We start from the raw sequence: 52,480 nt of genomic DNA, 5'->3' as shown, positions 1-52,480 counted from the left end.
ATTACACATTATCTACCGTATTTTCACGACCATAAGGCGCACATAAAAGTCTTAGATTTTCTTCAAAATGTGCGGCGCGCCCTATAGTGCAGTGCGCCCTTTGTGTGCGAGTTGTTGTTGTAATCGGAGGTAGTAAAGAACACCATGAGAACGTTAAAGGGTGAAGCGTGGGCGTTGATCACACATAAAAGAACAGGTATGTGCGTTATGCAGAACACCTTTTTCTAACAACCCTGAAAATGGCAAAAAGACACGCTTAAGAAGCACAGTTTAAACTGAAGGCCATCAACTACGCCAAGCAACACGGAAATCGAGCAGCCGAGAGAGAATTTAAGATTAATGAATCGATGGTTCGCAAGTGGAGGAAGATGGAAAACAAGCTCTGACAGGTAAAGAAGACGCAGCTGAGTTTCTGTGGCCATAAGGCAAGGTGGCCCGAGTTGGAGGAAAGACGCTGGAGATTTAGCGCAGCTGTTCAATTCAGAAACAGAGGATGAGGACTTTGATGGGTTTGACTGATGACGATTTCCTGAATCGTCATCAGGCAAAGGGCCTGCCTCCCCTCTAAAAAAAAAAAAAATGTGAGTACCAAACTCAGTTTTGGTCCCGGTCTATTTTTAAATACGCACACTTGTGTGCTTGTTTTATCCGCGTGTTTTACCATGCCCGCGCCTATTGATGATTGATTGATGATTAAAAAATGTTAGTACTTTGTAATCAATACTTAAATAAAGCACAACCAAACTGGTTTTGCTCCCACTCTGTTTTTAAAAAAGGCATACTTGTATGCTTTTGTGCATTGAGAATGTTAAAGGGGGAAGCGGGCGTGGATTGTACCGGTATATAAAACCCGTGCCCTATGGTCAGGTGTGCCTTATGTATGTGTTAAATACAGAAAGGGCGCACATAACTGAGACTGCGCCTTTTAGTACGGTGCGCCTTATGGTTGTGAAAATACGGTACTCCAGCTTTGATATAAAAATAGCTCTGAAATAGTTCTCATGGAAGAGTATATATCTGGCAAGTCATCCATCGCCATGATCTGATCTAAGCATTGAGGCTAATACCGTTGAATAGTCTGCTTTTCTGCATAATTTTACCTTTCTCAAGCAAAGGGCCTGCCTCCCCTCTTCCCGCTGCTCCAGTGGCACTAATCACCCCTCATACAAGAATGCGCGGAGCGGTGAAGGCTGTGAGGGCTATGACTCCATGTCTGGGGAAGGGGAGGGAGGATGCTCAGAGCGAATGCAACCTCTCTAGGCATCAGTATGAAGTAACAGTCCGCGCGTTGTTCGCTGCTCTGGATGGTACAGAGATGTATTTTGGAAGAGGGCTCGGGTTGCAGGCACCGACCAGCATCGCTGCCACTGAGCCTGACGTGAATTATAAGTAAAAGACCTCTGTCAAAAGAGTGAACAGCGTCGGAATGCGCACAAGTCTGCAGGGCTCCACTTAGGCTTCTCTCAGCGGAATTTGAACATTTTGGACCTACCTCGATTTGTTTGTAAACATTCACATTCAATACCAACGAACTAGGAGACGGCTTAAATTTGTGAAGTAATTTATTTATTTTTAAGAATATTTAAGTCCCCCTTTTGAGTGGGGAGTTGTTTTTTTGGGGTGTGTTTTCTTTTGTGAAGCGTGAAGACAAACTTCTACCATGGCACTGGTTATGGAGCCTGTGAGCAAGTGGAGCTCCAGTCAGGTGGTCGAATGGATGAAAGGTGGGTTTCGTGTACCATATCTGCACATCATAAACCGATATTATCAAACTATGTTACAGTGAATATTGTTCCACCGAGAGTCGAAATGCACACGAACTGACTCCAGATACAAAACACCTGCTGAGCCTCGAATTTCTCTTTCATTGGCCTCTGTGTAGCTTTTTGTCATGATCTAATTCATCCTATCGATTTTCCTATCAGTACTGTTGAATCCACTTGTTCTTTCAGGCGGGTATGTTCTCCTGAGCCTCACGCATCCAAACGGTTTAAAACCTATTGTGTCCTGCGGTGGTCATTGTTAACGCAGAGCTGCCTTGCGGGAGGCTGGGAAACCGCGGAGATTACGCATGTATAATCCCACTTCTCTCTGGTTTTAAGGGTTGGAATCTGTCTTTAGAGACATGCAGGCTTAAGTTGTTGACCAAGCTTTCAAACTGCGCGTTGACAGAATTGCAAAGAGCAATCTTGCGAGCTTTTGCAACCATCTGTTCCAAATGTTGATCGATATTTGCTGTGAGTCTCCCAAGAAGTCACATCCGACAAGGAACAGCATTTTATACTAAATGCACCTAGAGTAATCCCCCCATTAAAGTACTTGTGTTCACTTCTTATATGAAGCAAAATTCAAACACGAGCTTTCAGAGGCATCTTTTTTTAGTCATCTAAATGTTATTTAAATGTTTAAATAAAAAGACACAGGTTGGATTCAGATTGATAATGCTGCTTTCTTTTGGCCAGTTGCATCCAGGAGAGAGTGAACTGACCTGAACTGTAATTACTGGAAGACTAGAAATGGGTTACTTGACACAATTAATCTGTGTCAGATTAGTGTTTCCTTTGATTCAAAGATCTGTAAATGCCCCAAACAGATGAGCAGGATTTATATCAGCCCACTCAGTGCACATACTCCTCATCAGCTTTGCTTCTATTCTGTTTGCATTTCAAAGTTATGACTGCAAGCATTTCTGATAGAAATGTAAGAGGAGATGTTCTCAGTAGGAGGCAGTTATCTGCCTCTCTGTGTTTGTCTGTTAACACAGTAATTGTTTCGTGTATGTGTGTTTTTTTGCGGAGCCACATGCTCACGTGTCAAGCCACAGGCCTCCACCTGAAACCATCACATCCATACATCTTTACTGCCTCAACACATGGACACACAAACACACACACATCATCGTAATTCTCAGCCTGTAGGGCTTCTCTGCTGGCTCAAATCACAAGGGATCACAGGGATCAGACCGCTATTGGTATTTGTTCCTGAATATTTGTTCCACCTTTTAAAGATGAATGTTTTACCTCTTTCAAGAAACGAATTCCAAGTCTGTCACAAAGGAGGATTAACGAATACAAAGATTACACAGACAAATGTACGAAAACAGGCCAAAACACCATGACTAAATCCATTAAGATGAGATCTGTAAATAATTATTATGATATGTAAATAAGATGTAAGCACAAGTAGAAAAGTAAAAGGCAAGAAGTGAAGCTGGGATATGAGCGAGCTCTCTTGAGTGTCCCACATCTGACAAGTGGAGCAGAGACTGTTCTTGTGCCCAGTGCCCAGTAATGGTAATTTGAAGTGAGGGACAAAAGTGGCACTGAGAGACACTGAGGCAGAGAAAACGGTAGAGTGGGGGGGCTTTACTCTCGTCCTACATCCATCCTAAAACCCTGAGTACTGGCAACATTTTGTCTATACCATTCACAGGTTCCATTATTAGCATACCGCCCTGTGATGTCACTGGAGGCCAAATAGGGGCACCCTGTGACCTTCCCACAGTCCCACTCTCCACCCCCAGTTAGTTTTGTGTGAGCTAGACGCTCTATTCACAGCTGTGACAAAGCTGTTTAAACACAAGTCTCATCACAGAGAAAAGAATTCCAGCTTTCACTGAAAATTTGTTCTTGACATACTTAGTGAGCAGCATGAACAAATGCATATATATGCATTTCACTGCAGTGTTTATTTTAATTTTAAAATTAGCTTCATGTTTTAAGCTGAAAACCAAATTCAGGCTTTGTATAATCTCCCTTTTTGTCCTTTTTGACAGCGTGCCTAAATATAATTCATGTTTTGTAAAATAAATCAATTTTATCTTTGTTCTCCTCAAGCGCATACTTGCACACTCACACTCCCCTTGTCTGACACACACCCTGACAATGATCAATGACTGTTGAGATTAACACAAAGCCTGTAAAACAATGCTACCAGAGTTGAACAGCTCTTCTTCCTTACATCACAAGTGGATTATCTGGAATAGAGATCTGCACATGTCGGTGCTCAGCTTTTAATTTCTTATTTGTTTGCTTCATAATTTGACCTGTGAATGAAATGGACATAAAAACTGATACACCAGAATTGCAGTCTGTCATTTAGGGCATATGTTGACATAACAAGTAAAGAACAAATGAATGCATTTTTAAAGGGAATAGCATTAACAAACACTTCTCGTTTAATTTAGCCACTTTCATTTCATTGCACCTTTCCTTAACGTGACAAACATCGACATGAGCAGATCATGCCGCAAAATATCTGAAATATCTCAAAACCCTTTGAGAGTGTTTTAGTTATTCCCATGTATCACATTGCTCATTGCTACATTAGCTGAATTTCTCAAGTATCACGGCCTCCCTTAACTTATTTATTTCATCCTGCCGTCAGAGAGAATGGCTTGCCAAAAACCTGCTTTGTGGTTTCTATGGCAACATGGGTATACTTCATTGACATAATGAGTTTCAATTAACTCGGTAAAGAGGCTGATTAGTTAAGCCTTTAAGTGCTGTGCAAAACCATGGAGCTCCCTATCTTTCCTCTTCACCACTTAGCTGCCAGCTAAACCTGACATGAATGCCTGATTAAAGCTGGGGTAGGTAATGTTGGGGAGCTAGCAAGATCTGAAAGTGGCACCCTGTCTTTGGCTCCTCCCCCTCAGATTTGCTCCTTGCGTGATCCAAGGCTTTTTATTTACAGCTTTTCCACCAACAATTTTATCTTTCTTGGCTGTTAAGGGAAGGAGGCATATAAACCGAGCGGAGAAAAATCCTTTTCTCAGCCATGTTTGCCTTCCGAGTTTCTTCTTCACTCCTTTGTATTTTCATCTTAACACGCTATTTATATGCAGGGTGTGGCTATCAGGTATGTTCTGCAGGAAGGGGAGGAGGGGAGTCAGGAGAAGAAGTTTGCGAAATATAAGAAATGAACAACTTAATTTCCAAACGTTTAGATTGGTCAGAGTTTTTACAGATTTACAGTAAACTGAGGGGTCTAACTACATTTCTTCCTGTTCGTGATTCCAAAATGTACAGACTACTATCAGGACGAGGAACCACTTCACCCAGCGTAAAAAAAAGTGCCTCTGAGCAAGATTGCCTTCAAATTTAAGATTAGGCTCTGACGATTATATTCACCCATATGCGCCTGTACAATATATATATATATCATGTATATCATATATTTAATTGGTTCTCGAAATAAGAATGATAAAAAAGTAAATGGAAATAGGGATATAGAAAGTGGGAAAATGGCTAATTGTATGCAATAAGCCCCACAAAAGTTACTTTCTTGAGTACTTTTTTTTAAGCAATGGTCCAGCTTTGATACATGAATAAAAAGTCATTTTGTTGTTTTTTTTTTTTTTTTATGTTGTATTACTTTGAATTATTTATTGTATTACTTTATCCTGGGAGTGAACAAAACTAAGATAAATAATAATGTAGTGTGCAGGAATTACATGCAAAAAAAACCAAACAAACAAAAAGAAAAACCCACCCAAACTTAAATCACATCAATTTACTTATAAATTCTTATAAACACTATATTATGCTTTAATATGCAAAGACTGGAGCTAGGAAAAAATGTAAATGAGCAATTTCACATGTCAAACAGAGTTATATTTTAATTCTGAGTAATAATTCTGGGTTTTCTCGTTTCCACCCATGATTTATTAATCGACCCATTTTCCCATATTCGACTTATAAGTTTCATATAGTGAACCATCAAAGTGTCGACACAGACAGGAGCTCCACGGTTATTTTTGTTTCTGTCTGCAGCACTTCATTTAATGCAAGCTCAGAATCACTGCCCTGTTTAATTGAGAGCCACCTCCCCCCTTACACACATACACACACATACACACCCCATTTATACCTGAAAATGCAGCTCAGTGAAGTTCGGGGAGGGGCGTAAGGGTGTTAGAGGTGTCAGATTGCTTGTGTGACACTGACTGTATTCACACTTGAATGTTGTAAAAAACCAACCTGTGCTCTCACACGTGTCAGATTTATGGCGTTGACTGTTGCAAAGAAAGCAACATGAAGCCTTGTTACAACATACAGTGCAAATAGAAGCTTCACAAGAAATCTGAAAAACAGTCACCCCTTTGAAACAACATTTTACACTTGCCAAGCTGAGTTGAAAATGTTTCCTGCGTGGTTCCTTCAGGTCTGGATGACTGCCTGCAGCAGTACATCAAAACCTTTGAGAAAGAGAAAGTAGGGGGGGACCAGCTGCTGCGAATCACCCACCAGGAGCTGGAGGACTTGGGAGTATCTAGAATTGGCCATCAGGAGCTCATCCTAGAAGCAGTGGACTTACTCTGTGCTCTGGTGAGTCCAAACTTCCCACGTTGTCTTCCCACCACTCTGTGCAATTGCTTTAGTCATGGAATGAAGTTTCTACAGAATATTTGGAGCTTCCTTAGTTTTCAGAAGTGATCTAACTGTGAGTGCATAAACAAAGTTGTGCAATTAAATTACTTGATGAAAAAACAAAACAAAAAAACTCAAATTATAAAATCTTTCAGATGATAATGTTTGTAATTTTGCTTCAGTTAGTCCATTTATCTGTAAACAATATGAGTCACTGTAGGAATAAACTGTATGTGACCAGGATTGCTTTAGGCCACACTTGTAAAATATTACATCAGATCTATTAGAGGGTAATCATGGAAAATGTCCTTCACTTCTAGCAGACACGTTCTAAAACTGTCATTAGTGCAGAGGTAGATTACAGCCACTTTTTAAGTGATTCCTGCTGGTATTGACAGCTGCTCTGCTGATTTGATATGGTTAATATGTTGCCAAAGTGGTATGAGCATGACTTGATTCAGGTCATAACGCTCTGTTCACATATTACTGCAGTGACCTGGTTACCGTGTGATTAATGCTGGTGAGATCACAAAAGTGAACTAACGGCCGCTTTACCTTCCTGGTCGGAAGAGGAATCGGCCTGTAGCTGCTGACAGAATAACATAATGCAATCAGATTATGCCTCCGTGCCAGAATCTGGGTAGCTCTTGTGAAATATCACAAAAGACGATGGTGTGAATTAAAATAAACTGGAGACTTTGTAATAATTCCACAAAGCAGATATTTTTGCTTTGTTCGTCGCTGAAATGAATTTGTTTGGATTTTTTTTTGAGTTGACGCAGTTCATGTGGCAACTTATTAGTTCTAGAAATGATAACCACTTGCATTGTAAGTTAAGATATTGGGTATATGGTCTGCTTTTGCAGTCAAGATCAGATGGAGTAAATGATGTAAAAGGACCAAGTGATAGAGGGTTCAGAAGTTGGACTGGTGGCAGGTGGGTGGAAGAGTGATAGAGATTGGTTTACGTTAACCCCAAAGACCTACAGAGAAACTGGATGGAGATTTTGTGAACTGAGGGTTGCAGATGCAATCTGAACCATAACGCCTCTCATCCTTCATCCCTGCACAGGGGACCCTGCTTCAGCCACAAAGCTTCTTATGTAACTAGGATTTAGTTTTAAGTCTGTCAGGCACTCCTGTATTAAGTATGATTACTGGACCTCCTGCTGCGGTCTCTCCTCCCAAGAAAATTCTAATGTGGGAGACGGAGACACCACAGGTCTGCACGTGCAGTATGCAAGGTAATGAGTGTTCAGCTGTACACTGATACTCAAAGGGACACCTGCTTTCTGATATGGTTTGTTTATATCTGCAACATTTCTATTGTGCAGCAAAGTGGATTTAGTCTGCCAGTAGTTCTCACAGAGCAGTATAAAGGCAACAATAGGTTTCAGTCTCCATGGTAGAGAAATTCTTGGAATACACCTTGGTTAAAACAAACACTGACGGATTGTTCAAGTGGAGAGATTTTGCTTTCTTTTCTCCTTTAGAATTATGGGCTGGAGACTGAGAATCTGAAGACGCTTTCTCATAAACTTAGTGCATCTGCCAAAAACCTGCAGAACTTCATCACCGGCCGGCGGCGCAGTGGCCAATATGATGGCCGAGCCACGCGCAAACTGCCCAATGACTTCCTTACCTCTGTTGTGGACCTCATTGCAGCTGCCAAGAGCCTTCTTGCATGGCTAGACAGGTGAGATTTGCAAAAACATTGCCCTTTAATGGATTTGAACATGTTACTGCGCATAGAGACACTTGGGTATACTAACCATGCATTCATCAGCACACACATTCATAGATACACCCACAAAGCGTGTGCTACATTTTCAAGCAAAAAACATAAATATTTAGCTCTCAGTTAGCATTTATGTGTTTTTTTGTTTTATTTACAATTTTTGCAAGTCAGGTTTAAAACTGAATTGCATCCAATCAAACATAAAACTGGCTTCAGAAGACATGAAATTTAGTATTTTTTTTCTTGAGAGAACGTTTCTTTTCTTTCCAAAACAGATGCAGATGAGTTACATGTTCTATAATGTCCATGACCAATCATCTGACAGGAAGGAAGAGATTACTAAAGGCCTTATATAACTGGATTCTGACAATGTGACCAAAAAGACACTGAACAAGTCTGTTTATATGTGGCTTTATCCCTCACTTGTTTGTGGTATTGTGTCTGTGTGTTTGTGTCTTGGTGCGTTTGTAGCATTAGCACATTAAATTATCAGAACTAAAAATCTAAGGCCCCACTCTAACTAAAAGGAAAAATGACATAGCTTAAGTTATTTAAAAAATCAGAAAGGAAGACAAAAGCCAAAATAAAACCAACTTTGTTTTCTTGAAATAATGGATTATTCAAATGCAAGGTTACGAGGGGGCTGGAGCTCTTTCTTAGTCTATTACAGAGCCTACACAACGAGACAAACATTCAATCAGACTCACTCCAAGCAAGAATGTACACATCCAAATGGGCCTGACATGCATGTGTTTTGTCTGCGGGAGGAAGACGGTGGGAACTCCGCCAGTTCCCCCCAGAAACCTGCTTGTTGCTGATATATAGGAGTAAGTACGATTAAAATATCTAAGTCTAAGTATATAAATACTGTCAAACTTAAGAATAAAAGCTATTTATCATCTTTCTCAAATCTGAGAATCACACTTCCAGATATTTAAGAGACCTCCAGAAGTGTCCTCAGTGGTTAGAAGTCGCCTGTAGAAGATGGCACTGAGGCAAGATACTCTTGTGTGAATGTTCTGGGAGCAAAAGGACATTTAGTCTTTGATTGACGACGAGCAGGTGGTCAAACCGTATCCTTTGGACAGAGTTGGTCTAATGTGCAGTTGCAAAAAAAAAAAAAAAAAAAAAAAAGATTAGATCACACTTGTTTTCCAAACAAATGCACCTTTAGATGTAACATTTATTAAAAATGAATGTGAAATTTTTGGTAAACAAGGGTGGTCTAATAGTTTTTTCTGCAACTGTATGTTGCAATTTTAATAAAGGACATCATCTGACCAGTAACCACACACTCAGTTATACAATAAAGGAGTTAAATGAGGAAACATTTTTGAATAATTACCATTGTATATATTATGTATAATTTTGTTGATCGTCTAAATATACACTCCCATTGTTCATTTAACAACGTACTCAGATGTCTGCCTAAGATATTTCCATATTTTCAGATAAATAGTTCCAGTGAGCGATGGGCCAATTCAGTGGACTTGGAAGTGACATCAGCTAAAATTATGTTTACGGCACTTAGTACCGTTGTGTTTCCGCTCTGACTCATACACTTTGCTAAAAGTGTGTAAAACAATTGATAAAAAACTTTTAAGTGCAGCTTTTAGTGAAGAATGTTTTTATTCATAAGTCAGCTCTAAACAGGCTTCTTAGGAGTAATTCTAATAAGTTTGATAAATACAAACCCTGGTTTCCGTTCTCACTGCTGCAGGAACTGAGGAACTGCAGCAGAGCTTGTTCATGCTTTGGATGCAGAAATCACTGAAGGAGCTTTGCAGGGCTGTCAGTGTGCAGGAGGGGCATGGGCCAGTGGAGCTGTTCTATACTGGGATGTCAGTGCAATCAAGGCAGATCAAGGAACATCATACACTGATCAATATGTCCAATTTTTACTTTGATCAAGTCTGACAAAGGCAAATTATGACATGTCTCATTAAGTTTAACAATTCACTCTATACTCTACACCATTACTGAACAGAAATAAGAAGCTGATTGCTTTTTCCTATAAAGATGACATAGCAGCCTTCATTCTGGTAAAAGTTTACTATTTGTGTTTTATTTCTATATTTTTAAATGCAAAGTTGCTGATTAGCAGAAATACTTGAAATCCAAAGATAGCTGGATTACAGACAGACTGTAAAGCTGAGTTCCTGATGACAGATGACGCTACTAATTACACTATGTGCTCATGTTTTTGATTAAAAAGCATAAATATTTTAAATGTTGTTTTCAAATCATTGAGTTCCCATCCTTTAAAACAATCATAGTTTAAGATGATTAAATGTTTGGAAGTATTTCCACACATTTACCAGTGATTTATTCTCAAAGGAAGAATGGTCTAATGGTTCAGTCCAGGTGCTCCTTCTTTTTCAGGTCTCCATTTGCTGCAGTAGCAGATTACTCTGTGACCAGAAACAACGTGATCCAGTTGTGTCTTGAGCTCACAACAATTGTACAACAGGTAAAAAAACTGGACAAAATTCCTTAAGTGTAACTAATTTTTCTTATTCTATTGCAATAATAACACAATACATCATCATTAATGTTTGCTGCAATTGTAGCATTCGTACAAATATCTCATTGGGTCAGATCAGGTTAGAATTGATCCCAAATCTGACTTTGATGCTATTTGTCTTTGCTCGCTGCGGTTGAATGAGGACAGTGAATCATGTATGACTCAGTAAATAAGTGATACGTAATAGCTTTTAGTTTTGTCTTTTTGAAGCAAAGTGTTGATTTGGAGGTAAGGGAAAAAATGAAAGGTGGGAGTGAAAGAGGGCAAACCAGAGAGAGCTGAAGGCTGAGAGAGGAAGATTGGCAAAGAGTAATAAAGAGACTTGCCTCCGCATTGGTGACTCATTTGTTTTATGTTTGTGCAATGCTTGTGTGGGAGTGTTGGGGGGGGTTATAGGTGCCAAACTGCTCGATTTTTGCTTATATCCACCTACAGCAGAAATGCCAATTATAACTCCATTTAGATGAATTCTCTTGAGGTAACAGTGCTTTCCGAATGTTCCTCAGGACTGCTCTGTGTACGAAACAGAAAACAAGATCCTCAATGTGGTGAGTTTCTGACTTCATTCCAGGAAAATTAAGCTATTATGTGTGCACTTTGAAATTGCAATCATCCCTAATGTGTCCTCCTCAGTGTAAAACCCTGTCTGAAGTGTGCGACCAAATTATTACTCTTTCCTCGGATCCGATGGTGTCCCAGTCTGCACATTTGGAAGTTGTGCAGCTTGCCAACATAAAATCCACTGAAGGCTTGGTAAGCATCCATTGCGATGATATCATACAATTATACGCGTGGAGATGTCGAGTGTTGTCTCGTGGCTTCGTAGCTCATGTAAATCATTCACACATAAACAACAAACACTTGTGGATTATCTTTTTTTAATTAATTGGAACAATGCAGGTTTAGGAACGTCAGCACAAAAATGCATGACCAAAATGACATGCTGCTCATTTACAGAATAAGAGTGAATGTAATAGCAAATGATGGTTGCATAATTAGTTCTCAGTGATGAAAAATAAAGAAAAAGATTAAAAGATGAATGAGCATTTGTATGATGGTTTTATCAATAAAAGCTGATGTGATGCTTTTTTTTTTTTAGGATTGGTTTAGAAACCACACCCTAATTATCTGTAGGATGGTCTTTCTCATATTAGAGTACCGTCATTTACTTTGATGATGTCCATTCCATGGAGTTTAATGATTTGTCTGGCAGTTGTACATGTGAACAAGCAAATGGTCCAATAAACACCGCAGGACAATTAACAATAAGCCCGTCAGCAGCATGGATGGGACTAATGCTTCTGTCAAGCTAAGGTTAAGTGGGTACATTGGTCTTTAATGATTGGTTAGGGAATATTGAATCCCCTCCTACCCTAAAATGGTTTAAAATAGAGACACTTTCAGCCTGAAGAGTGCATTCATGATTCAAGTCTGTCTGATACCATGTAACTCGTGTTGAAATGTAAGTGTAGTGTATGCATAACAATGTCAGTTTGTTTGTAGTTTAGCAGCCTAAAAATATCAAGTTTGCAATAAAGTGTGCTACATTGCAAATGTTTAATAATATAAAAGAGTTTACATGAAGAGTTCTGAGCATATGGAGTCAAGCAAAATGATACATTCAGATGTTTCAGCTTAAACTTGTACAATAATATGGTAATATACATGTCAAGCACTCTACTATACTTTTCTCACAAGACAGCCCTTTGTTAAGCCTGAACATAACTTAGTCTACTTGAGATATGAAGATGTAAAACTGTTTTTCAGGTTTGATGAAATGAACAGAGGAAAAAAGTCAACAAAGAAGTAAAGTACAAAACTGCTACTAATGATGTTATATACTAATTAAAAAACAACAACAAAAAAACCCCAAAAACAAACCATAACAGCATGACTCGTATATTTTGTGACACAAATATGGCATGTGTAGCATGTCTTTCACTGCAAATATAGTCAAAACACCCGCTCAGCTACAATACTAACTTTGCCTGATTTAGCTCTTCCAGATCAAAACTTTTAAAAAGACAAGTTTCGCATTTGAACACCAAGCACATATGCACAACCCAAATCCAATAAATTTGGGACCCTGTGACTAAAACAGAATGCAATGATTTGTAAATCTCATAAGCTGATATTTTTCTCCAATACAACATGAACAACATGTTAGATGTTGAAACTGCACTTAATATTTAATGGAAAATTTATTTGATGGGAGCAGCACATACCAAAAGTTGGAACAGGGCAACGGAGGCTGGAAAAGTAAGTGGCACAAATTAAAAGCTAGGTTTGTTAAATGGCAGAGCCTCTGGGATGTACATATTGGCAGAGGTTCATATGCATCAAACTGCATCTAAAAAAATAGTGAAACAATTTCAAAAAAATTTTTTTCTAAACTTATAATTACAAAGATTTTGAAAATCTTGCATCTCTGGTGGATATTATCTTTAAATGATAATCAGAAGGAATTTCTGTAAACAAGGAACGAGGCAGTTCAAAAGTAGATGCTGGTTATCTGGGTCTTCTGGCATTATTGCTTTAAAACAGGGGTGTCCAAAGATGGTCATCCAGGGCCAATGTCCTAAAGCAGTTTTTCAACCTTTTTTGAGCCAAGGCACACTTTTTTCACTGAAAACTCAAAAGGCACACCACAAGCCCACAAGCCAATATGTTTTTTTTTTTTGTTTGTTTTTTTTTTTTTTTTAAAAAGCCCATATTATTAATATAAAAGTACATCTTGTCAAAGTTGCCTTGAATAGAAATAAGATGAAACACAAGAAAAGAAATGTTATTACCTTTCACCTGAGCCATGGATGAACACAGTGCTGCTTTTTAGACCAATCAGGTGAAATTGGATAATTTCTCAGGGCACACCGAATGATCGATCACAACACACTAGTGTGCCACGGCACAGTGGTTGATAAACACTGTCCTTAAGGTTTTCAATGTATATCTGTTTTAACACAACTTAGTTACACTAAGTGGATACAACAGCCAATGAAATTCTACATAGTGACTGCTTAATTTGAGTCAGGTGTGTTTGAACAGGGATACATGGAAAACCTGCAGAACATCAACCCTCAAAGACCAACTTTAGACACCTCGTCTTTAAAATGAGGGATTATTCTCTTCTGGAAATTACAGCATGGGTTCAGGAACACTTCCAGAAATCACTCTCCATGAACACATTTCACTGTGTAATCTACAATACAGCTTTATCAGGCAAAAAAAAAAAAGAAAGCCATGTGAACACGAGCTATGATCTCCAGAAACAATGCCATCTTTACTGGGCCAAAGCTGATTTTAAAGACAAAAAGTGGAAAACTGTATCGTGGTCAGTTTCATCAAAATTTAAAGTTCTTTTTGGAAACCATGTCCTGCAGAATAAAGGAAATGGGGACTATTCAGCTTGTTCTCAGAGGACAGTTTGAAAGCCTAGTGCTATTGATGCAACACCTATGACATGGGCAGCTTACGCATCTGGGGGTAGTTGGAGGTTTTAGAGCAAAGTTTCAGCAGGACAGTATTAAACCTCTTGCTCTATACAGCATTTCTATCTCAGGAAAAGAGTCCATGTGCTGAACTGACCTGTCTACCATCCAGACCTTTCACCAAAAGAAAACACTTGGTGCTTCACGAAGGGAAAAACTTGACAACACAGACTGTTAAACAGCTAGAAATCTGCATCAGATCAGAATGAGACAACTTTCTTCTCCTAAAACTCCATCAACTAGTTTGCTGAGTTTTCAAATGTTTCCGGACATTTGATAAAAGAAGAGGGGATGCTACACAATGGTAAACATCATCACCTTATTTGAGGTGTGCTGTTGCTATCAAATGCAAAATAAGCTAATATACACCACTAAAATGTTAAAATATCTCAGTTTCTACATATGATGTGTTGATTGGAATAAAATAAGGGTTTATGAAATGTAAAAATCATTGTGTTCTGTTTTTATATCTTTCATTTTTATAGAGTCTCATCATTTTGTAAATGGAAAAAGAACGTTTTTAGCTATGAAGTGACCAAATACATAGGTTTTTATCTGAATAGGTTTCTTGGCCAGATACAGAATACCTATTGTCTCATTTACTTCTGTTTCTTCATTTCAACATGATGAATGCAGCTTAGATTTTATTTGACGCGCTTCAAGCAGAGACCGCTGTATTAAATAATTTATTTGCAGATTTGATTATGCATTTATTTGTTCTTCTGTGATCCAGTGTTTAATTTGTGGTTTTGAATAGAGGACAAGTGACCGTACACTGCGTGCTTTGCTGTAGATGTTCAGAACTGGGCTTTGTTGAGCTGGTGGGCATGTGAGTCAGCTGAAAACATGTAACAGAAAAACATGTTGGCAATGTTGGAATGAGTGAAATCCAAATGACTACATTGTGAAAATGGCATCGCAACAACAGACAAACACATTTGCATCTTTTTTAAACAACTGTTTAGCAACACAGATGAGCGGTTGCTTCTGCTGGACTCCGTCTTTGCGCTGACCTACACTCAAAACACAAGCACCCTGCTTGGGGCCACAATAGAAACCCCACCCCCACACAAATGCTTGTATTGGGCATGAAAGTTCTCTCATCCGTTCAGTGAACCCTGAACACGACAGTGGGCCGAGTGGCCTAAAAATAAACCTCCTCCACTCATCTTGAAGACTGGCATGCTGCTTCTGTGTATCTGTAAGCGACTGTGTGCGCGACACAGTTATGCACGTGGATTCATCCATATCTGTGTGCGAGTGTGGATGTGTGTGTATGTTTGTTGCGCACTTTAGATGCCTTTTAGTGAAAGCTTTGAGTTTTAGCTATCTTGCAACAGACCAGCAGTATTTGCAGATATGTAATCCTTCATGTTTGATTTAATCGGCTTGGAGGCAGACTTGAGTGGAACCAAATACATGAGATAAATTCAAAACATGGCAGGTACATTTGAAAAGTACCGCAGTGGGACGTTTTACAAATCTAATGTAGTTATTTAAGACTTTGTGAGGCCAATCCCAGCTTTTACTGCCTATAAAATAAAATTCAGATCTCTACCTATTTTGCTCTTCAAGCAGATTAATGCAGATTTGCAAATATAAAATCAGCCTGGTCTGTTCTGTAAATATTCATGTGTGCCTGTGCTGAAATTTGCTGAGTATATGTACACAAGAGGTTGTTTTGATTTATAAGTTGACTATTAACATTATTGCTGTATTCCCTTAGGGCATGTATATCAAATCGACGTATGATGGTTTGCATGTGATAACCGGGACCACTGAAGGAGTACGTACAAGCCTCTTTTTGTTCACCCTTGTTCCCCTCTGTGTTCATTCACTTCAATTGCAATTTATAGAGTGATGAGAGCCACTTAACCTCTTCATCCCTAAAGCACCCTTTTCTAAGACTGCCAATAATCGTGATGAAAGTGCATCCTAGTACTTGAGGCTGCCTGGTACTACTATGACTAAAATGGATATGGATATTAACATGCTTCATGTTTGCTGCAGCAAACTTGAGAAGAGTTTTTAGAACAGGTTCAATAAAATTATTACTACTGGTTTTATGTAATAAGGCTGTAATTTACTCTCTGATTAAACATTTTTGCTAGGGAGAAGATAGATATCCATTTTTGGTAAAGTTACAGTAATTTCCATACAGCCCAGGGTTGGAAAGTAACACAGCTGTGCAGCTGTTACTGACTTAGTTTGAGAATGTTTGGTTCTTTCCTTAAATGTTAAATAAAAAGTCCACTAGGGTCGGGTTAAAGTTAAATCTCAGTAATCTCTATCTCTTTAGTCCCTGGCTGACCGTTGTAAGAAAATCCACGCTGGAGATGAAGTCATTCAGGTCAACCATCAGACAGTGGTAAGGCTGTACTAATTTTCCATTGGCTTATTGCATTGTATGTGTTTTCTCATATATCTGTATGAATTTTCTTGATTTCCATTTGCATTATTTTTTTGCATGTGCAAATCGAGCTCTTTTTATGCAAATGCCTGTTTACATACTTGCTTTGAAGATAAAAAAAGGAATTGTCTGGATCAGTTTTTGAGAACTTACATGTGTGACACTGCATAGATGTTTAACTTTACTTTCGCTGGGCTAACCAGCTTGTTTGATAAAACCAGAACCAGAAGTATTTCTTTCACAAATGTACCCAGCTAGACCCTATGTATTTATGTAGTGTTTCCATTCATTTGGGCATAGCTCATTCAAAGAATTATACCTCTTATTGTTTTGGTGTGAGAGAACTTATTAACCACATCCCTCTGCTCTGTAGTCTATGTGGAAAAGCAGTGAGAAATAAATTGGGAACAATGCTATAAAGTTCATTGCTGGGCTCAGACTTGGAGTGTCACTCACCATTCCTCATATTTTAACATGGATGCATGGTGACATCTCATTATTCTGAGTTGTGCACAACTTCAACCTGAGCAAAACTCAGCCAAAGTCACAATCATTCACAGCAGACATTTTAGCGCATCATTAAAGGAGAGTCTCAGATATGATTCATTATATTAAACCATTTCATTTGGTTGATATTGTTAAAGGAGTGATATCTTTTAAGTTTTTTTTTTCGTATAGCTATATAGAATTTATCACAGGATGACTTCTAGAGAACTAACCCATTTTTAACAAGCCTGTAATCCTTATGCTGTGATTCATCAAAATGTCTGCTGTGAAAAAGGTTTATTTACCTCTTATTGATTTCTGCCAGTGAGACACAACTGGAAAAGGTACCTGTTGCCAAGATGTACAGCGACTATTTTGCGTAGAAATGGGAGAACTTCCTGCAGTGCAGAATTTAAATATAGTCTTTCTGTTGGTAATAATTGCCGCCTGGATGTGAAACAGCAAGATTCATGGTGATTAAACATCTGCTTATTTCAGTCAGTCAACTCACCCGTGAATTGAGTTTTTCTTATTTAGAAAAAGTGGAAATACAAAGTTGATTGTGGTGTCAAGACTTGAATAGCATGTGGAGTTTAAAAACTTCCAAAACTTAGAGCAGAGAGGTGTTTGTGTCTCTCCTAATGGGGAACTGAAAGCAGCTACTTTAGCATGTCAAAGAGGTGTAATTAATAACATCAGTTATGCTTCAGCAGCCCATGCACACATTATTCTGAAATGCCAAAATGGAACATAGCCATGATTTATGATGCAAGTTGCACCTGCACTTTCCCACTTTGATATGTTACAACTTAATTTTCATCTGGCAGTAGGCTCAGTTTCTGTTTCATCATGTTTTGGTACTGAAGAGTATGTGTGATTTGTTTCTTGTAAGCCACATCAAAACAGTAAAACATCTAGATTATTATGTTTTATTAGCTATTTGTTATTCATGTGTGGTATAGCAATGGGACGTGTCTTCTCTGACAGATGTCGGGAAATAAACAGCATCTTACTGCAGCGTTTTCTGAGTGAGCAGCAGCTGAGTTAATATGACAGTCTAAGAAGGGATCCTGTACATAAACATGGTTGACAAGTGTGATAATCTAAAACAGCATTGTCAGTCAAAATGACTGCCATACCCAGCTCAAATATTGTTAATATGTTTAATTTATAGTGGCACACAGTTGAGAGCAAATTGACGTGATGTTGATTGTTGCTGAAAATCCCTTTAAGGGATCCTACAAAGAAAAGTTGTGAACATGTCTTTACAGTAAAAAAAAAAACAAGAACTGTAGGGGAGGCACTTCAAATAGTTGGAGGTCTTTATAATAAAGACAGCTGGAAGTATTCCAGTGATTAGACATGGACCAAAGTTGACTATATGTTGACTTTTTCTGAAAGAAGGGCAGATATGATGAACTGCTGAGGCAAGGAAGATGCGTAAGAAAGTGAAAAGAAGAATAAAATGCTAAAAAGGAACTTTATCTGAGATTACGCTGCTAAATTCTGGTAGAAATATGGCAAACATGAAACAAAACATGAAACAAAAATTTGTAGCGCAAATATGGTTAAACAAGACAAAAAAACACACAAAAAATTATTTACACACACACACACATATATATATATATATATATATATATATATATATATATATATATATATGTATAATATAATTTTTTTTGTTTTTTGCAAGCTTTGGACTCGACCCTGCTTCAGGCATTCTGACTCTTTAATGCACAATTTGTCAGGAATTTTTTTGTACACTGACCATCAAAATTAAAAATTACTTGCAGACTAACAAAGCCAGGTCAGAGCCGGACAAATGCCCAGATTCTGAGGCTGCTTGGATTACATGCTAGAGATCCACTAAAATTCAGTGCATTCATCCAAACGGGAGATGTTTTTCTTCCCAAACTGGACATGGCATATTTGGTTCAGCAGCAGATACTGTATCTCTGAGCGGGATGTTTTTGTGACAAATATTATTAAAACTGGGTTAAAGGCTATTTACAAGGCAGGCAGTTGCTAGCAACACACAGCAGCAGACTTTACCACAACCTGACAGGAGCGGCACATGATGACCTTGGCCTCCGACTCTGCATTTAACATCCTCACCAGAGACTGTATCCTCTGCTGCATATTAGAAGCACAAGGATCACGTGTACTTTTACGATTACAAGGGCACCTAAAATAAAATGGCCTGCTTCCCAGCTGAACTTCTGCATCAAGTGGATTAAACGTCCAAGTATTAGGGAGAGAAAATGTAACATTTTCATAAACTGAATTGAAATCCCTGCATGATCCACCACCCACTGCATGTTTGGATTAGAATAAAATGTTTTTAGCTCTTGCATGCTGTCCTCGTTTGTTAGGTGGGCTGGCAGCTGAAGAACCTGGTGAACCTGCTGCGTGGGGACCCTGCTGGTGTTACCCTAACCCTGAAGAAACGCCCACAAAGCACACTTACATCAACACCTGCTCTGCTCAAAAATATGAGATGGAAACCATTAGCACTACAGGTATAGGGACGATTTCAGTCTGTCTGCTTCTGTGTTATTATTTATGTTATTTGTTTGTGTTTATTTCTGTGCCATTGTCGTTGTCTTGGAAATAAGACTGCACAGACTTGTGACACAAAAATATGAAGTCCAGGATAATCCCTTTAAGGAAAAAATATGAAATAAACAGAAGATTGCAATGTCAGTATTGGCTTTCATAAAAGATTATTATTTAGCCTTTGAGCAAATGAATTCTATAAAGGGGATAGTTTTATACCCCCCCTAAAAAATTATATTTAAGCTTATGGATGCTAAATTTACCCTTGTGATGAACAGATTTAAAGTTCCAGCATCATTCATTCAGATGTCAAGATTTCATCCGTAAGTAGCATCTGTTGTCCTACTTCAGCCAAAGTTACATTATTAGGACTGTGTGCCAGAGCCAGACTGGGTGGAAATGAGAGGGACAAGTATTAAAGTAGTCCAGGCTTTCTTTGAGTCCTATTCCAGAAAAAAAAGGTTTTCTCCCCCCCTGAGGCCCTGAAGCGCAATCTTTCTCAGCCTCCTCTCTCTTCACGTCCTCAAATTCTCCTTCTGAACCAAAACTGAATCTACTCTTTTGTAACAGTTTGAAGTGAGGGGAAAAGTGTGTTTTAGACTACACTGAAATTAACTGGGTAGATGGTTAAGTTATTGAAATAAAGGACTATCTAATGCAATGTGGAAATTCTTTTTACTAGACTTTTATGATAAAAGATGCAGTATGTATACCTATGATTGTGGTTATATTCTGCAGTATTCTGACGTGGTTTTAGCAATTAATACATTTTTTACTTTGGTGAAATAGCTGTTTTGGAATCATTATTGATCCCTTTGCAGCTACTTATTTTAATTAAGAGTGTTTAGATAATTACGAGGTAATAAACATGTAGAATAATTTAAAAAAAAACAAAAACAAAAAAAACCTTGAATTGTGAAAATCACAAAAATGAATAAACTGTGTACAGTCCGTGTGGTCAGTTTAATAAATTATTAACAGTTTTTACTTGGCTTTCATAATGGAGGTGACTGGACCAGACAAGACCATCTTCTCTGCAGCATTTAGAACTTGAGCATTAAATACATGAATTGCGCAATTTATCACCTTCACTACACGACTGCAGCAAACACTGTCTGACTGACTGATCAGCTGTGGAGTCCAACTTTCATAATGTCAGTTCTTGTAACTGTTTCTCTCTGTCTGCCTGTCTCTGTCTACCGTACATCTTCACACATACACATACACTCATTCACACACAGCCAATCTTCCCTCAGAGCCCCAGCAGCAGTGTCGCTACGCCTACCAGCACTTTAAGCACACCTTCTAGGAGGAGTAGCTGTGCCCTGCAGGACCTTTTCATTCCTCCTCCTCCAGCAGAGCCCTATACTCCCAGGTAATTACAAGAGGGCATAGAACATTTGAAAGTTAGCATGCAGTATTTGTTTTACTAAATATAAACTGTTCTGGCAGCATGGCGTAGCATTGCTTACATGTTGATTCCTATTTCATTTTAATATCTGTATGAAAACACACATAACACTATCCTGACTCATTTCATTGCCTCATAACATTATCAAGGTGTAGCAAAGTATCAGCAAATAAAAACTGAGGAAAAAAGGTACTTCTATAAATAAATTTATAAATTCTGTAAATGCTAAAAAACAAAGATTTTGCACAATTTTGAAAATGAACTTAACAAGTAATTTATTTTAAACAAAATTAAATTACCCTGTCTACCTGGCTTTATAAATACACACAATGCATTCACTTAGGAAAAAATAGGTACCAATTAATATGTAAAATTGTGCCTTTGATGCAAAGTGGAAGCTCCAGTTTCTCACTGACATGAAGCCTGAAATGTTGCCATGAGATCTACTGCCATGGAATTTTATAATACACCAAGCCTTAGCTGTAGCTTACTTTGTGCTTAGACCTAATTTACATGTTAACATCATAAACATCCATCCAACCATTTTCTGTTATGTATAGCATGATAGGAAACTTATTTAAACAATCAATCAATTTTATTGCTTGGCATCACTAAATTTTGTCCTGAGGTAATTCAGATTTTTTTTTGTATTGACGTTAAAGAAAAAAAGACTAAAACCTAAAGGATATGCCCTATGATTTTCTGTTTTTATAATGTTCCAATCCAATTAGCAGAATAGTGAGCAAACATGGAGCCAAAGCATGATTATTCCTCTGTGCCACTGCTATAAAATATTAATGAATTCACATGTTAGTCACAATGTTACACTGGGAGACATGTTGGTTTAATTTGATTTAAGAAAGAAAGATGAAGTATCTGACTCGTCCTTTTGTGTATAACAAACTGATTTTTGTTGTACATGCTGGCCTATATGGTATTGGCGTTTTTTTTTTTCTTCTGTTCTCTGACATGTTGCTTTCTGTCACCAAAGAGATGACAAAGGAAACCTGCCAGATGAAGAACCTCAAGTGGACGTCCATGCTGCAGAAGGATCCGAGTCGCCAAACTCCTACCTCGACCAGGAGTGCCGACGCCGATTTCCTCTGGTGGAGGAGGATGCTATCCTCTACTGTTATGAGTATGACCAGAACCAAGAAGTGCCATCAGTGCGCAGAGGGAGCACTCCCACGTATGGTATGACCTTTACCTTATCTGAAAAATGCATCTTTTTGAACTTGAGAGCTAAGTCTTGAAAGTGCTGCAAATATACATGTTCTAGGTGTTTTTGAGATGTCTGCAGCTTTTTGATGTGTGTGTGGGCAGTTGTGTAATATTGACGTTCCCTGTGCCTCCTCGCTCCAGGCAGGCTCAGGCCCATCTCAATGCCACTGGAATACAACTGGGTGGAAGAGAATGAGGACCTGGCAAAGCTGAGGAGAGAGAGCAGAAGAGGTGAGTGGGAGGCAGTGGGAGAGAGAGAAAGAAAGAGAGGCTGAGAAGGACATGGGGAGCTGGGGTGAGGGGGTGGATATCTTATAATATCCTCACCCTCTCAGATCTTCGAGCCAAGAAGTAGAAGCATGAGCTGGCTTGTCAAAACTGATAACATGCTGGATATCAGCTCCTGCCTCTATCTCTTCCATATGTTCACAATCTATTGCTGCTCTCTTTTCCCCTTCATCCCTCTCTCCCAGCTGCTCTCAGCTCTGCGGTTTTTCTGTTTGGATATAAAAAGTACACTGTTGCTTTGGCAACTGCATAAATATATTTCTTGAGATGTTCACATTGGTGAGGGTTGAGCTAGGTGGTAAATGCAGTGGGAGGAGACTACATTGCTTTATATCAGACTTAGAGAAAGACTTGATTGATGTGTTTGTTTCCCCTGGGAGGTGGTGGTTGCTCCTTTGGGCTTTTCAGAAAAAGTTATGGTGCTATATTTATCTACAAGAGGCAGTATTTTGAAGTTTCGAGGCTTCCTGCCTGACAACAGCTTCCTCTGTAGTTAAAAAAATCAAAAAATCAAATCAAATATGTAGTGGAAGCTCTTTAAAACAGCTGACACCACTGATCACAAGCCTCAGACTGCTTGGCAGATTACACAGATAAAGTTTGATCAGTGCCTCTGTAGCAACGGATGCTGCATGGGGGAGAGAGCATTTGTTTTTTTTAGATGTTTTTCTTTGGGTTTGGAAGACTGATTTATATTTTATATGCGATTTATGTTTGTGGTACATGTTCACAACAAAGAACATGTAGCAATAAAATGTAGTCACTTAGGCAATTACATTGCTTGAGTAGGATTAGGAAGTGTGAATAAAGTATGAAATACAATAAAATACACAATTCTTTTAATCCTTCACAACAGCTAGTTTCCAGACTGACACATTAGAACTTATACGAACAGATATATAACACGTATAAAAGATGTCATCTTTATTAAAAACAGATTATCTCATGCAGTCTTTAAACAGAACCATATAAGAAGTAGAAACCAGAGGAAAAAAGAGACACACGTAGCAACAGTGAGGCTAAAGAATAACAGTCAGAAATGAGGCCTACTTTTTCCTCACAGACATGAAAAATAAGAATGTCACGTGAAAGTTTCTCCACATCGGCTGTAAGCAATTCTAATTTCAAGAACCTCTCATCTAATCAATTAAATGGAGCCCCGACTTCCAAGCAGCCTAAGTATATATTAATGTTTTCTGTTCATAATTTATTCTTTTATGTATCATTAGATAGATGTAATGTTCAGTTTGACTGTGAATAATTGAACATGCAGTTGGATTTAAAGTTCTGTTAAAGGTAAACTCTTACTCACACAGTGTTTTAAAGTAACATCACCAGCAGTGTTCAACTTACTAGATTAATCAAGAGTTGCCTACTGTGCGAGGTGGTGAGATAAGCTGTCATTGTTAAATGCTTTAACATCTGAAACCCACCTATAGCTGCCAGCACAGCACATGCAGTAATCTTATCAGCTGCTTCCCAAGGCGCTGATATAAACAACTTCAGTAGGTTAAAAAAAAAAGTAAAAACAAAAAAGTAAACCTAAAATAAACAATACTTTCATATGTGCATATAAAAAAATGCTAATGTCCTGTAAGGCAGCATCTGCATCAACATAAAGTGTATTTTGTTCTGAGTTTACATCTGTTGTGTCCCTGCAGAGAATTCACTTATGCGTTTTGCAAGTGAAGACAAACCTCCTGCGGAGAACTTCCTGCTTGGACGCAGCTTGAGTCAGAACAGGAGAAGGACTGAGCGAGGAAGCAGTCCTACACATTACACACTTGTCCCTGCTCTCCAGATGCAAGTCTCCCTGTCCACTTCCAGCTCTGACTCTGCGTCCCTATATCATGTCAGTCCTGTATGCCTGGGAGAAGTTAGAAGTACATCATAGAGCTGGGATCTGCTGGACGGCATCACTCTTTTTCTTGTTTTTAATTTGCAGGTGTTTGAACGCTCCTCGCTGCTGTCGAGGTCCAAGAAGAAGAGTAAAGGTAGAAGCGTTTGTTTTAAGAGATTTTATATGAGTGCACATGTGTATTATAGCACAAACATGAATTGGTGTTGACTTTTCTACTCTGTTTCCACCTGCAGCTGAAAGTCCCATGTCTTCTATCAGCAAGCGGCGGATTTCCTGCAGGGACCTGGGGCAGGGGGACTGTCAGGGTTGGCTGTGGAAAAAGAAGGATGCTAAAACCTATTTTTCTCAGAAGTGGAAGAAGTACTGGTTTATCCTGAAAGACACATGCCTGTATTGGTACATGAATGAAGAGGTAAATACCATGAGTTTCTTGAAAAAGACATCAAAATGCGGATCTTAGATTTAAATGTGCTTTGCTTGTCTCAGGATGAGAAGGCAGAAGGCTTTGTCAGCCTCCCAGAATTCAAGATTGATCGTGCCACTGAGTGCAGAAGGAAATAGTGAGTATGACTTGTCACTGGCACACCAAACTTTGTGAATAATTTTTTAACTTTAGCCTCAAATTTCCTTAAATCTAAATAGACTTTTCTAAAATTCAAATCATATACCTTTCAGGAGGATTCTATGGCACTTGCTGAGTTCTGCAAACATAATCAAAGTGTAGAAACAATCTTGGACAGATGGCACCTTTTATTTATTTAGCTGCAGAGGTTACATTAACTTTTTGCAATTAAAATCGTTTGTTAAATGTGTCATTTGCTCAGGTTTGCCTAGACTTTTACTTTCATCTGTGCTCTAAATGATTGAAGCAAAAATGCTTTTTTAACCTAAAATTATACATAAATGTCCTGCTGTTTTTGTATCTGCCTGAATGCATGATTGTATCAGTTTACCTGTATTCATAGGTAAATATATTCAGTCCTGTATGCACTTGTTTTTGTTAACACATATGGTTAAACTGCTTTCCTTTCAGTGCTTTCAAAGCTTGCCATCCGAAGATAAAGACCTTCTACTTTGCTGCAGAAAATGTAGATGACATGTCCCGGTGAGTTTACCAGGCTGATATCCCCTCGCTGCAAATTTCCCCAGTTCTGCATTCAAACCCCTGATGTCCACAGGCTGAATCCGTTGACTGAGTCGTCCAATGTCTTTTAAACAAAATCGTTGTGCAACCTGATAGGCCAAAGAAAGAAATACAGATACAAGCTCAAGAATTTTTATTGGATGTAGAGCTGCAGTGCGTCATGAATGTAATGTTCCCCCACAGGTGGCTGAGTCGTCTCAGTATGGCAGTCACAGGCTACTCTGAGCAGGAGAATATGCGCCAGGATCAGGGTGAGATTACTCACAGTCTCTGTTCATGCAAAAGCAATATAAGCTAAAGTAAATGTGTGTATGGATATTAAGCTCTTTTGACTAAAACTGGATTCTGCTTTATGCTTTAGGAAGCAGCAGGATGATGATCTTATTGTTTTTACATGTGAGAGTTCTTAAGCTTCTTTCAAAAAAGCAGGAAATAATATGATAAACACTTCTGCTATTTAAAGAAGCCTACAGAGAAAACTTGCCAAGGATAATATGCGAGGAAAGATGTGTCATTGGTTTAATAAAGAGGGGGCTTCTTACTTTATAAGTAAACGGTTAAGTTAGATAACACCTCCAGATGACTTAACAAGAAGTTCTCACTTGTTAGATTCATCTGTCTTCACACTCACTCTTTACTGTTCGGCTAGTCAGAACACATATTTAGAATTTGAACTTTCAGACCCTGATACAAAGAAAATTGCACCTATGTATGAGTCATTTTATAACAAGCATCTCCAAATGCAGCTCTCAAAGAGCGTGATTGGATTCAGCCTACAGATAACAAGTCTGCTTACTAATGACAGATTACTGGAGTGAGAGCGATCATGAGGACATGGAGATGCCCCCAATGCCGAAACAGGACAGTCCACCGCCACCTTATGATACCTATCCTCGAGCATCCTCTGTGAGTTTGGATGCTAGTGGTGGAAAAGTTTCAGCAGGCATATGTTGCATGCATACATTTTTATTCATCACAATCTGTTTTTACGTAGGTGAGTCCCTACCTGGAGCCAAAACGCAGCCATCTTTCCTCTTCTGACACGTTCCACTCACGTTCCTCACATGAGGAGTTCCACTCTGAGCCTCAGGAAAGCAGCACCAACAACAGCATCTCCCCTGGGCAGAAAACGAGAAGCCACCGAAACTCTTGGCAGGACCAGATGGAGAGCAACACAAGAATGCACTACCTCCAGACATACCCTGTGGAGGAATCCCTGCAATCTGAAGACAGAGACCAGCTGGCAATGGAGTACCGCAGGCAGTCCACTCTGCCTGCACAGCGCAGCCTGCTGCAAGAACAGTACAGAGCCCTGCCACTGCCCCTCAGGGCCAGTATTGATTCAGATGCAGGAGGAAAACCTCGCAGCTTCACACTTCCCAGGGACAGCGGGCTCCACGCCATCCTGGCTGCCTCTGCTGCATCTGATCAGAGAGAACCCCAGCATTACCAGCTGGATCAGGCCAGAGGAACAGGTCAGACTAAACACTTCATATTAACTAGAACCAAAAAAGCACTCAGACAGCGCAGACCTCTGGCAAGCAGCTCATTTCCACTCGCATTGTGAAGGTCTATTTAAAAAATTCGGTGTCCACAATTTCCAGATCATTCCCAAGTTCCTAACAAACGGACACACACACACACAAATAGGTAAACTTGAGTAAAAAACATAAACTCCTTGGTGGAATTAACAAGAAATGCAATAATCCAATACTATGGTACATATTTGTTAGATAAGGAGATTAAATCAAGCTACCATCACTACCATGTATGTGGCATGCATGCACATGCCACATGCCTACACAAGCATGTATATAAAAAAGACTGAATAATATCATTTAATCAAAAGCATTTAATAATACCACATTTAAAGAAAATTTAAACAAATTTATTATGAGAGATTCAGTGTGGATAAATGGCTACCAGAACTAATCTGACTAAACTGACAGGTCTAGAACAGATGTGTTCAAAGTGGGTTCTCGAAGGTAACTGTCCTGGAGTTTTTAATAAATCACTGCTTCAACACACCTGATTAAATGAATCAAACAGCCCAAGAAGTTCTGCACAAAGACTTATTAATTTGAGTCAGATACATTGAAAACCTGCAGGATTGTGGTTATCAAAGACCGGAGATGGACATCGTAGTCTAGTGGGATTAAAAGGAAAAAATAAAAAAATCGTGATGGACTATTAGAATAGGTCAGGGAGTCACAGTCATCTCATTACCATGAAATCATCCTGATTGGTCCTGATATGTGAACCTTTTACATGGACTGCATGCAGTTCAGTCTTTTTTATGTGCACTGCACTGAGGAGAAGCATTTATTTGTCATCAGGTATTTTATTAAAGTCCTCAACCGTCAGAGCCAGCAAATGTCAGAGGTTGAATACATGCTGTTATTACTTAATTTGACTGAATTTGAAGCCAGCCTATCTGGCATTTCTCCAAGACCTCCAGGCCAGTTGTCTCAGTGAGAATAAATTTAGTTTCTTATTTGATGCTGATTTATTTTGGCATTCCTCTCTCCCTTTCGCCCTTCCACACACTCATGCTCTCTCTTCCTCTCTCTCATGCCCAATCGAGATGTCGTTGTGCCTCTTGGCTCTGTTTGGCTGGAGAAGCGAGGAAGAATCCTTTCAGCCTATGTTAATGTTGAATTCTGAACAGGATAAAGAAAGACGCCTGAGGCCCTCTCTTCTTGTCCTCATTTATCTATTGCTCCCCCGTCTATACTTTTCACTACTTCATATGAAGACCTCGAGAGACACAAAACAGACAGCAAACTAAGCATGGTAAATTTCAGAATGTCCCTCTTTACAAATAAAAAAACAGTGACAAGTAACAGGATTAGATTCGTAGTGTAGTGTGCATGTCATCCCAACAGAGGGCAGTGTATGGAAACACTAGGCAGGGTTTGATACTGGGGGGGGGGGGAATCCAACATAGCTACGGGAAGGATTACTGTGATTATGACAAACTCAAAAAAGAAGTAAATCAATGCTTACATAAATTCTGTATCTGTTAAAACATCTCAGACTTTTCTGGAATATTCTACTTTTTTCTGAACATATTTTTTATTGCAAGACAATAGTGTAATTTACTCAGCTGTAAAATCCATTCTCACTGTCTGCATGTGAGACTTTAAATTATATCTGTATACATCAACTAAAACTATGTTCTTTCTGCTTCATCACCAATTTTTTTTTTAAAGAAAATAATCATCACATAAAATAGTTAAATATGTTCTGATCAAAATCTCAATGGCAGGACTATTCCAAAGATTTTTGGAAAGCTTATAGCTTCTGTAATAACTTCACTGATTTGATTGTTTAGTGTCTAAAAAACAAAACAAAAAAAACAAATCAACCTGTATAGTTCTTTTTACAATATATCTTGAAAGAATTCTGTGTTAAGTGATATTTTACTTGTGAGAAGATATTGTAGCACAATTACATATTCATGAATAAGATGCTTGTTTTCTTTTCCAATACAACTTAATATTGAATAATTTCAACTATTTAGAAAAGTGATATTTTCAACTGTCATATGTTTTATACAGCCACTGCATGCCTGGCACAATATTAATTGGCATAATGTGACGATATTTTGATAAAAACATTCACATGTAGTCTCACATACATGGCAAAATATTTCAACTTTCACAGACATGCATGAATAAAGAAAGAAAAGTGACCAGTGTCTGATGACTGAATGCAACCGCTTCTTACAAATTAAAAATAATATTGGAGCAGCAGGTTTTGGTGGAATCTTAATGTACACTGTCCCAAATTGAATCCATAAACAGATGTGTGCATGTACTGTATGCCACAAATACTATTTATGAACTAACATTTGGTGGTTGTCCAGGATACTTTAGTCCTCTGAATTCTCTCAGTGTATACCCCAAGTTTAAAGTGTATTAGAGTAATAATTGTTGAAGACGTAACGCACAGTAAGTCATGGAATTTAGAGAGAGATATAACACCTTTGTTAATGATTGCTCATCTTCCTTGCCAGGTCATGGACGGGACTACAGACTGCAGACAGACTCGCTTGTAGATTTGTACCGAGCTCTGGAGCAGACCAATCTGTCCACCTCTGCTGAGCACAGATCAGCCAGCCGCCTGGAGTACAAACGCTCCTTTGTCCGCAGAGCTAATGACCCCCTCCTAAATGATAAGCTTCATCGCTTGCGGGTCCTTCACAGCTCACTGAAGGTAAAATGACATGTTTAAGCATTGATTCTCATCCGTATTTTTTAATATATAACCATTACTAAGTTTGATTTTTAATTTTCCGGCAGAATGTTCCACTTCAAGACAGAAACCGATCTTTGGGATTTTTAGGGTAGTTTGTTGAAAATCATTTCTGAATCGTCTCTGCCTGTGCCTCACACTGCCAGCTTCCTCCTGCTGGAGATGAAAGGCACCAGACACCATCCTTTCCCCATGCAGCTCTCCGTCTCTGCTCCTTTTACTCCTCTTTTAACTTCACTCAATGTGCAGCAGCACAGAGTATTGATGTCCCTCTGTAACTCATCTCTCTTTTGTAAAGATGAGAGCTCTGACAAAAGAGAAAAACAAAAGATGTCTGACTTAGCGAAATAACTTGAAGCTTCACAGGGTTTATGGCAAACAAGCACTTTGGGCCATGTCAAAGATTTGTCTGAGAGCTTTTGAGATCATAGCTCAGATACAAAGGCCGCCTTCACGCAGCTGTGTACAGCTGGTCATTTAAAGCATTTCTGGTATACACACCATTTCATTATGCATGTATTTTTGACTCATGGTAAGTTTGTTTAATGAGTTTACATATATCATAATCGTTGTATAATCACTGTTGTTGGAATTTATATACATATATATATATATATATATATATATATATATATATATATATATATATATATATATATATATATATATATATATATATATTCCAACAGCAGTGATTACACAATATTTTTTGGGATACTTATTCAAATTGTACATCAAGTGCTGTGCCTCAGTGATAGTGAATGTACATTGTACCTTTTTAAGAGCGATGAGAGAAGGATTCCTCAAAGCAGAGGCACAAAAATATAATGCTTGGCAATAATGAACTAATGTTGTAAATTACAAAGGAATGATCAGAATAGTTGTCTATTTTTGTATGCATGCTGTCTACCTGATTGTTTGTAAGACAGTTTTGTAATTCCAAGTGTTTTTGGTCCAGAGAATACGGTTATCTTTCCCACCTCCACCCTCCCACAAACACATGAGCACACAAGGACCATGGTGTATTTTTAGTTATTCTTAAAGAAACTGTCCCAGAAAATGTGATAGTTTTTATTAAGTGTTTACCATAAAAAGAGGAATAACTGTATTTATAATAACTGTATTTAAATGTTTAATGTGCAAGCATGCTTTGTAAGACTAAAACACATTATCATGCCATTTGAAACTGACTCATATTGCACACCTGTGCCGTACTGTAGCTACATTACTTTTTTATTAAATGAATTCTGGTACCGGCGTCCTTAAGTCTTACTGTTTTTCTCTTATGAAACATGTTTTAGGTTATTTGCCAAGGTGTGCAACAAAGATAATCTTAAAATGTAAAAGGAGATGTAAAAGGAAACACACAGGCTAACGATTATGTGGGAGGCTTTGGGTATTTATATGACATTGTAAATTTAAATATAACAAAAGATAAAGATAACAAAGTGGAGCAAAGGATCATAGTATCCAAAAAAAATTTATTTGTTTTAAATACCTATAAAATTAAAGGTGCAACATCAGAAATGAAGAAAAAAAACCTAATCTACAGCAGTCTTAAACTAAATCAGGACAGAACGCTTGAACAACATCAGTCCAAGATATATCATATATACAAATAACACAAATGTCCTCTTTGATTCAGACCAAGAAACATCCTGTCCTGCATGAACAATTACTATTAAACATCACAAGTCAAAATCTAGCTTCAAATTTTATTTATAAAGTACTTTTCATATACTGTATTCAAAACAGCACAAAATGCTATAAAACTATAGGAGTTCCGGAACTAAAAACACATTGATTATAGTCAAAGATGGTAAATGTTCAGGAAAATAAAAGCTGGAATGATCTCATTTTAAATATCGCCATTGACTAAAGTAAGTTTGCTTTATTAACAAAGCACGAACTATTTTTGCTGACAAGAATGCACCTGAATATCCAACGTAAAATTCAGCATTGCCTGACATGAATTCAGCCCTCTACAGTTTTTTCCTAAATTTTGTTTAAACACCATAGAGAGACATGAGATAATGCCTTTTCAGTACACATACAAGATACAGTTGTAAGGCAGTATAACACCACATCTCTTAGCTACATTGTTAGTACTTGCCTACTTTTTCTACATAGAAACCTGACAAGTCGTGACCTTAAAATTTGTGAACTCAAACCATAGATTACTGGATTAAGGAGAGGTGGGAATATTAAAAAGTACAGAGACATAAATAGCTTAGTGTGATAAGCCATGTGTTTGTTGTCAAATCGACCATTTGCTATTTCAAAAAAGCACCCAAATGAATATTTAATTATAGCTAGTAGGTGGGGGGTGCAGGTTCGGAGGGCTTTGAACTTGGATTTGCTGAATGACAATATACATATCCTCAGGATGTGCGTATATGAGTAAAAGATCATGACAAGCTGTGGAATTGTATAAACAACTACCGATAGTAAACCAATAATGTTAACAAGAGATGTATCAGTACATGCAAGTCTTACAAGTAAGTAGTTAATACAATACACCTTTTCTATGGTTCTCCCACAATACGGCAGCTGAAGGGTGAAAATGAGAACAATTAGAAATGCCAGCATGGGGTAAATCCACATGAAAGCAATCAGTTTAACAATTCTCTGTGACATTATCGCATGATAAGACAGTGGATAACAAATTGCCACATACCTGTCATAGCTCATCACTGCAAGAATTGTGAATTCAGTGATGGCATATGTGTGTATAGCATAGATCTGAGTTTGACAAAATGAAAGCGATATTTCATGTGAGGAAGACAGAATGTTGATCAGCAGCGCTGGAAGTAAGGCAGTGCCTCCATACAACTCATTTGCAGCCAAATTACACAACAGCACATACATCGGCTCATGGAGTGATTTTTCATGATAAACTACTTCAATCAATGCAACATTCTCAGCAATGATGGTGAGGTATACAATCAGGAAAATGCAGAAATACAGTGGCTTCAGGTTTTCCATTCCATAATATTCAGACAAATAAAAAGATGTCACAAAAGAAAGGTTTTTCATGATAAGAGAGTGTCATCAAAATTTCACAAGTTCACTTTGTGGGTCTTACCCGCATTTAGCTGCACGGAAAAACATCATTATTTCAATTTATGTGTCTTCTTAAGTAATAGAAAGTCATGTGCTCTCACCTATCCACCAATGATTTCACAGCCCCCATGCATTGGTTGAAATAATCTGATTCACTCATGTGGGTTGAGAACACAACAGCCCCAATCCCAAACATTTGCTATGCTGATTTCTGCGCAGCGTAGCACAATTGAACTTAATATATGAAAGCACAATCATACAATTTCAAAACAAACATTATCAAGGGACAAGAAATTTCAGTTTTTATTGCATCATGCACTTTCGTATGTTTGCCCATCATTTCAAGTTTGATTAAGAGTTAATAGTTTCCTTTTCCCTCAGTAAAAAACAAAAAAATATTCCAACAGTGGCACATTATGATTTGCTTCTAAATTACAATTATATGTGCATTAGTTGCTCTTTAAGAGGCTGGATCTCATACATATTGCACACAATGCTTCACAGTGTTTTACACAGCTTAACAGTCAGCAAGTTTAGTTGAACAGCAGTTAAAGTTCAACCTGGTCATTTAAATTGACCATCAAACCTCTTGATGGTGAGCCCACCTCCCGTGGGCTCACCATCTGCGGGAGGAGCCGTAGGGGTCGGGTGCAATGTGAGCTGGGCGGCAGCAAGGGGCGGGGACCCTGGCGGTCCGATCCCCGGCTACAGAAGCTGGCTCTAGGGACGTGGAGCGTCACCTCTCTGGTGGGGAAGGAGCCTGAGCTTGTGCGCGAGGTTGAGCGGTTCCGACTAGATATAGTTGGACTCACCTCGACGCATGGCTTGGGCTCTGGAACCAGTACCCTCAAGAGGGGCTGGACCTTCTTCCACTCTGGAGTTGCTCATGGTGAGAGGCGCCGAGCAGGTGTGGGCATTCTCATCAGCCCCCAGCTTGGTGCCTGCACGTTGGGGTTTACCCCGGTGGATGAAAGGGTAGTTTCCCTCCGCCTCCGGGTGGGGGGGACGGGTCCTGACTGTTGTCTGTGCTTATGCGCCGAACAGCAGTTCAGAGTACCCACCCTTTCTGGGGTCCTTGGAGGGAGTGCTGGAGGGTGCTCCTTCTGGGGACTCCATTGTTCTGCTGGGGGACTTCAATGCTCACGTGGGCAATGACAGTGAGACCTGGAGGGGAGTGATTGGGAGGCATGGTCCCCCCCCTCTGAACCCAAATGGTGTTTTGTTATTGGACTTCTGTGCTCGTCATGGATTGTCTATAACGAACACCATGTTCCAGCATAAGAGTGTCCATATGTACACCTGGCATCAGGATTCCCTGGGCCACAGTTCAATGATCGACTTTGTAGTCGTATCGTCGGACCTGCGGCCACATGCCTTGGACACTCGGGTGAAGAGGGGGGCGGAGCTGTCAACTGATCACCACCTGGTGGTGAGTTGGCTCAGATGGTGGGGGAGGAAGCCGGTCAGAGCTGGCAGGCCCAAACGTGTTGTGAGGGTCTGCTGGGAACGTCTGGCTGAGTCCCCTGTCAGAGCGAGCTTCAACTCCCACCTTCAGCAGAGCTTCGAACATGTCCCGGGTGAGGCGGGGGACATTGAGTCCGAATGGGCTGTGTTCCGTGCCTCTATTGCTGAGGCGGCCAGCCGGAGCTGTGGCTGCAAGGTCGTTGGTGCCTGTCGTGGCGGTAATCCCAGGACTCGTTGGTGGACACCAGCAGTGAGGGATGCTGTCAAGCTGAAGAAGGAGTCCTATCGGGCCTTCTTGGCCTGTGGGACTCTGGAGGCAGCTGATGGGTACAGACGGGCTAAGCGGCATGCGGCTTCAGCCGTTGCCGAGGCAAAAACTCGGGCATGGGAGGAGTTCGGCGAGGCCATGGAGAAAGACTTCCGGACGGCTTCGAGGAGATTCTGGTCCACCATCCGGCGGCTCAGGGGGGGGAAGCAGTGCTCCATCAATACTGTGTACAGTGGAGATGGGGAGCTGCTGACCTCAACTCGGGACGTTGTGGGTCGGTGGAGGGAATACTTCGAAGACCTCCTCAATCCTACCAACACGGCTTCCCATGAGGGAGCAGAGCTGGTGGACTCAGGGGTGGACTCTCCTATCTTTGGGGCTGAAGTCGCTGAGGTGGTCAAAAAGCTCCTTGGCGGCAAGGCCCCGGGGGTGGATGAGATCCGCCCGGAGTTCCTTAAGGCTCTGGAGGCTGTGGGGCTGTCCTGGCTGACACGCCTCTGCAGCATCGCGTGGACATCGGGGGCAGTACCGCTGGATTGGCAGACTGGGGTGGTGGTCCCCCTTTTTAAGAAGGGGGACCGGAGGGTGTGTTCCAATTACAGGGGAATCACACTCCTCAGCCTCCCTGGTAAGGTCTATTCAGGGGTCCTGGAGAGGAGGGTCCGCCGGATAGTCGAATCCCGGATTGAGGAGGAGCAGTGTGGTTTTCGTCCTGGTCGCGGAACAGTGGACCAGCTCTATACCCTCTCTGGGGTCCTGGAGGGGGCATGGGAGTTTGCCCAACCAGTCTACATGTGCTTTGTGGACCTGGAGAAGGCATTCGACCGTGTCCCCCGGGGGCTCCTGTGGGGGGTACTCCGGGAGTATGGGGTACTGGACCCCCTTGTACGAGCTGTCCGGTCCCTGTACGACAGGTGTCAGAGCTTGGTCCGCATTGCCGGTAGTAAGTCGGATTCGTTTCCGGTGAGGGTTGGACTCCGCCAAGGCTGCCCTTTATCACCGATTCTGTTCATAACTTATATGGACAGAATTTCTAGGCGCAGCCGAGGGGTTGAGGGGATCCGACTTGGTGGCCTCAGGATTGGGTCCCTGCTTTTTGCGGATGACGTGGTCCTGTTGGCTTCGTCTGGTCGTGATCTCCAGCTCTCGCTTGAGCGATTCGCAGCCGAATGTGAAGCGGCTGGGATGGGAATCAGCACCTCAAAATCTGAGACCATGGTCCTCAGCCGGAATAGGGTGGATTGCCCTCTCCGGGTCGGGAGTCAGGTCCTGCCTCAAGTGGAGGAGTTTAAATATCTCGGGGTCTTGTTCACGAGTGAGGGAAGGATGGAGCGTGAGATCGACAGACGGATCGGTGCGGCGTCTGCAGTAATGCGGGCTCTGCGCCGGTCTGTCGTGGTGAAGAAGGAGCTGAGCCAGAAGGTGAAGCTCTCGATTTATCAGTCGATCTACGTTCCTACCCTCACCTATGGTCATGAGCTGTGGGTCGTGACCGAAAGAACGAGATCTCGTATACAGGCGGCTGAAATGAGTTTCCTCCGCAGGGTGGCCGGGCTCTCCCTTAGAGATAGGGTGAGGAGCTCAGTCATCCGGGAGGGGCTCAGAGTAGAGCCGCTGCTCCTTCGCATCGAGAGGAACCAGTTGAGGTGGCTCGGGCATCTGGTCAGGATGCCTCCTGGACGCCTCCCTGGTGAGGTGTTCCAGGCACGTCCCTCGGGGAGGAGACCCCGGGGAAGACCCAGGACACGCTGGAGGGATTACATCTCTCGGCTGGCCTGGGAACGCCTCGGGATCCCCCCCGCAGAGTTGGCAAATGTGGCTGGGGAGAGGGAAGTCTGGGCTTCCCTGCTTAGGCTGCTGCCCCCACGACCCGACCCCGGATAAGCGGCAGAAGATGGATGGATGGATGGACCTCTTCCAGTATATACTGGAGGAGGTGTGGCAGCTATCTTTAAATCAGAGCTATTTATTTAGTCCTAGACATAAAAAGACTTCTCCTAGTAGTAGTCTACCGTCCACCTGGATCTTACTCACAGTTCCTAACTGAGACTTAGTGCTGAATACTGATAGTTATTGTTCCGGGGGGTTTTAACATTCATGTTGATGATGAACATGACAGTTTAAACATCGCCCTTAACTCTATATTAAATTCAATTGGATTTTCCCGTAATGTACACAGACCGACTCATTTTCATCATCATACTCTAGATCTTGTTCTGACGTATGGGATCAATAGTGATCAACTAACAGTTTTTCCTCGTTACCCTGTTCTGTCTGACTATTTTTTAATAACTTTTGTGTTTACTTTACTTGACTGCATAATGGTTGAGAAGAAATTTCATTATAGTCGATGTTTGTCAGATAGTGTTGTTAGCATATTTAATAAGTCCATTTCAGCAGTATTTCCTACAATACTTTGTGTTAACTTGACAGGAAACATCCGTCCGAGCTTCACTCCGACACAGGTTGATTAATTTGATGCTAGAGTGACAGCTTTAATGTGTATAACACTAGATGTTGTTCCTCTAAAGAAGAAGAGAACCAGTCAGAAGAAGCGGGCCCGTGGATTAATTCCCATCAAGGAGTTTGAAAAGAATATGGCATTCATTTGATTTAGAAGAGTGTCACATAGTCTGGAAAGAAAGTTTAATAGTGTATAAAAAAGCCTTGCGTGTGGCTAGAACAGCTTATTATTCATCATTGATAGAGGAGAACAAGAATAACCCCAGGTTTCTTTTTAGCACTGTAACCAGACTGACTAAGAGTCATGGTGCTGTTAAGCCATCTATTCCTTTGAACCTCAGCTGTGATGACTTTATGAGTTTCTTTGTAAACAAAATAGCTTCTATTAGGAAGGAAATCAGTAATAACCTTCACACCACTAATTCTATATCATCTGCAGCAGCCCTAGAGACGTCTTTAGAAGCTGATTTTCATTTTGACCGTTTCTTGCCTGTACAGCTCTCTGAGTTAATCAACATAATAGCTTCATCTAAACCATCAACCTGTATTTTAGATCCCATCCCAACCAGATTATTCAAGGAAATATGTTTCTTGATCAATACATCTGTACTGGGCCTGATCAATTCATCTCTATTATTAGGACATGTACCTCAATATTACAGCTGTAATTAAACCGTTGCTTAAAAAACCAACTCTTGATCCAGGAGTTTTAGCTAATTATAGACCAATATCTAATCTCACCTTTTTGTCTAAAATTCTTGAGAAAACAGTTTCAACCCAACCATGCGCCTATCTGAGCAGAAGAGTTTCAGTTAGGATTTAGAGCTCATCATGGCACAGAGACTGCACTGGTGAAAGTCACTAATGATCTTCTCATGACCTCAGAAAAAAGACTTCTGTCTGTACTCATTCTTTTAGATCTCAGTACTGCATTTGACACCATTGATCACAACATTCTGCTACAGAGGCTGGAACATGTTATTGGGATTAAAGGGACTGCATTATGCGGGTTCCAGTCATATTTATTTGATAGATTTAAGTTTGTAAATGTAAATGATGAGTCTTCCTCACACACCAGGTTAAATCATGGAGTTCCTCAAGGTTCTGTACTTGGACCAATACTCTTCACATTATACATGCTTCCCTTAGGTACGGTAATATCATTAGGCAGCATGGCATAAATTTTCATTGCTATGCGGATGACACTCAGATCTACCTTTCCACGAAGCCAGATGAAACCAATCAGTTTCTTAGATTAAAAAGATGTCTTACAGACATCAAGACCTGGATGACTGAATTTTCTTCTTTTAAACTCAGACAAGACAGAGGTCATTATATTCGGACCTGAAAAACTTAGGACAAAATTATCCAGTTATGTAACTAATCTGGATGGCATTAATCTTGCTTCCAGTACCACTGTGAGAAATCTTGGAGTTATTCTTGACCGGGATTTGTCCTTTAGCTCACACTTAAAACAGGTTTCTAGAACTGCCTTCTTCCACCTGCATAATATTGCAAAAATTAGGGGCGTCTTGTCTCAGAAAGATGCAGAAAAATTAGTCCACGCCTTCATCACTTCCAGACTGGATTACTGCAATTCCTTATTTTTGGGTTGTCCTAAATATGCCCTGAAAATTCTCTAGTTGATCCAAAATGCTGCAGCGAGAGTTCTGATGAGGACTAATGGGAGAGATAATTTTTCACCAGTTTTAGCCTCTCTGCACTGGCTCCCTGTTAAATCCAGGATAGAGTTTAAAATTCTTCTCCTCATATATAAAGCTCTCCATGACCAAGCTCCATTGTACATAAAAGATCTCATAGTTCCATATATTCCAAATACAGCACTTCACTCTCAGACTGCAGGTTTACTTGTGGTTCCCAGAGTCTAGAAGAGTACAATGGGAGGAAGAGCCTTTAGCTATCAGGCTCCTCTCTTATGGAACCAGCTCCCACTGTGGGTTCGGGAAGCACACCCCCTCCACACCTTTAAGATCAAGCTGAAAACCTTCCTTTTTTTGTGATTCTTTTAGTTAAGATATAAGCATCTCCTGAGTTGGAGTCTTCATGTAAGGGACCCAACTGTTCAGGTTATGCTCTTTGCTCTCATAGTTATGGGTAGTCTAGCCTTCCATTACTTATGTAACAATGGGGACGTCACCTGATGCACTGAGAAGTACCTTAGTCCATTTCTCTAATGTATTAATGTATAAATAAACTTATTTCTCCTTTTTTCCGCAGGTCTTCCTGAATAAGTGCAGTTGTACATGTTGTTCTGTCTTTCCTGTCCTCTCCACCCAGACATTTATATGTGATGTTTAGCAGGGCCCTATTGTTATTGTAATGTTTATTATTAGGGTCCGAGCTATACGAAGTATAGCTGGAGCCTATTGTTGTTGAAATGTTTATTATTCTCCTCGTTCTGAGCACAACTCACTCATTTTTGACCCCCTAAGCCCCTGCAAAAAATTTCGAAACTTGGCACACACCTCAAGCCCGACGAAGATAGAGATATTCTCAGGTCCGCATACACTTCAATGCAAAAATGGCTCAACAGCGCCCCCTAGTAATGCCAAAAAAGGCCCATAGAATTGGATCTCAAAAGTTTACTTTGACGTAGGAAAACTAAATTTGGCACACATGTCTACCACCTTAAGACAAACAAAAAAGTCAATATCTGCCATCTTGGTGCTTACGACCATTTTTTTGCCCTTTTTTATTTTTATTTTGGGCACATTGTATTTGAACAAACTAGTCTGAGGGGATTCATGCGATTGACTCCAAATTCAACAGTAAGCTTTGTGAGAAGATGGGGACCAGAAGTTATTCAAATCTTTCCAATACGGGAAAGCGTGTTACCGTGGCAATCCATGGAAAAAAGCCTTCTCGCTATAAAACACAATTTTACTCATATCTTCGCAAAAGTACATCTGATCTGAACCAAAATTGTAAGCATTCATATCTGGTAGGTCTTTAACACATTGAAACATGTATTGTTGGAGGGGCACTTTTTTGGGGGGAGGTCCCGAGGGTCCCAATCGTCCACTATGACCGAGGGCTATGAAATTCGGTACACGTGTAACATCCCAAGACGAGCAAAAAAGCCCATTAAGCACTTGTTGCCATGGCAGCGGGGTGTTTGCCATCTTGGCATTGACACCCATTATTTTTACTTTATGTGCATTGTATATCTGCATGAAAATAAACTGGCTCTGTGGGTCCTTGACATGTTGCATTATGAGAATGCGGATTAGGGAAGGGATGTTGGCATGAGGCTCAGACCCGATGGATGCCGCTTGTGGCTTTAATTATTATTGTCAGCATAACTCGGCCATTTTTGACCCCCTTAGCCCTTGTGAAAAGTTGCGAAACTTGGCACACACCTCATGCCCGGCAAAAATAGCAATATTCTTGGGTCCGCATACACGCCAATGCAAAAATGGCTCAACAGTGCCCCTAGAAACGCCAAAAATGGCTCATAGAATAGGATCCCGTATGTCTACTTTGACATAGGGAAACGAAATTTGGCATGCATGTGTAACACCCCAAATTACCCAAAAAACTAAATTAAACACCGGTTACCATAGCAACGGGGTGTCCGCCATCTTGCCGTTTACACCCATTTAGCACTGTATGCGCATTGCTTTTGAACAAACTAGTTTGGGATTCATGCCACTGACTCCAAACCCACCAGGAAGCTTTATGATAAGTTGGGGTAGAGAGGTCGGCATGAGGTTCGGACCATATGGATGCCACTTGTGGCTTTAATTTTCTTTTAAATATAATCTATATTAAATAATTTCAACTATTTAGAAAAGTGATATTTTCAGCTTAATTCAATCGACTGTCTTATATTTTATACAACCACTGCATGCCTGGCACAATATTAATTGTTATAATGTGGCGATATTGATATTGATTCTCATCCGAATTTTTTAATATATAACCATTACTAAGTTTGATTTTTAATTTTCTGGCAGAATGTTCCACTTCAAGACAGAAACCGATCTTTGGGATTTTTAGGGTAGTTTGTTGAAGATCATTTCTGTGTACAGCTGCTCATTTAAAGCATTTCTGGTATAGACACCATTTCATTATGCATGTATGTTTGATTCATGGTATGTTTGTTTAATGAGTTTACATATATTATATAATATACTGTTGTTGGAATATATATATATATATATATATATATATATATATATATATATATATATATATATATATATATATATATATATATATATATATATATATATATATATATATATATGTATATATATATATGTTTCAACAACAGTGATTACATAATATTTTTTTGAGGAAGGATTCCTCAAAGCAGAGGCACAAAAATATAATGCTTGGCAATGATGAACTAATGTTGTAAATTACAAAGGAATGATCAAAATAGTTGTCTATTTTTGTATGCATGCTGTCTACCTGATTGTTTGTAAGACTTTTAAGTTTTGTAATTCCAAGTGTGTTTGGTCCAGAGAATACGGTTATCTTTCCCACCTCCACCCTCCCACAAACACATGAGCACACAAGGACCATGGTGTATTTTTAGTTATTCTTAAAGAAACTGTCCCAGAAAATGTGTTAATTTTTTTTTAAGTGTTTAGCATAAAAAGAGGAATAACTGTATTTATAATAACGGTATTTAAATGTTTAATGTGCAAGCATGCTTTGTAAGACTAAAACACATTATCATGCCATTTGAAACTGACTCATATTGCACACCTGTGCTGTACTGTAGCTACATTACTTTTTTATTAAATGAGTTCTGGTGCCGGCGTCCTTAAGTCTTGCTGTTTTTCTCTTATGAAACATGTTTTAGGTTATTTGCCAAGGTGTGCAACAAAGATAATCTTAAAATGTAAAAGGAGATGTAAAAGGAAACACACAGGCTAACGATTATGTGGGAGGCTTTGGGTATTTATATGACATTGTAAATTTAAATATAACAAAAGATAAAGATAACAAAGTGGAGCAAAGGATCATAGTATCCAAAAAAAATTTATTTGTTTTAAATACCTATAAAATTAAAGGTGCAACATCAGAAATGAAGAAAAAAAACCTAATCTACAGCAGTCTTAAACTAAATCAGGACAGAACGCTTGAACAACATCAGTCCAAGATATATCATATATACAAATAACACAAATGTCCTCTTTGATTCAGACCAAGAAACATCCTGTCCTGCATGAACAATTACTATTAAACATCACAAGTCAAAATCTAGCTTCAAATTTTATTTATAAAGTACTTTTCATATACTGTATTCAAAACAGCACAAAATGCTATAAAACTATAGGAGTTCCGGAACTAAAAACACATTGATTATAGTCAAAGATGGTAAATGTTCAGGAAAATAAAAGCTGGAATGATCTCATTTTAAATATCGCCATTGACTAAAGTAAGTTTGCTTTATTAACAAAGCACGAACTATTTTTGCTGACAAGAATGCACCTGAATATCCAACGTAAAATTCAGCATTGCCTGACATGAATTCAGCCCTCTACAGTTTTTTCCTAAATTTTGTTTAAACACCATAGAGAGACATGAGATAATGCCTTTTCAGTACACATACAAGATACAGTTGTAAGGCAGTATAACACCACATCTCTTAGCTACATTGTTAGTACTTGCCTACTTTTTCTACATAGAAACCTGACAAGTCGTGACCTTAAAATTTGTGAACTCAAACCATAGATTACTGGATTAAGGAGAGGTGGGAATATTAAAAAGTACAGAGACATAAATAGCTTAGTGTGATAAGCCATGTGTTTGTTGTCAAATCGACCATTTGCTATTTCAAAAAAGCACCCAAATGAATAGTTAATTATAGCTAGTAGGTGGGGGGTGCAGGTTCGGAGGGCTTTGAACTTGGATTTGCTGAATGACAATATACATATCCTCAGGATGTGCGTATATGAGTAAAAGATCATGACAAGCTGTGGAATTGTATAAAAAACTACAGATAGTAAACCAATCATGTTAACAAGAGATGTATCAGTACATGCAAGTCTTACAAGTAAGTAGTTAATACAATACACCTTTTCTATGGTTCTCCCACAATACGGCAGCTGAAGGGTGAAAATGAGAACAATTAGAAATGCCAGCATGGGGTAAATCCACATGAAAGCAATCAGTTTAACAATTCTCTGTGACATTATCGCATGATAAGACAGTGGATAACAAATTGCCACATACCTGTCATAGCTCATCACTGCAAGAATTGTGAATTCAGTGATGGCATATGTGTGTATAGCATAGATCTGAGTTTGACAAAATGAAAGCGATATTTCATGTGAGGAAGACAGAATGTTGATCAGCAGCGCTGGAAGTAAGGCAGTGCCTCCATACAACTCATTTGCAGCCAAATTACACAACAGCACATACATCGGCTCATGGAGTGATTTTTCATGATAAACTACTTCAATCAATGCAACATTCTCAGCAATGATGATGAGGTATACAATCAGGAAAATGCAGAAATACAGTGGCTTCAGGTTTTCCATTCCATAATATTCAGACAAATAAAAAGATGTCACAAAAGAAAGGTTTTTCATGATAAGAGAGTGTCATCAAAATTTCACAAGTTCACTTTGTGGGTCTTACCCGCATTTAGCTGCACGGAAAAACATCATTATTTCAACTTATGTGTCTTCTTAAGTAATAGAAAGTCATGTGCTCTCACCTATCCACCAATGATTTCACAGCCCCCATGCATTGGTTGAAATAATCTGATTCACTCATGTGGGTTGAGAACACAACAGCACCAATCCCAAACATTTGCTATGCTGATAAGTGAACTTAATATATGAAAGCATAATCACACACGTCTTAAAAAAAAAAAAAAAAAAAAAAAAAAAAAAAAAAATCAAAGGACAAGAAATTTCAGTTTTTATTGCACGAAGCGCTTTGATATGTGTGCCCATCATTTCAAGTTTAATTTAGACTTGATAGTTCCCTTTTCCCTCAGTGAAAATGTTTCTAATAGTGGCACATTATGATTCACTTCTAAAATACAATTATATGTGCATTAGTTGCTCTTTAAGAGGCTGAATCTCATACATATTGCACACAATTCTTCACAGTGTTTCACACAGCTTAACAGTCAGCAAGTTTAGTTGAACAGCAGTTAAAGTTCAACCTGGTCATTTAAATTGACCATCAAACCTCTTCCAATATATACTGGATAGAAGTTAAGTCAACTTAAAATCTGACTGACCTCCCACAAGGTGACATCCAAAGAATGTACAATCAAATTCTTGTAAATTTTCAGTGAAAACTGACACTTACCCTCAGGTAAATGTCAGTAAAAAAAACTTCTAATAAAGTGTAAGTGAATGCAGCATGTAATATATGTTGTTCTACAGTTCTAAACTGCTACCTTTCTTTTATTGATCCTGATACAGTATTTGTACAGCATCATCTCACTAGCTCCACATATGACTGATAATATCTGATCACTCAAACTGTTTATATTTTATAGAGATTATGTGAAATTACTAATTAAGCAATGAGGTTGAAGAAACACTTTTAAAACTTGTGATTTGGCTGAATGCAAGTTATCTCACTATTAATGAAGTTTAAGTGTTTGTCAGCAATTTTTAAAACAGGAATCTCAAACTTCAGTACTCGAGGTTTCCGGTGCTTCCCTGCTCCAACATTTCAGTTTCAAATTCAATATATTCAACAGCATGCTGACAAGTTCTGCACAATGACCAATTCAATTGAACCAGCTGCATTGGAGTATGGAAATGTTCAAAGCTTGCAGGGCAGTGAGCCTTAAAGGTCATGGATTGAAGCCGTAATTCAGGATCATCAAAAGTTAGCAAATGAGAAAAGAAACAAGGTCTCATTGGTTGTTTGCTTTTACAAAGTTTGCTTTACTTTTTACATTAGATCACTATAATAGCTGCAATAATCACTATTATTTCCTAAAATGTAGACCCTGTTTTTAAACAGTCTTGTTTACATGTGCCGTCTTTTTCCAGTCTGTTTCTCTGCTTGATTCCCCTAAATTTTTCACTCTCAGCCCTCTGACAAAGGACACAGAAACATGTATAAATCTGGGTGTGTTAGTCCTCTTAAAGCTTTTGAAAGCTTCCGTTTTGTATGATTATATTCACAATAATATGTTTAGTTGTACTTTAAGTCAGTTTTGCTTGTACTGAAACAGTGATTTGATCTAATGTCAAGTGCAGAATAACAATACTTCATTATATATAATGTTTTGGAAAGAGATTGTTTCAAAGTAAAGCAGAAAATTTTAATTGCATTGGTCACATTTGTTCAAAAAGAACTAATTAAAACCTCTCTTATGGTCTACAGATAAAAGTAAGTTTGACTTCAGTTTAATGTTTGTTGATGTGAAATGTGTATTTTGAATCTATCTGCAGTCAGAAAAGAATTTTTTAAAAGTTGGTCCTTTTTTCAAATTAAAAAACAAGTTATTCATAATCCTCCATTAACATTTTTCAATAAATCTATAACTTGTCTAAAGTTGCTGTAACACAATTGAAGCAAAGTCATTTATTCTCATGATATTGTTAACAGGTCAAGTCTTGCTCTAATGATGAAAGGATCTTCATAATTGCTTCCTGGGGGATTTACTGACCACTAATGAGCATGTTTATTGGTTCAACTGCTACCGGTTTCTCTATGAGGCAAACAAAGTTAATGAATTGTACAGCAATAGACACTTTTGAAAACTTTAAAGATAATGTAATAATAATAATAACAATAATAATAAAATCTTGAGGAATTCAGCTATGCAGTTTGCAAGTGTATGTGTGTGAGTGTGTGTGTATGTGAATGTGTGTGCGTGTGTGTTTGTGTGTGTGTGTGTGTGTGTGTGTGTGTAACCCATTTTAAAGCAAAGCAAACTTTTTCATTTAATGCCAGTTGTTGAATTTAAAAACAGTGCAAAAATTGTAACTGAGTAAACTAATCTAAAATAAACTAATAAACTTTGTACCAATATTCAGACCAGTATTCAATATTCAATTCAGTTTTTGATACAAACTGGGGCAAATGCAGGATTGGTGTAGGGCTTTACATTTCATTTTCAAATCTGAATTATCATTTTGCATCATAGGATCTGTATTCCACAGTACTTGTTTAGCATCCATCCATCCGTCCGTCCGTCTATCCATCCATCCATCCACTTGATTTAGTCTATGAGACTAGAACAAATCCATGCCATCAGTGGGATGGAGCGGTTGTCAGACCTAGAAGACTAACAGAGAAACAGTGTTGATCTTGTACCATAATTCCAATAAAAATGGATTAACTAAGATCCTTGTTCATTTTAAGAAAATAGTTAAATTTTTTTACTCATATACAATATAAATATTAAGAATCCAAACTGCATTTTCATTTTCTTCTTCAAAACTGTTTATTGTGTATAATTAAAATAACATGGACAGGGACATCTAAGATGAAACATTTTTGCATCCAACATGGTAGAGGATATAGGTGGAGTGATCCTGAGATCCTATGCTAGCTGCTATGCTAGCTGCTACTGCATTCAGAATGGATAATAAAGGTTGCAACCACTTGAAAGATGATAGATACACGTTGTTACATCTTTCAGGATGGTTCATAAAACATGCTACCACATTCAAAGAGTTAGCAGCCATTATTGCCAACTTGAATAAATCAACATTTTAATAATAAAAAATATTATCTTCTTTTTAAAGACATCATTCTTGGAAAACAGAATAAACACATAAAAAATAAGTTAATTAGGACAAAAAAACACAGGCTAGATACAAATCCACTGAGTACTGGATTAGGTTCTACAGATATAAAAATAACACAAGGAAAATTATATTTATAGGAAATTTATATTAATATGTATATGCATGCGCAGCCCTCCTACCTTCCAAAAGCATACATATACTTATCCACACATATAACACATAAATTATAAAAACTTAACAAATGAAATAAAATGACCAATAAAGAAATGCTCATTATTCTGTTCTCTTCTTGCTTTTAAACCACTTCTTTAACTTCAACAAAGACCACAAGAGATTTGGACTAATTCTGGTGTAGGACCCCATCCTTATCTAATTCTAAATCTAATTCCAGACATGCTATTCATGAAAAAAAAGAAAGGTATCCATGTCTCACAGAAATCTTCAACCTTTCCATTTTTTTTTTAACTACATATTTTTTTTTTATGTCAAATAGTAAGACATGTCACTAATCCATTGTCTAAAATTGGGACTCTTAGTTTTCTTCCGGTTAAAGGTGATGACAGATTTAGTCTGCGAAAAGTAAAAATTCATTACATTGCATTTCTTTACATTTGTTGGAAAATTTCCAGCTAAGTATGGCCCTTTGACTTTGTGTTGACATTTCTCGTAAGTAATTAGTACAACTGTTTTGCCTCTCTTTGGACAGCACCTAGAGAATAGAAATGAGGGCTGAGAGAGTAATGGCAGTAATGACTTCCCTTTGGAAAACACTGATGCAACTCTGATGAAACTGTTTCTGAAGGGTCTTGACCCTTTGATAATGTAAATCACAAAAGTAACTTGGTGTATTTATTACATGTCTCATTAAGTTGATTTATAAAAAAATGCCCTCAAATATGTTTATTCATTTGTTTTTTTCTTCTTTTTTGTTTGTTTTTATTATTATATATTTTCTATTATGTGCCTTTTTATTCAAGTTTGAGTTGCTTTGACTGTGTGCAACTTTTTCATTTATGCCTCTCTGTGTCCTCAGTATTTTTTAAATCACCCACAATCTTTTGTGCATGTCAAAAACAGTCCAGGGGGGCTATTGTGAGCATGTAGTGTGACTATTGGTGGGGTAGTTGCCTTGACCCATGACTTCTTGCACACGACTGTTCCTTTATGCATTTCAAAATGCGAGGAAAGGCTCTTTCCTGGCCTTAGATTCAAGTTACTTGCAAGGTCTCATTCAACTAAGGAAGAATCGTTAACCTCAGGAAGCACTTAGATTTTAAAAGAGGGCAGAAAGTTATTTGATACTGACTTTAACCTATGAATCCAACACGGTTTCAAACAAACATGCACCTCCATTTTTTATAATGCTACAGCACTCCAGATGCAGGCAAGAATTTTTGAGAATCAAGATAATACCTTCTTTCTGTGTCCTGGATTTAATTTTTTTTAATATACTGTACAGTTTTGGAGGATCCTAAAAATACGAGTCCAGTTTTACTAATTGCTTTCAGGTTTGTGATGGACAGCCGCTGCATTTTCTGACATTATTGTCATCTGTAAAAGACATCCACTCTTTCCACTGCAGGTGGTGATGTTTTTAGGCTGGGATGATCCCCTTTAAGAGATCCTCTTTGATCTACAGGCTTAGGGCTATAGCATTCAAGTTAGCGGATTCAAGAATATTTAAGCTATGTTCATATCATCAAATTTTCATGCTACTTGCCAGGAGACTCGCCCCTGTGTGTACAGCCTACCTGTAGCAGGAAGTATTCACTGAACAGGAAGGCAGTGACCTTTGTGTTATTGGAGTTCTATGAAGATTGAGAATACAAAATACACCGCTTTGACAACTGAGGCATGAGCAAAAGCCCTATTTCCACCATACAGTCTATGTTTTCCGCCAATGGGCAAGGTTCACTAAGGGATGGGTCAGTATGCTTTTTGTTCTTTTGCATTACCACAGGCCAAAACATAGGAAGGTTAACCAGAATATCTGCCCCGAATCATCCCACTTTTTGCTTCTGTTGAAAAGGAATCAGTAAAAAACCAAACCTAAACTGACAAAAATTTTAATTTACGCAAGTAAATGATGAAATCTTTTAATTTTTTGTACCAAAGAAGAGAGGTGTTAACGAATACCCTGTACATCAGGTTTCTCTCAACCGAGGTTGCTTCATGCAGGTGGTGTGGTTGGAAACTTCTTTTTCTTCCTCTGACATGCTCATCAGATAACATGCTGCTTGAAGTCTGAAATCCATGTCAGCGTGAGACACACCCCACATTTATTTTCAGTTTTTAGTCAGTTCAAGAGCATCTGGCCGAACCTCTCTCTCCAATCAGAAGAGAAAATCAAATATTTGCAAGAAAAATTGAAAAATTCAGTTGATTTCTCTTTGAAGAAAGACATCTTTCTGCTCTAGTCCTTAACTATCCTCTCTAATTTAGCTCTACAGTCCTACATTTTTAAACAGAGAAACTTCAGGATGATCTTAAACAAGTTTCAGCAACATGCCATCTCTCCCAACTTCTGAACACAACTTATATCAACCAGTTAAACCTTAAAGAATTATTTAGACTATTGTGCAAAAGGTTTGTAAGCTGTTTGGAAGAAACTCTTGTCAGCAGATGTGCTCTAATTTGTTTTGTGAACATTTTTGAGATAGCAGATATTTTACTCAAAAAATGGGCCTTGTCCTCTGGGAACTATAGGCAGTAGGAATGTGCATGTGTTTTAAATCAGATGAATAAAAAGGTAGTCTCTTGGGACTGTCCTAATGACTTGTCCCATGACAACACTTGGTCACGAGTTGGAAATAGCAAGGTTGGTTTCTTAAATGTGATTAAAGTCATGTTCTCTTAAGGACTCTTAAATCTCTGTAATGAGAAACACGGTGACTAGTATGCTGCTTCATATTAACTTCACTCCTCCCTTCTGGCCAAAATACAAAAAGACCTGTACCAAACCCTCATTCTGAAGCAACACCATCAACTGCAGCAATGTTTTGCAACCGTGTAGCTGTTTTGGCGATTTTAGTTATCTTGCTGCTAAATGGTAAGTCTTGAATATCTCTGATTTTTTTAGACCATTGGCTGCTCATGTCTGCATTTCTGTTCCATTTTTTAAAAAAAAACTCAAAACTTAAGGATTTGAACTATGATGTAGCTAATGAGTTCTGTGGTTACAGCTGTTGAAAATGAGGCAGCATCCTTTCCTTGGTCTTGTCCCAGTCTCAGTGGAGTGTGTAGAAAGGTTTGCCTACCGACAGAACTCTTCTTTGGACCTTTGGGATGTGGGAAAGGCTTCTTGTGAGTTTTAATGTGCAGATAAGTTGTGTGATGACACAGTTCATGTTGTTGATGATGAAATCCAATACAATGACTCTTCTTTTCTTATTCTTAGGTGCTGTGTGTCTCATTTTCTATGAGGAAGGCAGGTCTGATCTGTCCCTGCAAATAGTTGTGCTAAGAGACTTGCTGAGCTTAACAGAAGATGAGATACAAAGAACACAGTTGTAGATCACTGTATTTGTCTTTTTAACTCTGATGTATCATAGTGGACTTTGTAACCTTGACTTAACTGCTTGTGTGTTTTTTCCTTATGATTCTAATGCAGCAAAAATGTTGAAGTTGGAGTAAAGTACTACATAAAACCTCTTCTTTTTTGTATTTTTTTTTACGACTTTAGGAATATTTCTTAGTATGAATAAACTGTTATCTTAAACTGGAATTTTTTTTCATTTTCTTCCAAGACAAAAGATCAACAGTTGAGCAGCTGCATTACATTTAATAATACTGAATGTTATCAACCCCGAAACTGTGAGGTTTTTTGGGTTTTTTTTCGTAAAACTTATCTTTTAAATTTCTCATTCACTGAAGAAACTCGAAATATAACATACCATCAGGATGCATATTCCCATGAAAAAAAAATTTAAAGTTGTATATCTGCCAAAAAAAAAATCAATGTCTTCATGACAGTTTCACAAACATCCGAGAAACATTTTAATTCCATTAACACCTACAAACATAAAACCATACAATTTACCAATTAATTCAGGTATCTCCTCCAGTTCTTGAGGGCCACTGTTCTTCAGGTTTTATGTGCTTCCCTGCTTACACTCCTGAGTTGAATTAAGTGGACTAAGAATTTAATTAAGTGAGGTGAGCTGAAGCAGGGAAAACTCGAAGCAGGACAGTGGTCCTAGAAGATCAGAGTTTGAGTTCATGATATTCTATGTAAGATTTTGACAGTAATTTTAGATTTTGATGGAAACTTCCAAACTCATTTGGTGGCACAGTGACATCAGTTATGTGCATTTCTGAGGGAGCAAGGAAAGGAAAGAGACTTGGACAGAGCATAGGAAAAGCCAAGAGTCTAGACTGTCTTTCAATGGCTGGAAAGAGAGCTCAGGCAGGATACAAGATGGATGTCAGGGTGTGTCACTGAAAAATTCTGCAAAAGTTTTGTAGTTTTAAATCCTAACAGGCAAGAGAGAAGAAAGTTTTGTGATTATTCATTTTCTGTTTTCATAGCAAAAATGTTATGGTGGCAGTGGAGATGTGGACCCAAACACAGAGAAGAGGGAAGCAGGGATGTAGGTTCCAGAAGGTTTAATTCAAACACACAAGGGACTAGCTATAACAAGGCAGGGCAACAAAATGATCCAGCAACCAAGGAATCAAACTGAAGAGTATAAATACACAGAACAAAACGAGACACAGGTGAAACAAATTAACTAAATGAACCCAGGTGAACTAAATCAATAGAAAATCTAAGAATCTAAACAAGAACCAAGGGAACTAAGCAGGAAAAACTACAAAATAAAACAGGAAACCTGAACCAAGGAAAAAACACAACCACCACATCATAACAAAAAAACTGAATTAAAGTTTTTCTTTCCAGTATTGTGAGTAGCATTAAGCAACACTCCTATAGTTGCTATTGATTTTCAGGCTTACAGGTTGATAACATGCTGTGTTTAAAATTCATTCATTCATTCACTAATCCCTCCTGTTTATTTAGTTAGTATGTAGATGACAGTGAATGAATTATTGATTATCACAGTAATTACCTCAGCTTGCTCAAATCTCTTTAGTCCTTTCAGACATGGTTCTTCAAGTGGACAATTATCAATACAAAGCTTCAAATTGTTGATGTAGTTTCAAGTGGAAGTGTTTACTTAACAGACTTCGTAGGCTTTTTGGAGCCCACTGCTGTTGTCATAGATATTGAGTTGAGCACCCTGGTTAGGAGTGATCACAAATCTCCCTATGAAGTATCCGTTTTCCTTTGTAATCCAGAGACAATGTCATCATCAAGAACAGACAAAGAGGTTAATCAGTCCTGGAATAGTCTCAAACAGTTTCACAGACGTTTGTGCAGACTCTCATAATCTAAATGATTGATTGCTGTGCAATGTTCTTTTTTTTCTGGTCAAAGATGCAATAATAACTGCATACATAACCGAATAAATATTCATGAAACCATTAAGGAAGAGACTATACGCATTTTTAAGTAAAAAGGCATAAATTAAGGAGGGTGAGGGCACAAGATGGAGTTAAAATATATGGCATTGTACAAAAAGAATTTGTGTCCATTACTACAATTGTTTTGGTTTCTTGCATAGTTCAAGTTGCATCTTGGGGCCAGGCATAATAATAGTGCAGTTTAACATTTTCTTGTTTTTCATAAGAAAAAGAAGCCAAACAAGACAAATAACATCAAAATACACAGATATAAGACAAAACAAAAAAGATAAA

General features: G+C 38.8%; 3 protein-coding genes across 3 annotated transcripts; 1 reads left to right on the top strand and 2 right to left on the bottom strand.

Moving 5' to 3' along the window:
• Window positions 1-1,660: 1,660 nt before the first annotated feature.
• Window positions 1,661-29,853, top strand: LOC306761918 (connector enhancer of kinase suppressor of ras 2-like; the record flags this gene model as incomplete). Its single annotated transcript, XM_079248252.1, has 22 exons — window positions 1,661-1,724; window positions 6,166-6,329; window positions 7,865-8,067; window positions 10,474-10,579; window positions 11,140-11,181; window positions 11,267-11,386; window positions 15,848-15,907; window positions 16,421-16,489; window positions 19,393-19,539; window positions 20,818-20,951; window positions 21,979-22,181; window positions 22,350-22,439; window positions 24,158-24,348; window positions 24,442-24,490; window positions 24,591-24,769; window positions 24,844-24,917; window positions 25,391-25,462; window positions 25,685-25,752; window positions 26,307-26,407; window positions 26,496-26,976; window positions 29,520-29,719; window positions 29,806-29,853. The coding sequence occupies 22 exons, from the start codon at window positions 1,661-1,663 to the stop codon at window positions 29,851-29,853; spliced, it is 2,865 nt and encodes a 954-aa protein (XP_079104378.1).
• A 39-nt stretch (window positions 29,854-29,892) lies between these two features.
• On the bottom strand, window positions 29,893-32,794 carry LOC306761301 (olfactory receptor 52Z1P-like; the record flags this gene model as incomplete). Its single annotated transcript, XM_079247426.1, has 2 exons — window positions 29,893-30,065; window positions 31,876-32,794. 2 exons carry the CDS (start codon window positions 32,792-32,794, stop codon window positions 29,893-29,895), a joined length of 1,092 nt encoding a protein of 363 aa, XP_079103552.1.
• Window positions 32,795-42,643: 9,849 nt separating this feature from the next.
• Window positions 42,644-43,585, bottom strand: LOC306761300 (olfactory receptor 52Z1P-like; the record flags this gene model as incomplete). Its single annotated transcript, XM_079247425.1, has 1 exon — window positions 42,644-43,585. The coding sequence occupies one exon, from the start codon at window positions 43,583-43,585 to the stop codon at window positions 42,644-42,646; it is 942 nt and encodes a 313-aa protein (XP_079103551.1).
• Between the last annotated feature and the right edge of the window lie 8,895 nt (window positions 43,586-52,480).

The sequence above is a fragment of the Telmatherina bonti genome, assembly GCF_933228915.1.
Source record: "Telmatherina bonti genome assembly, chromosome: 10".
Lineage (NCBI taxonomy): Eukaryota > Metazoa > Chordata > Actinopteri > Atheriniformes > Telmatherinidae > Telmatherina > Telmatherina bonti.
The sequence above is the reverse complement of the archived record's forward strand: the minus strand, read 5'-3'. Positions and strand labels throughout refer to the sequence as shown.